This window comes from Peromyscus californicus, unplaced genomic scaffold (assembly GCF_007827085.1).
Source record: "Peromyscus californicus insignis strain IS unplaced genomic scaffold, ASM782708v3 Scaffold_5__1_contigs__length_169319896, whole genome shotgun sequence".
In the NCBI taxonomy this organism is placed as follows: domain Eukaryota; kingdom Metazoa; phylum Chordata; class Mammalia; order Rodentia; family Cricetidae; genus Peromyscus; species Peromyscus californicus.
Window position 1 is genome coordinate 106,422,463 of NW_026294573.1, and position 71,251 is coordinate 106,493,713.

At 42.1% G+C, this 71,251-nt stretch overlaps 3 protein-coding genes and 1 pseudogene across 4 annotated transcripts; 2 read left to right on the forward strand and 2 right to left on the reverse strand.

Moving 5' to 3' along the window:
- Positions 1–22,332: 22,332 nt before the first annotated feature.
- Positions 22,333–23,037, reverse strand: LOC128097036 (UAP56-interacting factor-like; annotated as a pseudogene).
- A 3,590-nt stretch (positions 23,038–26,627) lies between these two features.
- On the forward strand, positions 26,628–37,235 carry Ndufb6 (NADH:ubiquinone oxidoreductase subunit B6). Of its 2 annotated transcripts, XM_052718389.1 has the most exons (4): positions 26,634–26,938; positions 29,008–29,100; positions 34,501–34,545; positions 37,057–37,235. In XM_052718389.1, the coding sequence occupies exons 1-4, from the start codon at positions 26,759–26,761 to the stop codon at positions 37,123–37,125; spliced, it is 387 nt and encodes a 128-aa protein (XP_052574349.1). In that variant the 5' UTR covers positions 26,634–26,758; the 3' UTR covers positions 37,126–37,235. The 2 variants fall into 2 exon arrangements, with proteins under 2 accessions (XP_052574350.1, XP_052574349.1); XM_052718390.1 differs by lacking the exon at positions 29,008–29,100 and having other exon boundaries at positions 26,628–26,938.
- Positions 37,236–37,486: 251 nt separating this feature from the next.
- Smim27 (small integral membrane protein 27) lies at positions 37,487–39,143 on the reverse strand. Its single transcript, XM_052718391.1, has 2 exons — positions 38,084–39,143; positions 37,487–37,688 (listed from the first exon to the last, which is right to left on the reverse strand). Exons 1-2 carry the CDS (start codon positions 38,126–38,128, stop codon positions 37,566–37,568), a joined length of 168 nt encoding a protein of 55 aa, XP_052574351.1. The 5' UTR covers positions 38,129–39,143; the 3' UTR covers positions 37,487–37,565.
- On the forward strand, positions 37,765–50,290 carry Topors (TOP1 binding arginine/serine rich protein, E3 ubiquitin ligase). Its single transcript, XM_052718385.1, has 3 exons — positions 37,765–38,129; positions 39,311–39,511; positions 46,767–50,290. The coding sequence occupies exons 1-3, from the start codon at positions 38,127–38,129 to the stop codon at positions 49,704–49,706; spliced, it is 3,144 nt and encodes a 1,047-aa protein (XP_052574345.1). The 5' UTR covers positions 37,765–38,126; the 3' UTR covers positions 49,707–50,290.
- The last annotated feature ends 20,961 nt before the right edge of the window (positions 50,291–71,251 follow it).

Sequence of the window (71,251 nt, forward strand, 5' to 3'; positions counted from 1 at the left end):
GATGTGTAACCTTATGCTCTTAGCACCTCCCACTTACACCTAATTGATGCCCCTCATAACCCTACCTTACAACTTTGCTTACTGAGAAAAACAGCATACATGGCGTGTCTGTTAGGACCAGGCCAGCTTCATTTCACAGCCGCCCCTACCTTTGGTGGCTGTCCCATGCTACTGGCATCCCGTGTGCTGGAGTCTCCACTGCAATTGAGGATGCACCTTCACCAGTGGTTTCTTCTTGCCTCTCTTCAGGGACGCCAGCACTGCCAGCCAGTGACATGCCTCAGCTGCTCTCCATGACCCCATTCATACCTTCCAAACCAATACCCCCTGGGTGATTCTTGCACATTACCAAGTTCAGCTGCCGTTATGAGATGCAGCCTTGGACTCCTCTGGACCAGAGCCTCTGTGTGCTGACCCTGAGGAAATGCTTTCAGAAGACTTCACCCCAGTGATGTTAGTCTCTTCTTAGTCATAGCTCACTTCTTGGCTCCACCTAACCGGTGATAATTATCCCAGTAAAGGTTTCACTCTGACGGCTCTGGTCTCTTTTTAATCACAGTTGATTCTTCAGCCCCAGCTGACCAGAACCACAGAGTGTTAATTAAAAATATCACTTAATACCCCCGATAAAGTCTTTTTAAGGGACTTTCAAACGTTCCTCTGAAACTTCACGTGGCAGGTCTCCATCTTCTGCATTAACTTCTAAGTTCTCACAACAGCCCAGGAAGCTCTGGACACTCAATGGCTTTTCCAACTCAAAGTTCCACAGTCCTTCCACAGCCCTCCCCAAACCATGGTCAGATCTGTCACAGCTACACCTCACTCCTGCTACCAATTTCTGTCTTAGTTAGGTTTCTATTGCTGTAATAAGACACCGGGACCAAAAGCAACTTAGGGAGAAAGTATCCATTTGGCTTAAACTTCCACACCACAGTCCACTATCAAAAGAAGTCAGGGCAGGACCTCAAGACAGAAGAAACCTGGCAGCCAGCAGCTGTGAAAGAACGCTGCTTACTGGCTTGTGCTCCGTGGCCAGCTCAGCCTACTTTCTTACACAGCTCCGCACCACCCACAGTCAGCTGGGCCCTCCCACGGCAATCTTCCATCAACCAATCAAACAAACAAGAAGTTCCCGGACAGAGTTGCCCTCGGGGAACCTAATAACGGGATTTCCTCAATCGGATTCCTCTTCTCAGGTAACTCTGGCTTGTGTCAAGTTGACGGAACAGCGACAGACTGACCAGGACCCCGCCTAACTGTAGCTAGGTGACTGACCAGGACCCCGCCTAACTGTAGCTCGGGGAGACAGTGAGTTTATTTGGCTTGCTTACAGGAAGACGGTTGACTCGGGCAGTTTAACCAACCTCGGGAAGCTCATCTCAGCGTGGCGTCTGCTCAAGAAAGCTGCATCACTCCAGTTCCCGCACAATTTGCAGGCGGCCCCATCTATGATTTCCAGTTCCCCCAGCAGCTGCTTACGCTTATGTAACCTCCAGCCTCCTGATAGGGAACTTTCTCCTGAGAGTTTGTAACTTTTATGTGAATTCCCTGAGCCTCCCTCCTTATGTCCACGAGGAAATGTTTCCTTTAGGAGGAACTAGCTACACAATAGGCATCATTGCTGCCCCTTACATGTTTATATCAGGGCTTGCCCGACATACCAATGCTAATACAATATTTACAATAGTTTTAATAAATGGAAACAACTTAGTTGGATAGAAGTAAGACGACATTCTGGATAATTCCAGAACTTCCGGAATAACAATGGACTCCCAGAGCTGGGTGAGATCTTGAAGGTCAGTCAGTCTGTTTATTGTTATTTTATATTGGACTCCAGCAGCATTTTCAGTTCATAGATGTATGTTTTCTTGTAAAAGATAATCGTTCTACTTTTCATTTGAATGAACTAACATTGCTTTTTTTCTGAGCAACAAGGACAGAAAATGAGTCATATGATTCATATTTGAACTTTGATTCCGGTTGTGTCCGTGGGTCCTCTGCACTCGGGTCCAGCTGGTGGAAGTCAGCCCCTAAAGGAGGACTTTTGAAGGTTGTGCCCCCACCTGCTTTCTCTGCCTCCTGGTCACCACCGTGTGAACAGCTGCTGCCACACACCTCCGCTGCCTTAGTCTGTGCGGCGCCTCACCCCGCCATGCCCTACAACCTCTGGAAACGAAAGCTCAAATCTCGAACTGTCATCGTCTCCTCGAATCTCAGTCACAGTCTCTTCAATCTGATGACTATTTTGCTTGGTTTGGAATTTCTCTTCCTGTGGTTCAGTCTAGAAACTTCCTCCAGGACAGAACTGAGATAACTGTGACCTCACCTCTCTTTCACTTCCATCTTGTATCATGGACCCACACTGCCAATGTCTTTAAACCATTGCTCCATGCATTGTGCCTGGTTTTCTAGTTATTTAAGAGGGAAAGCTAAATCTAATCCTTGTTATTTCATCATGGCCAGTGGTGGAATTTTTTACCCATCAGCCTCGTCAACCCTGATGACTCTGAACTCTTAACTCCCCATACAGACAAAAACACAGAGAATTATATAACTGTTTCTGGACTTGGGTTTTAGTGAGTAAGAAATGTGTTATTTTCCATAGTTTTGGAAGAACAAGAATGAAAGTGTTTTCAATAAGCTTTCCAAGGTCATTTACATGGCTGTGGCACTAATGGAGGTTATTCTAGTCAGAACGCAATGTTCAGATTTCTCACTTTACAGTTGTTGATGTGATTAGAACTATTGAGTGATGTTTGAATGTAGGATAGGGGCTCCTTTTAAGCATATGAGGAAGTCTGAGAGATGGCTGGAGTAGATATTCTTGTTTTGAACTCCTTTGCTGCTGGGAGCAAACCAATGTCACAATCAAACTTGCCTGTGGGATGGTGAGATTTGGAAATGACAGGAGCTCCATCACTGGTCCCCAAGGAGCAGGCTATGGGTTGGAGAGAGGGAGGAAGGGTGGAGTCAGGGACCATTCCCCAGTTCCTCAACTTTCTCCACCTGTTACCAGATGAACCCTCCTTTTGCATCTGTGTGCACATATTGTGTGTATGTGTGCTTGTATGTGAGCTGACTCGTCTTAGCTACCCAGCTTGCTGCAGGGATGACCTGTCTCTGATGTCAGAGTGTTAGGATTGCCCACAGGCATCATGCCTGCCTGGCTTTTTCCTTGGGTTCTAAAGACCCAGACTCTGGCCCTCGGGCTGGAATGGTAAGGGCATCATCCGCTGAGCCATCTTCCCAGTCCAAACTCCCTTTTCACTTTCTGAGGCCACACCTGGGACACAGGACACCTGTGTGAATGGATGCGCAGATAGGAGAGAGACAGCGTGCCCTCTTCTGTCTCATCAGCAGTTGGGGATTTGCTTTCTGATGCCAAACAAGGCAACACTTACTAAGTTCTGGGCTTGCAGCTTTTATTGTAATTATATTTTAGTTACAGGGAGTATTTTAATTGGGTGTTTCGGAGTCATTTGGAGTTGACAGAACCCATATAACTTAGCAGATTACCTTAGGAATTTCAAACTGTGTGTCTCAAAATAGAGCTCAGAAAAAACAGGGAGTAGAATCTGTGTTGGCTTTAAAATCCACTTTGAGCAAGGGAAATTTACAGCTTGGTCTGCCTTCTGAGTCCCTACCTGCTGCTGATGCTGCACTTTGGGAGACAGGCTGTCATTTCAGGGCAGCGTTTTCATTTTAAATGATTTGTTCAAAATGAAATACTACTCTCTTTTAAGAAAACTTTGGGCTGAATTATTTTACCAAAACGTTTTCCATGTTATGCTAAAAGATTAAATTTACCACATCAATGGCGTTTTAGGAAAACCGGCTACAACTGGTAACGAAGTGCCCTAAATTCTCGAAAAGGCAGGAAGTTTGCTCCATCAGAAAGTCTCCCCTCGCCTAGGGCTTTTTGACGCTTTTAAACAGCGCCACCTAGTGGTGTCCACCAGTTATAAACACACGGCAGCATTGTAAAACCCTGTCCTTGAGTCTTTGAAGACATGGTTAGCTGGGTGTGATAGCACATGGGTGTGATCCCAACGCTCGGAGGCTAAGGCAAGAGGATTGGCATGAGTTCAAGAAGAGCCTAGACTACATAGCAAGACTCTGTCTCAAAAAAAAAGAAAGAAAGGATAGGGAGGTTGGGGATGTAACTCCGTGGGACTGCAGGTGTATAGTGTGTTCAAGGCTTTGGTTTGGATCCCTAGTGCTAGGCTGGGGTGGGAGGTGGCAAATGAACCATTCCTGATGTTGTTCAGACTATTAATAAATGGATTCCAGTTCCAATTCCTGCATTGATTTATTTGAATGTAGATATATACTCAATCAACTTTCTGAAAGTCATTTACTGATATCAAGTTCATGGGAGACTGTCTTTTTGCCTGCCTCCTTTCACACTGTCCCCCCTCTCCCCCCCCCCCCCCCCGCCATGGAATCCCATTGCAGAACTAAGACATTTATGTATAAAATAAGATGCCATTTTCTCAGAATGGGAAGGGACACAGGATACAGATTCTTGTTATAAACGCAATTGAGTTTATACAGCTCACCAAACACAGAAAGTGTCCAAGTGTGTGTCCATGGGATAGTGTGAGAGAACAGCCAGTGATAGAGTTTGTTCTCTGAATTCATTTTGTGTTCTCACTGGAAAAAAAGCTAAATTCCGTTTGCCAGATTCTCCTGCAATTGGGCAGGGGTCCGGGGTTGAATTTCATAGGTGGAATATGGGTAGAATCTGACTTCTAAAATATCCTCCATAATTTCTTTGCTTCTCCCAAGTCACCTGATAGCTGTCCTTATCCAGTCAGACCACGGGAACATCAATGTCTGTCTGCAGCCTACCCTCCTATTCTAACCCCAAGACCTTCAATGAACTGTGACGTGGACACAGCTCATTTTATGACTGTAAGCTAAAGATCTGGGCTTGGTTTGTGAGTTGCACTGATGACTATAGAAGAGAAGAAAATGGAAGGAAAGAGAGAGGATGGGGTGAGAGAGCGTTCTTCTCCTTCAGAAAGATGCCTGGGCTTTCTGGCTCACTTGTGCAGGTTTTGGAGTAAGCGTGTGGTTGATAGACGCTGAAAATGCCAGCGGCCCAGCTGGAAAGCAGAGGCGGGGCATTTAGGAATGGACCCTGTCGGCTTCCATAGTGTCTTTCCTGATGCTGCCACACCTCGGGCTGTCAAACCTTCTTCCACACTAACTAAAATTCTTAATAATCTCCATTCCAAGATGCCCGGCAATATATGATGTGTGTTTATTTCCATAATAGTCAGAGCATACAATGTGCGACCTTAGTAAAAAGTTCTCATCTGAACTATTTGTGGAGGCCCCACTCAGCGCACATTCAACACCTAAGGGAGCCTTTCGATGAGCAAAGGGAGAAGAAACGAGTGGGCTGCAGAGGTCAAAGTCTGCAGAGGAAGAATGGGCATGAAGCTGTTTTGGAAGGAAGGAAGGAAGGAAGGCAAGCCTGGCCACAGGAGGAAGTGAATGAGCGGTTCAACTGGACCACCATGAGCAGTTAAACTGGACTGCCATTGGTTTTTCGGGGTAAGCTGTGCAAAGAGGAGGGAACAGAACTGAACAGTCTATCCAAGGTGGAGGCAGGATAACAAGAGCTCTAGAAACCATCGCTGAGAACTGAATTTCCAGCACAGACAAGCTGGACTTGGGCAAACACTGCTCAGTTGGCGGCTATCTTCAGCTGGGCCCGAAAGCACACTCAAGATGGGAAGAGATATGACTGAACGCCCTGCTCCTAAAGAGAAACGTTCAGAGATTACGGGAAGTGCCTGTCGGCACTGGGTCCTCTTCTGGTCGGACTGATAACGAAAGGACCTCACCCTCTAGAGCAGCACTCCCCAACCTTCCCAACGCTGCGGCCTGTTAGCACAGCTCCTCGTGTGGTGGGACCCCCAGCCATCAAATTATTGTCCTTGCTGCTTCATAACTGCAATTTTGCTACTGTTACGAATCTTAATGTAAATGTTTTTTCGAGTAGAGGTTTGCCAGGGGGGTCATGACCCACAGGTTGAGAACTGCTGCTCTAGATTCTTCTAGATCTAGATTGCCTTTGCTGCTATGAATCCCTCTCCTGTGGAGCTCACCCCCACTCCGTGTGCAGCCACAGTATTGGATAGATAGCTCTGTATCTCCTGCTCACTGCAAATCCTTACTTGGCTCCCACCTAAACTCTGTGTTCTTGAAGGGGATGGACTGTGAGTCATTTAACTCTGTATTGGAAGAGTAAGGACAATGTCTGCTCCCTGGAAAGTGATAGAATAATATGTGATAGATGCATGGATGATGGATGAAAAGCAGATCAGTAAAAAGTAAATGGGCTGGATCTAGACCTCAAAAAAACAAGCTTTGAGTCCTAGCTACATGGGAGGACTGAGGCAGGGGAGCTAGGTTTAACATCTAGCTAGCTATAGAGTGACTTCAGGCCAGCCTGGAAATCTTAGTGAAAGCTTGTCTCAAAATAAAAGTAAAAAAGCACACTGAAGATAAAATTCAGTGATAGCATACTTACCCACTGTACACAGAATGCTTGAGACTCTAAGTTCAATCTTGAGGAAAACACACACACACACACACACACACACACACACACACACACACACGCATGGAGAGAGACAGAGAGAGAGAGAGAGAGAGAGAGAGAGAGAGAGAGAGAGAGAGAGAGCTGAATTTGGGCCTGGTGGTAATCCCAGCACTTGGGAGACCGAGTTGGGAGACTCACAAGTCCCAGGCCGGCCTGGATTCTATAGCAAAAATTCTGTCTTGAAAACAAAACGACAAAACCGAACCAAAAGAGGCTCCGCCCACCACAGCTATTCCATGCACTCATCTGTCCATGCGTTGTCTGTCTTTCTTTATGAGGCGCTTCTATAGACCCATTCTCAGCACAGTTCAAGGTCTATCGGCTTTAAAACACTAAGTAAAGCGATTAATGAGTGAGTAGATGAACGACCTGATGGCACAAGACCTCAGAAAGAATTCAGTTAATGGAAATGATTAGTTAGTCAGCTGCAAGGACAATTCTTACAGTCATATGTGGTAAGACTTGAGCGTGCATGGAGAAGCACGGTGGGAGATACTTGGATCATGGTTAGAACATTCAGCTTAAGATACACAAATTAGAGAATGTTCAACTGGACATGGGAATTTGTTTTTTGTTTGGTTTGTTTTTGTTTTTTTTTTTATTGTTTTATATTGAGGCGTTTAATCCAGGAATGCAATAAACCAAGTGAGCCCATCATTCCTATGTTGCTCCTCAGAGTAGAGCCTGTGCGTAAGGAGGCCAGCCAAAAATGAATCACAGGGGTTGGAGAGGTGGCTCAGCAGATAAGACTGGCTATTCCGCCAGAGGACCCAGGTTTGAGTTCCAGCACCCACATGGCGGCGCATAATCATCAGTAATGCCAAGGTATCTGGCGCCCTCTGCTGGGTTCTGTAAGCATTGCCCATACACGGTGCACAAGCTTGCGTGCAGACACAACACCCATCCACATAAAATAAAATAAAATAAAATAAAATAAAATAAAATAAAATAAAATAAAATAAAATAAAATAGTAAAGTAAAATAAAATAAAATAAAATAGTAAAGTAAAATAAAATAAGAGAGCCTCTGTCTCTGGTTCTATAGCAGTGAGGACACAGGTCAGTGAGGAGCTGACTTCCTCCTGGCATCAGGAGATGGGCTGACCCAGCCACAGCAAAGACTCATGAAGGGCATACTCCAATCTGGAATTCAGAATCCTCCGACCTCAACCCCCCTGAGTTCTGGGATTGTAAGTGCTTGCCATGATTTTGAGATGCTAAGTCACATATCAATAAAAAAAATAAAGGTAAAATACATCAGTTATTATGTGAGTTTGCATCACAGTCAATTGGGGTGGTTCAGATTCTGCTGCTTTTGCTTCCCCAACCCACCGCCCTCAAATTACCTAAGAAGGAGAAGAATGATGGAAGAGAAATGGGAAGAAGGAGGAGGAGGAGGGGGAGAGTAGGGAGAGAGTGTGTGTATATGGGAAGAAAGAACTCAGTCATCCTTCTGGAAGATTTGAGGAAACAGTGGACTTAAACATTTTGCCCTTGGTGTTTTGTAAGTTATATCATGATGAAGTGTAACAAAATGAAGTTAAGGAATTATTGCTTTTATTTAAGAAGACTAGGCTGTTGCTCAAAAAAGTTAAAAAATCAAAAGTTAAAAATAAAATAGAGCGAAGCATGGAGGTGAATGCCTTTAATCCCAGTGCTCAGGAGGAGGCAGAGGCAGGAGGATCTCTGTGAGTTCTAGAACAGCCTGGTCTACACAGTGAGTTCCAGGACAGCCAGGGCTACATGGAGAGACCCTGTCTCAAAAAGTCAGTAGTAATAAAAATAAATAAATAATAAAATAGAATGATATGATCCAGCAATCCTGTGTTTACATCCAAAGAAAACAAAACCACTATGTGGAAGAGATAACTGCACTTTCTTTTATTTTTGTTTTTATTATTAAGAAATTTTCTATTCATTTTACATACCAACCACAGATCCCCCTCTCCTCCCTCCTCCCAGCCTTCCCTCCCAACCCACCTCCTCCAAGGCAAGGTCTCCCACCGGGGAGTTAGCGGAGCCTGGCACATTCAGTTGAGGCATAGCCAAGCCCCTCCCCCTGCACCAAGGCTACACAAGGTGTCCCACCATAGGCACTGGGCTCCAAAAAGCCAGCACATGCACCAGGGATGGGTCCCGGTCCCACTGCCTGGGGGGCCCCCTAAACAGTTCAAGCTGAACAACTGTCTCATCTATCCAGAGGGCCTGGTCCAGTACCATGGGGGGCACAGCTGTTGGTCCACACTTCATGGGGATAACTGCTCTTTCTATTCCATTGCAACTTTAGTCACAACAGCCAAGATATGGAATCACTCTGAGAGTACCACAGAGAACGAGCGGGCGAGAAAGCCCAGTGGGATATAAAACACACGATGAAATACCAGTCAGTGTATAAACAAGGAGAGAACTTTGTCATTGATGGCAACATGGATGAGCCTGGAGGACATTGTGCTAAATGAAATAAACCAGGCACAGAATGACAAGCTCTGGAAAAGCCAAACTCAGAGAGAGTAGGATGGTTGTTATCAGGGTACCAAATGTATAAGGTTTGAGGAGATTTTGGCCAAAGGACACATTTTAGTTAGATAGGAGGTGTAGTGAGAATTCTAATTGGTCTTAATAATAAAATCCTGGAGTCAGGTATAGAGGTAAATGCTGAAAGATCAGAGAGATAAAGGAGCAAGCCACAGCCACTTCTTACCTTGACAACTCCTCAGCCTGAAAAGGGGCTTAACTCCTGTTTCCTCCTGCCTTATATTCCTCTCCTGGCCCAGTCATATCACTTCCTGTCTCCACCTCCCTAGGGCTGAGATTAAAGGTATGTGCATTCCAAGTACTGGGATCAAAGGCATGAAATCCCAAGTGCTGGGATTAAAGGTGTGAGCCTTGACCACCTGGCTCTATTTCTCTTTTAGACTGAATCAATCTCATGTAGCCTAGGGTGGCCTTGAATTGATTGTCCTGCTTCCTCCTCCCAAGTGCTGGGATTAAAGGTGTGTGCCACCACTGCCTGGCCTCTATGGTTAACTAGTGACTAGCTTCCCACTCTGATCTCCAGGCAAGCTTTTATTTGTTAAAGCACAAACAAAATATCACCACATTTCCCTTTTTTGTCTAAAATAAAAAGATTATAACTAATATAAGAAAATCTATATACAGTAAGTACAATATATATAATATATACAGGCAATAAATATATCAACAATGCCTAGTCCACAAACATTTGACAAATTCAGAGAAAATACTCCATATCTATTCTATCTTGGTGAGTCTAGAAGGTTAAACCTTTCTATTCTACTTGCATTACCAAAACTATCTTTTAATATCTCTCAACCCTATACACCTTACACCTCTTTAGTGAATTTCTTTTCTGAATCTGGTAACAAAGAAAACTATAATTATAACTATAAAGTCTTGAACTCCATCAGAGACCCAAGAAGGAAATAATATTACCTGAGTAAGCAGGAAGTGCAAGCAAGTGACTTCCAAAAAAATGTGAGAAATGACAGAAACAGCTGACTGCCTGAACAGTCACCCAAGGTCCCTTTTCAATGTTGGGGCATCTATCTTCAGCCTTCAGGCCTAGCATATCTGACAGACTTATCTGTGAAGCAGAATTTTCTGAAGGGCATTCCTACCTTGTCTTGGCAAAGTTTGGCAGTCCTTTCTTTTGTGTCCTGCTTGTCCCATTTGGACAGCACTCTGTCAGCAGTCAAGGTAAAGGTATTTTCTTGCCCAGTGGCTAACATTTGCCACAAAGAAAGTAAAGTCCATATGGAGTTTCTTTGAAGTAGATTGGTGCTGCCAGGAGCAGACATGTCTCATTGTCATAAAAAAAAAAGAATCTATGTTATTAAAGCATCTTAAATGCCATATTCTGTACATGTCTGTAGTATTTGAAGACCACCTGTCTACCTAAAATTTATGTTTGACCTTGAAAACATACTTAACATGACTACAAGTTTAATTCTAATAGGTGACTAACTACTAACCTGCATTTCTTTATTTTCTAAATAGTTTGTAATAATAACTTTCAAGGACTAGCAATTTGCATTACATTGTTAAATGAGATGTATAGGTCCAATACCTTGAACAAGATTAGAAATGTATGTACAGTATGTTCTAATAAAAATAATCTCAACTTTGTATCACTATACAAAGATGCATATCAATGTAAAATATTTAAAACATGTAGTTGCTTTTTAAAAGTAGATTCAATAATCTACTCTTTCATACTATCATATCTATATCCCCCTTTTTTCTTTTGAGAGTAGATTCAATAATCTACCTTTTATCCTATCATTTCTATATCCCCATTTTTTCTTCTTTCCTTTTTTTTCAAAACAAGAACCCTAAATCTAATATCCTTTGTTCAGCTTTTTTTTAAACCATTACCCAAAACAACTTATAACCAACCACCCTAAACAATGACAAATATCCATAACCCATTGAACAACCAAAAATCACCCACCACACCTCTTGGTTGTGTTCTAAAAATTACTTCCTGCTGTCTGGGGGTGATGGCATTCTTTAGGGTATCCTGAAAAAAAAAATTGGGATTAGTTGCTAAGTCCTGGAGAGGTAGCTGTATCATTTGTTGTCTAGTCTCTGCATAATGGGAAAGTGCAGGGCTTGTTTCAAGTTCTAGCTAGAGTAGTCTGTGAGGCTGGATCATCTGCTAGCAACCTCGAAATTGTCCTGAGTAGTTTGTAGTCCAAAGCCAATCTTTAGGTGGTGTTTGTCAGCTTAGTGGCATTATCATAGTTCAGGAAGAATTATCATTGTGGGGGCCCATCATCCTTTTGGAAACTTCCAAGGTTCCTGTTAGACATGGTCATGGTTCACTGCAGGAAAATTAAACATTTTAAATGCCATATGCAGCAGATCTCAAAGAGGTTATAGGATCAATATTTGTTATGTACATCCAGAGTACAAAACATTAATTCATAGTTACCTGATAGAAACTCAAACCTGAAATCATGCACAGGAAGGTAGATGAAGCCTTTTTCTAGAATTAGTACTCTATATGGCCATTAATATCATGAAAAAAAGTTCAATATATATATATATATATCGATATTATAAATTTTGAGATATTATTCATACTTCAAGAAAAAAATTAAAGAGTCAAAATAAAACCAAAGGATTATGAAGTTAGTGGCAATAAAATAATCACTTAATTTGGTTTTTCTTCTGTCCCATATCAGGTGGCTCTTCTGACATGAGACAGAGATTTTTGGATTTCACTTTAACAAGCATGCTTAGGTTTAGCGAAGGAGAGAGCCACACTCCAACTCCAAAGCCAGCTTTAATTTTCAACTGAACTGGTACTACAAAAAGACCATTTACATTACATGTCTACAGAGAACAGCAGAAACAAACATTTGGGAAGATTTATGAAATTTTAGCATGTTGAAAATGTGATATACCAATAAGCCAATTTACTCTTTTTCTTGGGACATTTTCTCTGGATGATTTGTCTTTTTCTTCAGATGTCTCATCTGTCCAGTGGTCTTCAGATTCCTTAGCTAGATGCCTTCATTCTCCTGGAAAGACAAAAACAAAACCTTTCCCTAACCCTGATTTTGGAGAAGTTCCCTTATGCAAGTTATATCCAATCAAATGAAAAGCTTTTGTTAGTTTTAAAGTTAGTTTAGATTGGATGGTCATGCTGTTTGCTGAACTATCATCTCTTCTAATTAAGAGGTCTCTCTTGTTCAAATCTAATCTTTATTGATTTTGATTTATGGTTTCTCTTGAAATTTTTGTTTTATTTTCTAAAGCTGTTCTATCATCCAGAGCAGTATGGCTTTTTACAATAGGCATTAGGTCTTTAATTGCTCTGGGAAGGAATTTCCTCCATGGTGACAGTAAATAACTGAACCAATTTGACATGGGGGCCTGCAAGAGGCCCCTTTAAGATGTTTCCTGATGGCAAAGGGTTACCTTGACTGTCCCTTGTTGATCTACATTCGTTAGTCCAATGTCTGCCTTTGCCACACCTTCTGCATAATCCAGAAGGGAGGAGCATTCTGTTTGGATTATGCTTAGAAAAAAATATTGTTTCTAGGAATGCCCTGTTTACAATCCCTTTTTAGGTGACCTTGTTTACCACAATTGAAACACTTGACATTTCAATTTTTCTTCAAATCTCTGGAAATCACCTCTTCTATCTAAGCATCATCATGGTTATGAGATTCAATATTGATTGTACCTCAGATCCATTCCTCTAAGAGTGCTGATCTTGTCTTTAATGGCCTAATTACCCTTTTGCATTGTGCATGAGCATTTCCAAAAGCCAAAGTTTAATTATTATTTGTCTAGCTTCTGAATTTGGTATTATTCTATTTACTGATGAAGTCAATCTTTGTAAGACATCAATGAAGTTTTCTTTTGGGCCCTGTATAACTCTAGTAAATGACTCAATTTTCTTTCCTACTTCTTCAGTTCTGTCCCAAGCATTCAAAGCTGCTGTGTGGCATAAAGCCAGGGTGTGGTCATCATGTAGAGACTGCCTTTAGCATACTTTCCCTCTCCAAGAAGTTGGTCTTGGGAGATTCTCATACCTCTATCCCTACTTTGTTGTTCAATAGTCTTAGCCTCACCTTTCTACCAGGTCCTCCACTGTAATTGATGACCAGGCTCCAAGACTGCTATAACCAAGTCTCCAGTCTTGAGGGATAATTCTACTACAAGTTGACCATGAGTTTAACATCTGCTTCACAAAAGGTAAATGCATGCCACATGAGACTATCACTTCCTTGAATCTCCTCAAATCTAACATTTGCACAGGAGTCCATTCAGCTCTTACACAGTCTTGGGGATATCTATCATTTGGCAGTTCCTGTAAGGTTATTGGATAAATTGGCTGCTTGAAAACTTGTATCTTAGCACTCATATTAATCAACTTTTTTAGTGATAAAACAAAAATGATAAAACTGGTAAGTATAGACAGGGCAACCAAACTAAGAATGCTGGGAAGAGGAAGGGCGGAGTCAGGAGTCGCCAGCCAGACACAGAGGAAGCGAGATGAGAATGTTGGACTAAGAAAAGGTACCAAGCCATGTGGCTAAACATAGATAAGAATTATGGGTTAATTTAAGTGTAAGAGTTAGTTAGTAATAAGCCTGAGCTACCCAGCCAAGCATTTATAATTAATATAAGCCTCTGAGTGACTATTTGGAAGTAGCTACAGGATGGAGCGGGACACAGAAGCTTCCACCTATAGGGAGGAATACATCTGAGAGAGCTATTGCACATAATAGTAGTTACAGTTAATAACAATATCTTCTATATTGGAAAATTCCTTAAAAAGCACATTTCTAATCTCCCTATAAAAAATAAAACGAGTAATTTATATGTTAACTAGGTTGATTCTCTTCTTATGCATTGTCTTCAAACATCACTTTAAATAGGGGCTCGTATATAGCCTGGGTTGGCTTTGAATTTACTATGTAGCTGAGGCCAGCCTTGGAGTCTTGATTCTCCAGCTTCCACCTCCTAAGCGCTAGATAACATTACAGTATTATTTGTCACTCTAGCTCCCAAAGGCTGGGCAGGTCTGCTTATGTTTGTATATCCACTCCATTTGTCCTTAGTTCATTCCCTGTTGGTCACTAACTACTCTATATAGTAAAGGGGAAACCCTGTATAAGGAGATAACAGTGTTTTCCAACTGTAGAAGAAGAAAGATAAATTCTTTCATATTCCCAGTGTAAAATTGTTTTCATTGCACATTTACTTACAAAGCCAACAATACCAAACTGTGTGTATAGTTTGTTTCAACTTTAAAAATGGAATTGTTTTAAAGATAATTACAAACAAACCCACAAGACTAATAAAATTCAAATATGTGTGTGTGTGTGTGTGTGTGTGTGTGTGTGTGTGTGTGTGTGTGTGTGAATGAATGTTCAAGTGTCTATGTGCATGTGTGCATGAATGAATATGGAGTCCAGAGTTTGACATCAGGCATCTTCCCTGACCACTCTCCATCTTGGATTTCAATAAGCATTGTCTCTCACTTGAGCCCAGAGCACACCAATTCTGCTAGTCTTGCCAGCCAGCTTGCTCCTTGCACCCCCTGCCTCTACCTCCCAAGTCTGAGATTACAGGTGGGCCACCATGGTAGACAGACATCTGTGTGAGTGCTGTGTGGGGTCTAACTCTAGTCCTTTCTACATTGAGCTATCTCCTCTGCCCTAAGTATGGACATGTTTTGATCCAACAAAAACAATGATTTGGGCTGAGTCCTAGGAAAACGTCTTTAGGGAATCTTCCACTACATTGACATTTCACCTGCTAGAATATCAGTTGAGTCCCTGAGGGCTGCTAACAATTTTCCTTATGAATAATGACATTTATTTTAACTGATTCTTTATTTAGCAGAGCAGATATGCTTAATAGCAACCTGCGAACAAATGTTAGCAAATATTTAATAATGAAGGAACATAACTTTTCCGTTTTGCCTACCTCATTTGAGGTATGTATATAAAAATGGAATGAATCTATGTGCTGTGACATGTGACATCAAGTGACTAGTCACCACTTCCCTGAATCTGAATGACTGCCAAATCCTTATCCAAACAATGAGACAGAACATGCTGTGGCCTCTAGCTATGTGTGACTGTGAACACACATGCAAATGTGCATATTGGGTTATATCTGAGCAATATAGATAATATACACATTAAAAGAACAAAACAAAAACTAGAACTGAGGTTGCCTTTATTGTTAGTGATTTCAACGAGACGCTCTTTCTGGGATCTCTAGTTGACATTTTTTGACCCGGGAGGTGCAGGGATCCAACTAGAAGTAAACACCTGAGTGAAGAAGTGCTGCTGTAGACTCCTAACCATGAAAATATCAGACAGAAGCCAGGACCAGTGGCTCGAGTCTGTGATTCTAGCACATGCAAAGCTGAGGTAGGAGGACTGCTGTGAGTTTGAGGCCAGTATAGATGACATAGTGAATTACAGTCCAGCCTGGGTTACAGTCACAGTTACGGATTCTGTCTGAAAAAGCCAAACAACAACAAACCAACCAACCAACCAAACAAACAAACAAACTACAAATGAGGCAGCCTGCTTTTCTTTTTTTTAAATAATTTATTTGTTTTCATTAGTATTATTATGTGCATTGGTGTTTTGCCGGAATGTATCTCTGTGTGAGGGTGTTGGATCACCTGGAACTGGAATTGCACAGTTGTGAACCATCATGTGGGTGCTAAGAATCGAACCCGGGTCCTCTGTAAGAGCAGTCAGTGCTCTTAACCACTGAGCCATCTCTCCAGCTCCGGCAGCCTGCTTTTCTAATCTTAAAAGGATATTAAGGAGGTCAAACTCATGCCAAAGGTAACCTTCAATGGAAACTAACATTCAGCCGAGGGACCAGCTTAAAACTCCATCTCTGGCACACACCTTCTGCCCCCACCAGAAGTTTCTGATTATATTGACTCCTGTACATCTCCAAGAAAGGAAGAACATCTGGAAGGATGCCCCCTCTCACATCATCACAGATTTTCCTAATCAACATGGGGATGTTTCCTCTTTGTGACTTAGCAAATGTTACCTTGTGTGGTAGGGTGACGCATTTAACAAAATTTAAAATGTATGATTGTTTGTGTGTAAGATGTGCACATGTGGGCATGCGTGTGGCAGTCAGAGGACAACTTTGTGGAGTCCTTTCTCTCCTCCCACCTTTACTTGGTGGATCACTTTTCTCCGGCGGTGTTAAAACACCATAACCAAGGTAACTTACAGAAGAAAGATTGTTTGGCCTTATGCTTCCAGAAGGGTAGAGTCCATCACCGTGAGGACAGCAGGGCAGCAGGTGGCAGGCGCAGGAGCAGGAACTTCTTGAGCTATCAGCTTGAAGCAGACACGTGGCTTTTTAATCTCAGAGGCCACCCCCAGTGACATACTTCCCCTAGCTGGGCTGCGCCACTGAAACGTGCCCAGATAGTGCCACCAAGTGTTCAAATGCCCGAGACTGTGAGGGACAGTTCTCATGGAAACAACCACATGTGGGTTCTTGAGATTTAATTCGGTCTTGCATAGCAAGCAGCTTACCTGCTGAGCCATCTGGCTGGCCTATGGGTGATGCATTTTTTTTGAACTAAAGAATAAAATAGAAGAACTTTATAGGCGCTGAAGGAATTATAAAAGTTAATTGCGTTTTCAGTCATTTGGCTTGAGCAGCACCTAAAGTGAAGACCTGAGGCTCTTAAGTAGGGACTGAAAGGGAGAGGACTTTGATGTGGAGCAATCTCTTACCTGGACTAGTCTGACGGCCAAGCGTTGCCAGCGGTGATATCAGCCTTCCGTCTTCACCCCCATGACATCTGTGGCTTCGTCCTCCTTTCTGCTCCAACACACCTTGCCAGGGAAAAAACTAACTTCCCTTCTAGATTTTAAAAACAAAACTGCATGTATAGACCCTTTCTCAACAGATGAAAAGTCAAGCAAGTTTACTGATAGATACCTTTTCATTTCATTTTCTGGCCGCTTCTCTCTGCCCTCTAAGCCACATAGGTTTGAGGGCTGGCTCCCGAGGTCTTAGACAAACCCCAACTTTTAGTTGTATTTATAACTTTCCAGTGTAGCACGAATCTTTTTTTTCTTTCATTTTTCTTTATTAAGAAATTTTCTACTCACTCCACATACTATCCACAGATCCCCCCTCCTCCCTCTTCCCACCCCCCAGCCCTCTTTCCCAAGCCACCCCGCAACCCCACATCTCCCAAATCAACGTCTCCCATGGGGAGTCAGCAGAGCCCAGCACACTGAGCCTAGGCAGGTCCAAGCCCCCTCCCACTGCACCAAGGCTGTGCAAGGTGTCACACCACAGGCACAGGGTTCCAGAAGCCTGCCCATAGACCAGGGACAGATCCTGATCCCCCTGCCTGGGTGCCCCCCAAACAGTTTGAGCCAAACAACTGTCTTCCATATCCAGAGGGTCTAGTCCAGTCCCATGGAGGCTCCACAGCCACCAGTCCACAGTTCATGGGCTTCCACTAGTGTGGCCGGTCATCTCTGCACATCCTCCCATCATGATCTCGACATCCCTCGCCTGTATTATCTCTCCTCTCTCTTTAATTGGATTCCTGGAGCTCAACCTGGTGCCTGGCTGTGGATCTCTGTATCTGCCTCCATCAGTCACTGGACAAAGGCTCTATGATGACAGCTAGGTTGTTTGCTAGGCTGGTCACTAGAATAGACGAGTCCAGGCACCCTCTGGACCACTGCCAGTAGACCAAGGTGGGGTCAACCTTGTGGATTCCTGAGACCCTCCCCAGCACCGTGCCTCTTCCTATTCCCATGATGTCCTCATCTATCATGGTATCTTCCTCCCTGCCCTCCCTTTCTGTCCCTGTTCCAGCTTGACCCTCCCATTTCCCTATGTTCTCATCCCCCACTCCTTGCCCACTGCCACCACCCCACACCCAGTCCACCCATGTAGATCTCATCCACTTCTCCTTCACTGGGTCATCCATGTGTCCCTCCTAAGGTCTTTCCCTGTTAGCTACCCCCTGGAGTTGTGGGTTAGCACGAATCTTAAAGGGTTTTATTAATAAAAAACTTGGAGCCAGGTATTAGGGTGGACGCTGAAAGATCGGAGAAATAGAACAAGCCACATCCAACCTCACCTTGCCAATTCCTCAGCTGATCTTGTTTCCTCAGACTGAAAGCCTCTGAATCTCATCTGATGGATCTCAGCTGAACTGTTGCTGAAAGCTTAAAAGAGGCTCTAGTTCCTGGTCCTCATGCCTTATGTACCTTTCTGCTTCCTGCTAGCACTTCCTGGAATTAAAGGCGTGTGTCACCATGCCTGTCTGTTTCCATTGTGGCTTTGTACTCATAGAGATCCAGATTGGTTCTCTGCTTCTGGAATGCTAGGATTAAATGCGTGTGCTACCACTGCCTAAACCTATGTTTAATATAGTGGCTGTTCTGTTCTTTGACCCCCCCCCCCGATAAGTTTATTGGGGTGCACAATATATCAACCAAATTCCAGCAAATGGGAGCACTGTCTGGTGGGAAGGCCTGGCAGTTACCTCACTCCTGCAGCCCATCTGAGTTTGAGTCTGTCTTAGGGGATTGTCTCTTTTTCTACTTTCTTTTCTCACAGCCTGAGTTCACGGGGAGAAATGGGACATGGTGGGTAGTATCCCGTGGCAGAAGAATTATATTTGTTTGAAAACACTGATTTCATTTGTTATTATTATTGACTATTTACTTACTATTTGTCAGTGTGAGAAGTAGAGCAAAAGCTCTGCTAATCTCAGGCTGTGTGCTGTAAACAATTTGATTATCTTTAGTTCCTCTCGGGCACCTCGTGTTACCCAGCATGGAATGGTCAAAAGGCAATTGGAGGAATACCAAGAGTGTAGATTCAGCTGATCAGTTACTGCAGATCCCAGAAATCATAAATATGCTTTGTAACACAGAACAATCTGAAGACCGTAACTCAGTCTTTGTAGCTCAGAATTACTCATGAGAAACCCGTTACATTTTATTTGTCAAAAAACGAACAGCTTCAGAATAAATCTAACATAACCCCCCCCACACACCAAATACCAAAAAGTACAGTGTAAAGCACCTCCTCATTAAACACAAACTTTCATTTTGTGATACACTGCATCAATGTTTTGCATGCATCTTGGTGCAGAGGAAATTTTAAGTTGCACCCTGTTTAAACTTTTTTAAAGCCTTCAAGAACTGAACAAGAATGACTACAACCACATTCCAATAAAGAAAATTTTCATCCAAAAAATCATATTGTTTTGTTAATATACAATATGTTAGCACTTAAGAGTTTTAACTTAGTTGTATTAAAGGCAAATTTTACTTTGAAAGGAAATTAAATTACAAATGCCTGAAGAGCAAACATTTATTATACCAAAGACATCATGTTTTTCAATGTATTTAGTGTCAACATACCTCTGTATAATAGTATTTAAAACAACAGGAAACAAGGATTTTTATACCATATTTTCACAAATTGTTCCAAAGATAGTGCTCATCCTCAGTTGTTTTTTCCTTTGCTTTAACATAAGCTACCAACAAACCACTCTAAAATGTTTTGTTCCTGAACCAAATATAAATATTCATATTGACAAAAATATTTCATGAGTCCTTGGCCTCAGTGAAAAGCATCACAGCTAAGGAGAAGCTAGATTTATTTTCAATTCTGTGATTGGTTTCCAAAAATCCCTTATCAAGTAGAAGTACTGGCAAATAACACACATTGATCAGATTTAGATCTCTGGTGTAAGCACGAAATTGTTGCAGATTTTCCCATGACTGGTATAAGCCAGCAAGAAACTTAAAGAGTCTCAAAGACAATGGTCTCTAGGATACAAGGAAGGTGGCCAGGAAGCACAGTGCTTGGTCTCATTTTACAAGTCAAACTTTACAGGAAGTTTAAGTAGAGATACTTAAACATCCACTTGGAGATTTGAAATCATAGCAAAACAAAATGACCACACTTGATGGCTGGAATATGTCGCTGCATTTTGGCATTTTACTGTCGTTTATGATGTACAACTCCCTGAGGACTCTCAGCACTGTCTTGGCACAGCAGACCCCCAGAGTAAGAGAAAAGCCCTTTCTCCCTATAATGCCCGAACTCTGAGTGATACGAGAAACAGAGTGAACGTGTGCAGTTAAGTACAACTTCAGTATAATTTTACATTTTTTCTTTGTGACATATACAAGTGGATTTTATTTGGGGAGTTGTAAATTATTGAACTTATCAAGCCTAAAAGCTTTTTTTTAAAAAAAACTTTTAAAATATGAAACATAGGACTTTATGTCTAGTGAGTGTACTGTCAAAATACCCAAGGATTCAATTCATTTTAAAAAATGTTAATTCTTGTGAGCATCATTTGTAAAGGACTTTATGGACACTAGACTCAAGACGGCACTAAATCCAAAGAGCATAACTATAACCCAGGTTTTTATTTTTTACCGTTTCCGGTCCTTCATTTGCTACTGCCTTTCGTGTCACTTCCTTTACTACACACAAACTATCAGGGTTTGCATCGGGCATCTCCCCCAAGGCCCTGCCAGCTAGCTTTGTAACATACGCATGTCAGCTAGCTTTGTAACATACGCATGTCAGCCTTGACACAGTGTGATCTGAGACTAATCCTGAGAGCCACATTCTTATTAAAAGTTCAGTACTGGCCGGGCGGTGGTGGCGCACGCCTTCAATCCCAGCACTCGGGAGGCAGAGGCAGGCGGATCTCTGTGAGTTCGAGGCCAGCCTGGGCTACCAAGTGAGTCCCAGGAAAGGCGCAAAGCTACACAGAGAAACCCTGTCTCGAAAAACCAAAAAAAAAAAAAAAAAAAGTTCAGTACTGCATGCTTAGAACTGGCGGGGGGGGGGGGGGGGGGGGACAGCAGGGTGGTGGTGGTGGTGGTGGTTAACCTAACAATGACCGAAAAATGAACCGAGTTCCAAATATTTCCATAAATCTTAAAAGCCAAAACTGAAATTCTCCTATACTTAAAAAAAAAAATGCCTCTAATTACAAAAAGTCAACTGTACTTCTTACCCCAGCACGTTAGTGGATAAGTGGCAGAGACCAAGTACGGGGTGCTGTGGGATGTTCTGTATGGCAAATGTGTTGCTCTGATTGGTTGGTAAATAAAACACTGATTGGCCAGTAGTCAGGCAGGAGGAAGTATAGGCGGGACAAGGAGGAGAATAAAGCTGGGAAGTGGAAGGCTGAGTCAGAGACACTGCTAGCCGCCATGATGACAAACAGCATGTGAAGATGCTGGTAAGCCACGAGCCACGTGACAAGGTACAGATTTATAGAAATGGATTAATTTAAGCTGTAAGAACAGTTAGCAAGAAGCCTGGTACGGCCATACAGTTTGTAACCAATATAAGTCTCTGTGTTTACTTGGTTGGGTCTGAGCGGCTGTGGGACTGGCAGGTGACAAAGATTTGTCCTGACTGTGGGCAAGGCAGGAACACTCTAGCTACAACGGGGTGTACTCTTATTTCTGAACTTTAAGATTTACCATGGCAATGTCTAAAAACTGGACAAAAGTGATGAGATCCTAAACAACACACTCATACAAATAATCCATTTCTGTCTTTCTGTCTTCCTCTGGCTTTATGAAGAACCAAAGAAGTCATGCTCTCATTCATGGGCAGACCACGAAATCTTTAAGAACAGGTAGGTACATTTCCTGTTATTTTTTCAGGACATTATTTATACATTAAAAAATCCTTCAAAAATGAAGTCATTTAGGCTTGTGACTGTTCTGAAGGAAGGTTTCTTGAACTTCTCTGATGAACCCTTAAAGCGATTCAACTTTTCAGTCATTGCTTAGGAGTTGCTATGATGTGGACCTATCCCAGTTACAAAGCGGCTTCCTCCTCTGTTGAATGTGTGGGTGGCTCTTTGCTCTTTCAGAATCCCAAATTGTTCATCCAAAGCCTGTTTTCCCACACTATTTATGTCAAACTCTAGAGGAACGCCTCTAGGAACTTTCTTCACATCAGACTGCTCTCTTTTTGTTAAGAATGAGGGTAGAGCAGCAGAGATAACCGTGGTTCCTGAGTTACTGGACACTGTACTGCTCCAGGATTGTCAATAAATACAGTCAAAATTCCTCCACCGCCTGAATTACTGGACATTGTACTGCTCCAGGACTGTCAATGGACACAGTCAAAATTCCTCCACTGTGGTGGAAGTACCCACTAATGAGTTCTCTTTGCTACCATCTAGCAGCTGTTCTGTGTTCAACTGGGCCTGAACCTTCAGGCCTCTTCAGAAAAGAAAAGTAGCCTGGGGAGTATCTTTCTGAGGACTTAATTTATTTCCACTCCTGGCAAAATTAGCTGGAGTATTATTTTTTCTGTTTAACTGGTTATGTCTCTTGAGAACTGGTTTCCTTTGTACTTCATTTGATCTCAGAAGGCTTGCCTTCCTTTTTAGTGCTGGAAAATAGCGTTCTATATTCTTGTCACTTAGAGGTGGACAATTCATAGGACTGATTCCCTTTTGAATTCCAGTTGCTTCCCTAGCTGCAAAGTGATAACTCTATAAGGACTTCTCTTTCCAGGCAATACTCTTCCTCTAGGGCTCACACTAACTAGTTTTACCAAAACCAGAATTCTGCTGGGTTCCCCACCATACTCTCATCCTGAATTGAGAGTACCACTTTGCTGGAGTCTACTATTTCGTCTTGGAAAATTTTGCTTCTTTTCTTCCTCTCTATTCAGCTTGATAACATCATCCAAGGGACATACCAATCTTGTCAAGGTTCTTACTGTGGCAGGCTCCACGGTGTTGGGATCACAGTGGCTCCCAGAAACCAAGTGCTGAACTCGGTTCCTGACTGGGGATGCTGCATCTGAGCAGTCATCCAGGAAGGCCAAAGTCTCAGGCCCACCACCTCCCAGTCACGCACACAGACTATTACTAAGTGTGAGAGTGGAATGGTTTCCACAGAAAGTCAGGATGATGGTCCTCAAATCAAGAAATTACGAGATGTATTTAATTTTATTAATAAAGGAAACATTTATTTGAATTGTCAAATGCCTTTATATAGTCTTTCCTACCTTGGTTAGGTGTCTGGAGCCATGCAGCTTAGTTTCGGCTTGGCATATGACTATCTGTCTAACGGGTTTCCTGGGGCAATCCACCCATGGAACCACGGGACAGCATAGGAATTTGCAAAATTGGTGCAACTTGCAGGCTCTTTTCTCTCTCATTGTATTTCTTGCCCATAGTATTGAATCTTTGGGTAGTTTTTAGTTTTACTTTGTCAGTCACAAATGCAACAGCTGCAATTTCCCCTGGAAATTCTGTTCTTTCTACAATAGTTTCCCTTTAGATCAGCAGGGAGCTAATGCTTCTCAAATTTGTTATCTGGAATTACTAATTACAACTTCTAATCCTGGAAACTTTTCTGACTCAAAGGGGCAGTTATGTACATATGAGAAAACAACACTTGGAACATTAACCATGTCTCACAGTTCTGGAAAGGAAAGTGAGGCATGCATATACAGAATAGGGAAAAACTCTCAGGAATACACATAGTGCCAACTGTTGAGAGCAAGTTCCCTGGACACCAAGCATATAGAATCAGTGGTAGGATCTGAGAAAAATGCAATGCAAAATATGGGATGGAAAGATCCATCTTTACCATATACAGGAACTTATATGGAAGAAGTATGGTATGGGATATGGGATAGGAAAAGAGTGCTTTATCAAAGTCTGCCTTTTATTGAGAGATTGAGAAAAGGGAACTATATAAGAGCATATCTTATAGACATGAAAGAATTGTTTGGGTTTGAATATTGTTGTCCTTAAAGCATTGTGTCCATGTCTATTACTTTTTAACTTTGCAACCACAAGTAGCTGCCAGATGACATAAGGGCTGCAGAGAAGGATGTGTCTGGCTCTGTATTTAGTTCAGCCTGCAAAAACGATGAACTCGGGGTTGGGGATTTAGCTCAGTGGTAGAGCGCTTGCCTAGCAAGTGCAAGGCCCTGGGTTTGGTCCTCAGCTCTGAAAAACAAAAACAAAAACAAAAACGATGAACTCTATGTCTAGAATAAGGTTATACAGGGGGTGGGAAGGTGTATTTGGGGAAGCATAAAGGGGAACAATGGGGGCTTTTTGTAATGACTGTGATATATTTCTTAAAAGTCAAAAATAGGAGACAATAATAAAACTGTTCACATAAGTCTGGTAGGAAAAAAAACAACAAAAACAAAACAAAACAAAACAAAACACCTCTGTCAAAGTATAAATAAGGACAACTCAAGCAATTCGGGGCCACCTGCTAGTCAGAATCTTCCTTGCACAGATGCCCCATCCCTGTCTCAGGACCTGAACCGGAGACAAGGCAGGACCCTGGCAGTTAGGCTCCGGGGACTTAGTCTTACTTGAGGATTAACTATGCAGATCTCATTATAACAGAGTCGAAGTCTGTAGATAAGAGCCCGAAGATTGATAATACCTGAAATAATGGCTCAGTGCTTCAAGGCACAGATTTTAAAAAATTTTAAGGGAATTTCAAGTGTAAATAAAAAATTGAAAAGTGAGGAATACAGTGAGCCCAAATGACCCGTCACACACTGATTGCAAACTCACGGACTGTATCTCCTCCACCCCAGGCCCTCCCTGGACTGAGGCCTCAGCTCCAGACTTTGGCAAGGCTATTTTAGAGGCAACAAGACAGCTGTCCACAAGAGGGCGCAGCCCTCGCTGAGCAGCGCACAGCTACAGAGACGATCCCTGCACTGGTTCATTAATGAAGGGTTGTAGAATGGCCTGCCGGATCTTCCTGTGTTCGGTATTAAAGAACTTCTTTGAAGAAAGTGTCCCCTGTAAACTCTTGGTTACTGTAAGAGGCAACCTGTACAGAAAAACTAGGGAAAAAAAGTCTGATTTTTAAAAAAAAAAATCAGATTTCAAAGTAATGAGTTGATTCCTAAAAGTCACAAACCATCCAAAATATTTTGACTTCGTGGGTGTGATGTATTTTACATTTTAAAATTTCTCAGTTCATACTTACTGATGTTGAAATGTTTCTATCTTTGATCTGGGGAACCTGCCGGTTGCCTACTAGTCTTAGAAACTTCTAATGTGTGCTAGTGGTGCGTGCGCTGGGGAGAGCCTTGTAGATCATAGTCTTGTCTTGTGGAGAGCTGTTTCCAGAGGCCCCATGATGGAAACAAACTCGGGTCTTCTCAAAGAGCAGCATGTGTTCCTAACCGCTGAGCCATCTCTACAACTCGCCAGCGTCTACTACGGTCTCTAGCCTAACCCTCCCTATAGAACATTGCTGTTTTCAAAGCAGTTAGCTTTCTAATCAATTTTTAAAATTTATTCTTATGACCTCAGGGCCAGCTTTTCCACCAAAAGCAGTCGTTTTTAAATTGAGCATACTGGTGTATTCCTGCTCATGAGTAGTGGAGATGAGTTCAAGCCCAGTCTCCCTTCAATAGCAAATTCAAAGCCAGCCTATATTAACACCAGACCCTGTCTCCAACAACGAACAAAATTCGTTTTCATCGCCGGGTGGTGGTGGCGCAAGCCTTTAATCCCAGCACTCCGGAGGCAGAGGCAGGTGGATCTCTGTGAATTCAAGGCCAGCCTGGACTACAGAGTGCGTTCTAGGAAAGGTGCAAAACTACACAGGGAAACCCTGTCTCGAAAAAAAAAAAATTCGTTTTCGTTTATATTAATTTAAAAACTTCAGGGAGATATATATAGTTAGTATCACTGCTCACCTCTCTTTTGGATAAAAGATAGCATACCATATACTCTTCTTTCTACTGAGTGTATCTCTCTCTCTCTCTCTCTCTCTCTCTCTCTCTCTCAACAATAGATTGCAGGGGTCACTCCACAGTTGTGAATAGAAGGCTTATCTTATCTATAGAAGGCTGTGGCATTCCAGTGCTTTACAGTACCATACGCTTTTCCACTAATCCTCTGTTGAGGAATCCAGAAGGTGATCTCTAAGGTTTTACTATTACAAATTGTGTCGTGATGAATATTCGCGCGTATCTCTGCAAATTTTTACCACCATACCTTTGGGATAGCTTCTAAGGGGGGCGGCTGGATCAAAGAGTAAATGGGCCTGTGTAATCCTCCCAAATAAAGTCTTCTTTATTTCTGCAGTACAGACGAGGGAAGAAACCGACATAGCTGCTCAAGGTCCCTTGACGGGATCGGGATGCAATTATCTGTAGGTCAAGAGAAGGATTCAAGGGGGCGGGGCCGAGGTTCAGTAAACTCACGTCCTCGTCCTTCCGGCTCCCTCCCCTCCAAGTTCTTTCTTCTCTGAACTCCAGCCCCAGGACCTCTCACACTTTCTATTCCCCCACTTCCTCTCCGCCCCCATTAGTCCATAACTAAGGGACCTTCCAGCTCTTGCTTTTAATCCGGGATCTTAAAAACCAGGGCGGGAGAGAGGGTTTTGCGCATGCGCAGATTCCGACTTCCGCGAAGGAGTCCGCGGGCCCCCAGAGGCCTTGTTTGGGTGTGACGTCATCACACCGCGCCGCTCCCAGGTGTCTTCAAGGTCGCTTTGAGGAGCGGCCGCGCGCGTAAGTGACCGGCCCCGGGTTCGGACGCGCACCGTGTCTCTTTGGCAAGCTCGCCGGCGACATGACGGGGTACACGCCGGATGAGAAGCTGCGGCTGCAGCAGCTGCGGGAGCTGAGGAGGCGATGGCTGAAGGACCAGGAGCTGAGTCCCCGGGAGCCCGTGTTGCCGCCGCGCAGGTCGTGGCCCCTGGAGGACTTCTGGAATAACTTTCTGCGGGACAGGGCCCCGTGGAAGAACGTGGTGAGTGATGAGCCCCACAGGTCCCAGTTCCCACGCCGGGTCGCAGCCCGGCCACCCCACGCCCCGCTCCTCTCGGTCCCGACCCTGTTCATGCCCCGGAGGGCCCAGGGACAGTCAGTCTGGGGTCTCAGGTTTAGCGGACACTGTCACACACGAGAGTCCTGGGCAGGGATCTGGAGTCCCGGAGCGGGTTGGTTTCGGGAGGATGATCTGTTTGGCTGTCAGGTGTACTGAGAAGTCCGACCTTAGGTTTTCAGCACATGTAGTTCTTTCGATTGTGGATACTTTTCCTCAGAGTAACAGGCCAGAATTCACTAGAGTGCGATTTTAGTATTTGAGAACACATAGGCGATTTGTAAGGTCGAGGTGATCGAGACCAGCTAACACTGCACTCAGCTGCCAGAGGGCTAGCTGGTATAGTATAGCCTCAGGGATCGCAACAGAAGACAGGGCTCTATTTGGGATGCTTTGTCACACTCTAAAGCTCCCTTTCTGTGCCTCAGTATGTACTTTGAGCACGGTTTGTTTACTTTTAAGTTGCATCCCTCGACTTTGCCAAGCAGAAAAATCATCCATTCTAGGGCTTTTTTTTATTTTAAGGGTTCCGGATATTTTCTTGGAGTCTGTTATGCATATCCGTGATGAGTAATGACTACTATGTGGGAATTGCTTTCAATTACTTCCAATAATAATAATAATAATCCAATAATAATAATAATAAGTAGTAACAGTGGGCTCTTGCTATCTTCGAACCTAGTATTCTGCTGAGGTTTTTTGCATGCGTTACTTCATTTCTTTATTCCTAAATGGTAAAAACAGTTCCTAATTCTTATTTTAAATGTGAGGAAAGAGAAACATTAAAAAAAATTTTTTGAAGGATTTGCTCCTGGTCACATGAAGGAATTTTTATTGAAATCCACGTGTAATTACTATCTTACTGTGCTACAAAGTATAATGCAACAGAGATTAGTGTAAAAGGGTACCACATGCTTACGGTGGTAAAATTCAACCATAATTCAAGCTGCCTCTCCCTTCTTGTGTATCTGACATTGCCTGTTGATTTTGGCATTCACTGGTGGCAAGCTGATAACTTAGCGAGTGATTTAAGGAAGTAATCATTTGTTGAATTTTGTCTTACCTTACTTTCAGTGATTTTTTTTTCTTCTATAATCATCTGGTATAATACATAGATTCTAGGTTGTCTTTCTCCTTAAAGGGTGTGTTTTAGTCAAATTAGATGCCATAGAAAAGTCCCATTTTTTTTTTGTATTTTGACTTTCCCTTTTAAAATGGTATGTCAGAAGAGCTCTCAGTGAGTTTAGAAGACCCGTATGTTAATACAAAGTCTTGCTTTTTTCTTGAACATGGATGCCTTATATCTTACAGAATGCTGTTTATCCTAAACCCTGTCTAGCAGTCTTGCAGAATGCTACTCATCCTAAGCCTTGTTTGCTCTGACCCTGGCTGTCCTACAGGGAGTCCCAGAGTTAGTGAAAATATTGGAGTAGGTAGGTTAGCCCCAATCTGTCAGGAGATATGTTCCTTTGAGAAGTTTGTAAAGTAACCATCACACTGTTTCTCTGTTGGCGGTGGGATTTTTGTTTTGTTTTGTTTTGCTTTTTGTTCCACACACATTGAAAATGAGCTATCTCATGCTTGGTGTAGTAAGTGGCACGTGTTGGTAATACAGCAGAGGTTGAGGAAGGAGGATTGCTTCATGTTCAAAGCCAGGCCAGGCTACGCAGTGGGTCAGCCTGGGCTAAAGAGTGGGACCCTGTCTCAAAATACATTAATGAAAATAAAAAATGAGGGGTGGGTGAAGATGCAGAGAGACTCAGTACTCAAGACCACTTGGCTTTTGCCAAGGACCCGGTTTTGGTCCCCAGGACCCACATCTAGTTCTAGGGGATCCAAGGCCGCCTTCTCTCTGACCTCCAATGGCACCAGGCACACTAGCGACACACATTCATACATGCAAACAAAACACTAATACACATAAAATGAATAAATATAAACAATTGAAAAAGAGGGTATGTGTTTATTTTGCGTGTTGTGTTTCCCCTCTGCAGGTCTTTAAGGCATACCGGTCCAGTCTCTTTGCTGTTTCTCATGTGCTTATACCTCTCTGGTTTATTCACTATTACGTCAAATATCACGTAGCTGTAAGTATTTGTTAAATGTGTGCTGTTTAGAACTTATCTTTAATATTGTCCAATAATTTCCCTGGCTATGCTGTACTGAGGAAATAATACACCACTTTAAGTTCATTTTGAAGTTCTTTGAATTCTTTTGGGTAACAGATTTAATTGAACTTAAGAAGTCTTAGATACAACTAGTTTCAAAACTTGAAATTCAAAAGATTACTTGTATATACAACTAGTTTATAACTTGAATGCATAGCTTGAAGTACTGTTTAATTGATCAGGGTATCTAAACCTAGAGTCCTGAGCAGGAGGCGGGAAGATGATTTCTGCTGCCTTTTTAGCACAGCTTAGGTATGTCATATCATTCAAAAGAGGTCTCCTCATCCTTTCGTTCTCCCTTGTTTTTAAAAGTCTGATTTTTCATAATTTTCTTTCTTTAGAATCTAGGGTGACCAAAAATATTAACTTTTTCATGGAAAGATCTTGCCTGGGTTGTCCAGAGCCACTTGCCATATTTTAAAGATAAGGGATGGCACAGTACGGTTGGTACATAGCATTGGACTCCGGGTGGTAGGAGAAGGACATACAGTTTCTGGGGTGTCCTGGAAGAAGGAACAGCGGTGACTTCCTTGTGTAGGTTGTTGGAACTCAAATAGTGTAAAGAGGGCATTCTTGTGTTCAGTGAGAGTTGTTAAGAGTCAGCTGAGCATGCCTATTTGGGGAGCCCTAGTGACAGCGGTCTGGTGTAGGATATTGGAATGTGAGAAGAAACAGTAAGGAACCTGAAGTGGACTAGGACATCAAATAAGGTGATGAGGCTAAACATGGGAGGGGGTGGTGATGGCGATAGATTTGTTATACTGAGGAGCTTGGTCAAGTAAGTACACTGGTGGAAAGGTTGTTTCCGTGAAAAGGGAGAACTCCTGGGGGAATGGGATTAGAATTGGAAGTGTTGGTATGAATTCAGTTATTAGTATCTATTCATAGGTAGATAGAGAGATAACCGTGAGTGTGGGCAGGTGCTTGTATGCATGTTCACTAAGTCTGTCCACTAAGAAGGCCTGGGAACAGTGCTGTCCCTAAGTTATACTCCAGCAGGCCGCATCTCTGTGTTGTCAGCCCCGAGACGGCTGAAGCTGCTGCTTGACAGAGCAGCAAGAAGAAAGCAGCCTCAGCTCTGTGATACTCCTGCCCAACATTCATCATCTGAATACAGTCACGAGGAATCCTGAAACAAGTCCAACTGGAGGGAATGTCCAGTGGAGCAAGATTATTGGCTTGTTACCTTCAAAAGTGTTAGTTCATGGAGGTTAAAGAATGTCAGAAGACAGCTTGAAGGACGTGGGTTCTCCACTTCCACCATGGGGTCTCCGGGGACGAACTCAGATTGTTAGGTTAGCAGCAAGCCTTTGCCCTGTGAGCCGTCTCCTTGGCCCCCATTATGTCTTCCGAGCAACAAGAACGGAATACCTAGTGTGTCCTTTTTATTGTTATAGAAAGAATATATAAAAGTAAGTATCTGACATCCAGGAATATGTATTATGTTAGAGGGCAGATAACATTCAAGGGAGAGTGTGAGGGAACAAGTTATGCCAGTTAGAAGGAAAGATAGAAAGTCAGTGATGAGCATGGCCAGAAGTCCTCCAGACTGAGGAGATGGCTCTCTATTGATCCAATAAGCTGAGACTAATTTAGGGAAAGTTTCAAAATCTAGGGAGAAGATGTGAGCTATATGTATAACAAGCAGTGGGAACTCTTCATTGTGTGAGTATTGAAACTAAGTCTCATATACTGCAAGCTAGCCTTGAACCCTGGATCTCCTCACTCTCACCTCATGACATCCATGAGCTTCCACACCCAACTGAATTCTCCACTGTTAAGTGGGAGAATGGCATGATGATTGTGAGGAAATGTAAAAAACCCAAAACAAAATAAACACAAACAAAACAAAAAGAACATTGGACACAGCTTGAAGGAGTCAAAGTTCTACACCAGGCAGAGCAGCTGGAGGCTGTTGCAATTTGGTACTCGTTAGATGAAGTTGGGAAAAAGCAAACTGATTTGAAATTACATGCTTCCCTGTCCATAATGGTTCCTGGAGGAGCCATGGTATGGCTCGTCTGCTGTGTCAGCAGTAAGGTTAGTAGGGGCTAGTAGAGATTTGAATTGGTTTTTTTTTTTGTTTTGTTTTGTTTTTCATCTCAGAAACCAGCTGAAAACCCTTCTGCAACAATAAAATATACTAATAATTTATTAAGGGTCAGAATGGCTTACATTTCTGTACTGATGGGCTTGAAAACCGTGTTCATGAGCAGCTCCCTGGGCCTTTTCATGTCAGTGTCCATCTCACTTCATCGCTGGTTTAGCGTGGTGATCTCCGGAGAAGAACACTGCCTTCTCCAGGGAAGGTGTGAACATCCGAGGGTGGCTGCTCTACGGCAGTGGTCAGAGTCTTGTCTGGGAATTTAGTTTGTTAGTTTTATATTTTAAAGTGTGCTTTTATCTTATAATTAAACTGCCATACCTCTGATAAAGCTTATTCTGTCCTTACCACCTCGGAACTAATTGAATTTGAACTCTTAAGACAATTCCACTTAACAATTGTAATCACTTTCTCTTAAGCGCTTTAAACCCATCTATAAATTTGATTTGTTCAATCTTAATTTCAGGTGTTTATATGGTATATTGGTGCCTCTAAGAAGCAATTTTTTTCAGCTTCAAATCAGAAGTGTGTCTATTATACATTTTCATTTTAATCCTGAACTTAATCTATTAGACTTAGAATGTTTATAATAACAATAGAATATGGATCATCCCAACTTTTCTTCTTTAGTTACCTATTTTTTATTAGTTCTTTGAGAGTTCTCTACAACTACAATGTGTTTTGATTATGCTCACCTCTTTACCAGCTCTTTCCAGATCCACTTCCCTTTCCAACCCACCCTTACTTATATTTTTAAAGATTTATTTTCCATTTATGTGTGCTTGTGTGTGTGCCCGTGTTGTGTGTCTGTGTGTGTCGTATCTCTGTGTGGTGTGTACACATGAGTACAGATGCCCGTAGAAGCCAGAGGAGTTGATTTCTTTGGAACTGGAGTTATGGGCAACTGTGAGCCAAGCATTGTGGGTGCTGGGAACTGAACTCTGGTCCTCTGGATCAGCAGTATGTACTCTTAACATCTAAGCCATCTCTCCAGTCCTATCCCAACTTTTGAAACTTGGCATTTATCATTTTATACAGAGTGTAGTTTCCTTTATCATCTCTGTGGCCAAGTTGTCTTAGGATTGCAAAGACATTTCTCCTCTAGCAGAAGCATATTTAATAAGCTACAGTATTGGGTTGACAAAAGAGACATTAATATGGTTACTTCTCTGAGGGATTCATGCTTTCTTAGCCACTAGTGGACATATTTCAACATTTCTTGTTTGGTGGGGTCTGGGGCCACTTACCTTTTACTCTTTATCTTGGTTTGTTTATGGAAATTCTGCAGCTTCGTTATAGTAACATTTGTTTCAGTAACTGAATTTTACATCTCTGAAGACATTTAGTATCTTCTTGACTTTGGCCACAGTTCTTTTTAGAATAAAAATTTTAAATATGTATTGTTATTGTGTGGGTGGGAGTACAGCTGTCCCATAATATGCTTGGGAGGTCAAAGGACAATTTTGTGAGTTGGTTTTCTCCTTTTATCTTGATGTGGGTTCTAGAGATGCAACTGAGGTTGCCAGGCCTGGTCCTTTACCCAGAGTCACCTCCCTGGCCCTGGCCACAGTTCATATAATAAAGACATTGTATTTCCCTTGTATCGTAGTCTAAGCTTCTCTCACAGTCCTGGTCCCCTTGTCTTATATCATGCCAATGATCTTTTAAACATTTTGGTATGGTATCTTGTGCAGACAGACATACATGCTTTATGAGTTTATTTGTTCCACATTTATATATATTAAGCACCTCTTATGCAAAGCACTGTAAATAGGGGTATAGCAGTATACACAGCAGATTGTGCCTTGCCTCATGACATGCTTATTCTAGTCTTGGAAACTGGCAATCAGCACATGAATAAGAGGCATATATGATTATAGGAGGTGATCAATTCTCGGGAAGAGAAATTAGCAGGGTAAAGGAATAGAGAATGACAGAGCTGCTGTTTTAATTGAGCCTTTCTGCAGAAGTGATACTGAAGGTACCTAACTGGAATGAGGTGAGGGACAAGCAGATACCCCGAGGAGTGCACTTCCGGTGAAGGCTGAGTGAGCACAAAGGCCTGGGACACAGCAGGCTTTATTGATTTGACTAATAGTTGGAGATCAGGGAGCCATTGTGACTAGGGTACGGTGTTGTAGGAATGTAGCAGAGTCACTATATCTGGGGTAGATACTAGAATGAACAACCGTTTTTTAGAAGCACTTTGACCTTGAAGAATCCTTGTGCAAAACAGTGATTGTTTCCCTTGACCTGTAAAATTGTTTTGCTGAAGGGGCATTGCAGGTATGCCGTGACTTGGTCACTTGACGCCTCAGGTGTGCATCTCGGATAATAATACTAATCTTGTTATTGCATATTGCAAACAATACATAATAAAGGACTGGAGTCATGGGGGCATGTGATGCTGTCCTTCAGTAAGACATGCAAATTAAGATTAGGGACCTTGTATGAGGAAACACTTTGAGTAACAATCAATAAATACGCTTTTGTATGGCTCTTCGTGGTTCAGTCCATCAGAAGAGACTGGACCTTCCTGCTGCCACATAGGCCTTAAAATTGGAGTACTTTCATCTTGGAGTGCCTTCCTTCTTCAAACGACCCATGCTACATGGTGCACCCCGACAGTACAGTGTGGGGAGAGAGTGGTAGAAAGTCAAGTAGTTAGCCAGGGGTGAGGTCATGGAGGGTTTTAGAGATCACAGCAAGGACGCCATCTTTTTCTTTACAGATTATGAGATTTTGAGCTAAAATGTGATCCCCGTTGAAAGGCTCATGCTACCTGTGTTGTTGGGGGCATGAGTAGAAGCAGGGTAGCTAGTAGGTGCTGTTGGCGCAGTTCTGTCAAAAAACATCAAGCGGCGTGGGCAAGGAAGGTACTGTTACCTGGGGAGATCAGTTGGATGCAAGGTATATTATCGAGGTAGTTCCGGCAGGACCTACTGAGGAGTTAGGGCTTCTGGCAAATTTTAGCACTGAGGGAATACAGGTTCCATTAGCTAAGATAGGGAACGTGAGGAGCAGCAGTTGTGGGGCTAGGGGAAATTAAATTGTGGGTGTGGTTAACTTCAAGATGCTTATTGACATAAGTAGAGATGTTGAATTAACAGTTATATGGATGGGCCCAGAGTTCTAGGAAAATTTGGGATAAGATCTAACATATTTTCAGAAGAAAGTCTAACACTGTAATTTACACAGAGTTACTTTTATTGCAGAAAACACCATATGCCATCGTTGACTCGAAGCCCAGAATATTCCCAGTAAGTCTCAAAACTCCAGTTTTTCCGCTTGTACATTACTCCCCCTCCCATTCTACAAGTGATTGCCAAGTTCATTAGCATAAAATGATCCTTTCTTACTGTCAGCTGAAGTGTATTTGTGTATTATTGTAGGGGAAAAGGAGGATAGTATGAAGTAGCAACTGAATTTGAAAATGCAGAGTGGACACCATATTTCTCAGCCTTGTTTTTTGACCTAGAGCAGAAGGAACCCTCAGTTTTTCATGGGTAAAGGGCTATAGCATAAGCCTGAAGAGATACTTTTTGTCAATTCAAATTTAAATTAAGCTGAGTGTGTTGGTGTCTACCTTTAATCCCAGCACTCCTCCCCTGTGGCAGGAGGATCTCTGAGTTTGAAGCCAGCTTGGTCTACATAGTACCTTTCAGGACAGCCAGGGCTCCATAGTGAGTTCCTATCTCAAAAACAAAAATTTAGTACTTTGGAATAAAATACTAAATCTTGTAATGATAAATATTTTATTATCTTGATTGTGGTGATGGTCTTACAGGTATATCCATACTTCAAAATTATAGTATACAATTTAATATACACTTTATTATGTCTATGTTGCTTTAATTTTTAAGTCTTCATATAAACAATATATATTATATATAATCAATTGGTATTTTTATTGGTTGTTTATGAGGCTCTTGTTTAGTATACTAAAACATGTTGTCTATCTCTGCTTACAAATAATGAGTGAACCACTATAACTGTAAATTCAAAAACTTCCATTAGGTAGCATATGTTACTGTAGATGAATTTCTAAGTAGTCTTAAAGAACATGGAGCCAAATATAGGTGTGAAAGCCTGAGAGATCAGGGAAATAGTGAGAGCCACCAACCACCTTACCTCACCAGCTCTGTAGCTTCCAAAATGTGAGCTACTTCCTGTCTTAACCTGCGCCTTTATTGCCTTGCTTTTCTGCCCTCTCATTAGCTCTTAGCCCCGCTACCTCACTTCCTTGTCACTGCCTGTCTGTACAGACCTCCAGGTCTCTATGGTTGGTACTGGGATTAAAGGCGAGTGTCACCATGCTTGGCTGTGCTCCCTAGTGTGACCTTGAACACAGAGATCCTGCCTGCCAAGTGATTGGATTAAGGGCATGTGCTATCACTGCCTGACTTTTGTGTTAATAGCTTGCTATTTCCTCTGATCTCCAGGCAAACTTTATTAACACACAAATAAAATATTACATTTCAGCACAAATAAAATATCACCACATGTTACAGTAGTCTGTTATAAGCTATAACAGGGGACTTTTGGGGCAAACCATCAAAATTGGTTAACTGTCCATATTGGAATTCTGCTTTAGGAAATAACAGGAAACTTCTGTTATTTACTTACTTGTAATTGATGTGTGTCAGACCCCACATAGTCTCAAAATAGGATATTAACTTGCTGGTTGGTGGCTAATTAATATTTATTTATTCTTTGCTTACCTGGTCACTTATCTAATTATGTGTTTATTTTGCCATTTATGTGCAAAGGATAAGACCAGGCTCTGTACAGAAGACCGTATCACTGGTTTTGTAGCACTTCTTTTATTTCTGTATTTTCTTTTTTTTTTTTTTTTTTTTTTTTTTTTTTTGCTACAGTGGTCCTTTCCTGTTTCTATGTTGTTGGTCACTTCCAGAATCTTCCCTTTTGACAAGCTGCAGAATGGCCATCTAATTTAGTATAGAACAAGCTGTGACAGTGTTGCAAGTCTCTGGCTTAACAAAACATGTTTTCTCCTTCCTGATGTGATAGACTAGTATGGGTCAGGCTGTCCTCCCAGTCTGTCCTGTCTCCGTCCTTATTAAAATGAATGCCAGAGCGTAATAGCTTTTCCATGTAGCGTCTGAACATGGACTAGAGCAGAGTGACCACCTATCCAGACTTATTACTTTCCTGAAAACTGGAGGTGGAGATTGAGAGAGTAGATGGAAGGAATAAAATACTAAATCTTGATCGAGTTGATTGTGGTGATGGTCTCACAGGTGTATCCATACTTCAAAATTAGACAGTCTAAATATGTACTTTATATGTCTATAACTCTTTAATTTTTAAGTCCTCCTGCAATAATTTGATTAATCTTTCCTCCTGTAATAATTTGATTAATCTTTATATAAAGATTTTTATATATGTGTGTATGTATATATATATATAAGTGCAGATGAAAATATAGCATCCAAATTGAAATGTTTTAAGTAAAATGGAAATGGAAAATAATTTTGAAGTTTTTTGGTTTTTTTTTTTTTTGAGCTAGTATTTCTATGTAGTCTTGTCCGTTCTGGGACTTGCTATATAGACCAGGCTGGCTTCAAACTCTGCCTCTAGAGTGCTGGGAATAAAGGTGTGCACCACCATGCCTGGCTTAATTTTGAGTTAACAAAATGTTTATATGTTTATAGTCAATTATTGTGCTAAACAAATGTTGAAATATTTTACAATAAAATGTACACTTAATGAAAATAAATTTTAATTAAACATTTACTTGTCTTTACTAGGGTGATACAATTCTGGAGACTGGAGAAGTAATTCCACCAATGAAAGATTTTCCTGATCAACATCATTAAAGAGCACTTAAAAACTGAAAGACTTGTGTAACAGCTAAAGCCTCTTCCTATAGTGCTGTATTTACTGAATCTGTTCCCTGGAAAAGTAACCAATAAAGCTTTTTCTTGGAGTGTTGTTATATTTCTTTCCAAAAATCGTCCGATTTGAGACTAACAGTAAAAAGACAAATACTAACAGTTCCATCAGCTACCTTTTTCCTGTCTGTTTTGATAAACAGGATGCAAAACACGTTTTAGTCACATGATAGATTTTTTTTTTACATACTGGTTTGACAAGAGGATGTGAAGTGTTTGAAGGACTAGAATGAAAATCCATGACCTGATGAAAAATTAGCATGTTAACGCTTATCACAAAAGACCATACACAATTTGGTGTTGTGAATTTTACTTTTAAGTCTACATAGGTGCTCTTTAAGGAAAAGAACTGTGTTTGCTGAGAATTACCAAAGTTCACTCATTTCAAAGAATTTGTCGGGAAACTCCTTCTGTAGCTGCCGTCGTGCGGCTACAGTCGATGCATAGATGACGAATCCCCAGGAGAGCAAGACGATCACAAGTAGCAACTGAAAGAGGGGAGGGAAGGCAAAAAGAAAAATCAGTGTGCTGGCGATGCATAGATGACGAATCCCCAGGAGAGCAAGACGATCACAAGAAGCAACTGAAAGAGGGGGAGGAAAGGCAAAAAGAAAAATCAGTGTGCTGGCTACCCTCCCTGCTCAGGCCAGGCTGCCAGCTACAGGTGGGACACCGAAGCACAGCCTGGAGGCCCGCGGGCCCGGCAGCCCTGACGTCACGGCGGAAGAGCGTGTCCTCCAGGAAGGGGCGGAGCTGAGGGCAGGGCGTAAACGCTCACTTTAGGAATGGGTTTAGGAGTTCCGAGCCGCAAGCAAACAGTCGGCTCTCGGCTTGCGGGCCTTGGGATGCGGCGCTTTGGAGTTCCATCGCCCCCGCTACCTACCACGGAGTAAATCCAGTCCAGGGTGCGGCGATTCACTGGCCTCATGGTAAGGAGCACCGGGACGGGGTGGCGCGGGCCCTAGAGCCCGCTCCCGGGCGCCGTCCACCCCGCGGCTGCAGCAGCCATCTTTCGGCGAGCGGTTCCAGGCGCGCTTCCGCCCGGACTTGGAGCGCGTCACGTGATCCGGGCCTAGCCCGCCTTTCAGGCAGCGGTGGAAATACAAGAGAAAATTTTAAAATCGCGCTTTCTTTTTGAGCTTACCTAGGCATTTCTCAACTTTTTTTCCCCTCCAGTCGCAGTGCGATATTAACGCAAAATAGTATGCCATCGAGTGCATGTAAGTTTATTTGAAAATAGTCACGCTGGAAGGATTAAAGTTGCCGCCCTACACCCGCATCCGTTTCCACAAAATGCGGATAGACGTTCATAGGTTTGTTGGGCATGAACAATGTCATCCACTCCTTTGTGTGGCTAAGGAATCGTTGGAAACTGTTAATCCGGCCATCCATCAAGAACGACTAGTAAGAATACTGTCGCTTATGGCTGGAAATATTTTTAAATCTGTTACCAGCATGGTGGACCTGCCACTCAACAAGTGTTGACTGGACGTTCGTTTATCGAGCCGAGGGCCTCAGCAAGTGTGAAATACCAAGCCCCGAGAAAGGCAGTTTGGCAGGCGAGCAGGGATGCTGGCGGTGTTCTCAGTGGAGGCCTGGCTGGCCGAGCCTGCACTGCGCGGCCTCGGGCGCAGACGTGTCTGATACAGTTTGGGTCTAGATTCCTAAGAGTGGGGAGTGGAAAGCAGGCCGCGGGGGGAGAGACGGTGTGGCTGGGGAAGTGCTCGACGCCTGGTGTTCATCCCAGCTGAAAAAGACAGGAGGACGAGGGCACTGTGGGAGCTCGGTCCGGTTCTTGTCCTAGAGAGAATTCTAGCAACTTGTCCAAGTTCGCGAGGTTTCGGGGTTTTTTTTTTCCCCCCCCGCATATTTGGCAATGATTATCGAGTTTGTGCCCCCCGAAGACAGGCGCCCCCCGCCGTGGGGGCAGGGCAGGGTCTGGCATCTGGGCGCCAGGCCCCGCCCCCTGCGGGCTCCTGTCCGCGGCGCATGCGCCCAGAGCGCGCGGGGGGGGGGCGGGGGAGGGGGCCGCCTTGCTGCACGGGGGAGGGGTGTCTCGCCCTCTCTCCGCCCCCAAACTGCCTTTGGTGATGAGCGTTCTACGTCACAGGGGTCGCAGCCGCCGCCGGCGGGGTCTCCGCTGTCTCGCGAGGAGGGTGAAGCGCCCCCTGTGGCGCCTGCGGAGGAAGGGGGGAGGCGCCGAAGCCGCCGGGTACGCCTTCGCGGATCCTGCCGCCACCGGCCGAGCTTGCTGGGCCGACGGGAGCTGGCCTCCAGCGGCCCAGCGGGGCCTGCGACCGCGTCCTCGGAGGTGAGTCGGGTGGGAACAATGGGCGCGGGGTTGGCGGGTCCGGGAACAAGGCTACGGCCTGGGCCTCCCGACGAGACCCGGGCACCTGTGGATCGCTGGCGGTGGGCGAAGGAGGGGAGTGTCTCAGCACCGCCCGAGGGGCGCGAGCCTGACTGACTACTGGAAAGAGCTGTGTGTCCGGGCAAAGCAGCCGCCACTCCTAGGAAGTGTGACCTTGTCAGGTCCCGAGCCCCCCGGGCCCTGTCTGTGAAATGGGAGTAGCATTTTAGTTGATCGTGGTTATGTAACGTACGTGGTGTGGCTGTTTTTCCGTCTGTGCCAGCCGTTCTCAGGCTAAGGAAGCCACGAAGACTAGTGTAGTTGTGCAGTGTTACACATGTGGGTAGGGTTTGTGTGCCTTGTGACTTATCACACATCTAGTTGGTGCAGCTTTGCTTCTGGGCTGCTGATTGTGATGTGTAGACTGGAGAGGGGCAGTGAAGAGGTGAGCATAGAGATTTAAGAAGGAAACTGGGAAGCAATTTTGGTGGGTAAGTTTCTAGATTAAGGGGGAAAAAAAAACGGAGAAATGGGTGCCTAAGATTTAAGCTACTGATAGGTAGAGATTGCTGCTTGGGAGGATTTGAGGGTTTGAATTTTAGTACGTGAAATGCAAAGTGAAGAGCTCTGCAGCCAGCCACACTCAAGCATGCATATCTAGAGTGAGTGCCTTTCCAGGGAATAGTTCCCAGGCAAACACCCCCACCCCCGCGCGTGTCCCCACTTTTGGACAGGGACTCTTGTGACTGGTCTGGAGTTCCTTATGTAGCAGAGGGTGATCTTGATCATCTGACTCTATTGCCTTCATCTTTCAGTGTGCTGGGTTTGCAGGGTGTTCCAGAGTACTTGGTTCCAGTAAATTATTTTTATTAACTGATATTCGAAATTCTAGCCCAAGCCTTCAATCCCAGCATTTGGGAGGCAGAGGCAGGCTGATCCCTGTGTTCAAGGCCAGTGTAGCCCACAGACTGAGTTCCAGGACCACCAGGGCTACATAGAGAAACCCTGTTTTGAAACCACCCCTCAAAAGAAGAAATTAAATTTGGTCATTTATGTCCTATAACTTTTAGAATTGATTAAACTACTCAAGATTTACAAGTAGAACCCAGATTGCTTTTAACAGTCATTGTTCTGGTTTATCTACCTGTGAATGTTGTTAACCACTTTGCTTAGATACATTAAGTATATATTAATATTTAATTACTATTGACTATTTTTGGAAACCTATCAGTTGTTGGTAATGATTACTACCAAAATCAAACTTTTCCATAACTTAGGCAACTGTTGAATTCTTGCTGTTGATCAAACACTGTTCTAAGTGCTTCTTTACATGAGTTACACCCCTTCACACAAGCTGTTTTTGTCCTCTTTCAAATGACTGCTGGTATTCCATTTTAGAATTGAGAATATTTGAGAAATAACTTTGTCCTGGCTTGGTCTTTGTGGAAATCAAATTAAGAAATGGTGATTCTAACCAGATGTGGTGTCACACGCTTTTAATCCTACCTAGCACTTGGGGCAGAGGCAGGCAGATCTGAGTTGCAAGCCAGCCTGGGCTACATAGTAAGACCTGGTTCTTCCCTACCCCCACCACCCTAAAAGTGGCAGTTCTCAGTGTTGACTGATGCTGTGTTAGAGATAACATCACTAAAGTACAGTCAGATGGTTAAATTCTCTGTCCAGTGATAATTTAAGGAATGCTATAGAAGATAACTTTGATAGAAAGTCTTGACTTTAGTGGGGAAAGGGAGAAAACTCTGAAATTCATGCAGTTTCCAAACTCCCAGTCTAACTTTCATTAGATTGCAGTTGTGATTCTTTATATCCACCTATTTCCCTGGATACGTTTGACCCTGTTGTCTGAAATTTCCCCTGTATTATGATATAAAGAGTTTTTGTCTTTGTTAAAATCTGCAGATTTGAAGATTTAAGAAAGGAAAAGTTCAGTGCATCCTAAAGTAATAGACTTTGTTTTAGATTTGGCTGTTTAGGAAGTAGGAGCAGAGCTGGTTAAATCTGCTCTGGAAGAACTAATTTGTAGGTCTAAATCCTAGGTTACTAGGGTAGAGGGGTGGTTAGAAGGCTTCTTCTAGAACCCAGAATACAAAATAATAAATAGTTCCATATTTGCCACCTAAATAAGGACCTCTCTGCAAATGTCCCCATCTCAGTCTGTATTTACCAAGGTGTGTAGTCATCACCCAGGTCTAATGGAACATTTTCATCTTCCCAGAAAGGAATCTCATTACCAGCTCAAGTCATCATTCCCTCTATAGATTGGACAATTTTGGTCATTAGTATGAATGGTACCATATAGTATTTGGTCTTTTATGTTTTGTTTTTCATTTATTAGAATGTTATGTTGTAGCAGTCCGTACTTTATTACTTTTTATTGCTGAGTGATTTTGTGTACACATCTTTTTTATATAAGCCACTGGGTCCAGTTAGTGCTGCCTACATGCTGATATAGCTGTATGGATATACTGGGGCATGGGCAGCCTGTAAGTCTCTGCATTACAAAAAAATGGCTCTGATCAAGGTTGAGGGAAGCATTAGCAAAACCATCGGGGTCACCCCTTAAGCCACTGACTTGCCCAACCTGGGTGGCTTTGACCATTTGATAGTAGTACCAAACCGTTAATCCGTCAGTTGATGGGCATTTCAGTTACCACATTTGAGCTATCAATAACTAATTTGGGACTTGAGAGTTTGGTTTGGGTTTATTTTGTAGTTTCTTTTGAGTGAGTACTGAGAAATGAATTGCTAAGTCACATGATTATTCTACTTCATTTGTAGTTTAACAGACAAATTTAGTATTTAGTGATGATTTTTGAACAGGCAATCTCTTGATTAATTATCATTACATTGCTATTTTATGTTTCTAACTAGCACTGTATTGTGTAGCTAAATATAGTGTATGGAAATACAAGAAAATTCTAATTGTTATTTTGACAATCTTAGACTGTGAAAGTAGTATTTCTCAAAATTAGGAAAGACTTAGGTTTCACTTTTTCAAAGACTATACTTCATTGATTTTTGAAGTCTATAGTCTAGTATCCTGTATGTACCACAAATCTTAAAAGGTCTTATTAATAAAATCAAACCCAGAGCCAGGTATTGGGGTGAATGCTGAAAGATCAGAGAGACAGAACAGGCCACAGCTAACCTCACCTGCCAATTCCTCAGCTGAACTGCTTCTCAAAAACCTAAAAGCTTAACAGACTCTGGTTCCTGGTTTTCACGCCTTATATACCTTTCTGCTTCCTGTCATCACTTCCTGGGATTAAAGGTGTGTGTCAATATGCCTGGCTGTTTCCAGTGTGGCTTTGAACTCACAGAGATCAGGATGAATCTCTGACTCCAGAATGCTAGGGTTAAAGGTGTGTGTACCACCATTTTCTGTCCTCTCTGTCTGTCTAGTGGCTGTTCTGTTCTCTGACCCCAGAAAAGTTTATTATGGTGCACAATATATTGGGGAACACAATATCACCACGTTTCCCCTTTTTTGTCTAAAATTTAAAAAGCTTATAATTAATACTATATCCAATAAGTGTATATAATATATACAGTCAAGAATTATATTAACAATGTCCAGTCCACTGACATTTGACAAATTCAGATAAAAAAGTTCGTTACTTATCCTATTTAAAACAAGTAGTTCCTTTTTAAAAGTAGATGCAATAATCTTCCTTTTTATCTTATATCCTTATTCTCTTTTTTGAGTAGATCCAAAAATCTACCTTTTATCTTATCATTTCTATATCTTCCCTTTTTTCAGAGTAGATTCAATGATTGACCCTTTTCTATATCTTCTTTTTTTTAAACAAGAACCCTGTGTCTAATCTCCTTTGTTTAGCTTTGTTTGGTTTTTTTTTTTTTTTTGACCATTAACAATTAACAGCTTGTAACCAACCATCGTAAACAATAACAATTATCCATAAGCCATTGAATGACCAAAAAACACCCACCCCACCTCTTGGGAATATGGACGTCATTTTCTTAAAATCACTTCCTGCTTTCTGGGGGCAAAGACATGTTTAGGGAATCTTGAAAAGAAAAATTTGGGGTTAATTGTCAAGTCCTGGGAGAGGTAGCTGTATCATTTGTTGTCCAGTCTCTGCATAATGGGAAAATGTAAGGTTTTTCTCAAGTCCTTGCTTGAGTTGTCTATGAATCTGGATCATTTCAACTAGCCATCTCGAAATGTCCTGAGCAGTTTGTAGTCCAAAGCCAATCTTTCCGTGGTGTTAATCAGCTTAATGGCTTTTCCATAGTCCATGTGGAATCATCTTTGTGGGGTCCCATCATCTTTTTGAAGATTTCAAAGTTGTGGGCATGGTTCCACAGAAAATGGTGGCACACACACCTAATCCTAGCAATAGCCAGGCATGGTGGCATACGCCTTTAATCCCAGGAAGTGATGGCAGGAAGCAGAAAGGTATATAAGGCATGAGGACCAGGAATTAGAGTCTGGTTAAGCTTTTAGGCTTTTGAGCAGCAGTTCAGCTGAGATTCATTCCGGATGAATCAGCTGCGGAATTGGCGAGGTGAGGTTAGCTGTGGCCTGTTCTGTCTCTCTGATCTTTCAGGCTCCCGGTTTGATTTTGTTAATAAGACCTTCTAACAATTTGTGCTACAGTATCCTTTAATTAATTGATCCTGGGTTGTGATTTCTTTTCCTTTTTTATTTTGTGGTACTGGGAATAGAATCCAGGACTACCTTACCTGTACCAGACAGGCCTACCATTGAGCTACATACGTTCCTAGGTCTGAATTGTACATTTCGTGTAAATTAGAAATGTTTAGTAAACACTAAGATTCTGCTGATCACTTTTCTTAACGCTAGTCCATTGTGTTGAGGGGCCAAGTGAGGTCGGCACTGCAGGTTCCTCTGGTTTGAGAGCCGCTAGTTTGAGTTGAAGCCTGCTTGTCTCAGCCTTACACCTCCTTCCTCTTTGCCATTCGTTGGCTCTGAGCACAGGCTGGCTTTGATCCTACAAGGTTTTTCTTTTCTTTTCTCTTTTTTTAATGGCTTAAACTTTTTTTTTCTGAATGGGTTGATTATTCTACATAGAGGGAAATACCGAGACATTTATGTGATACTGTTGAGAGTTTGAATCCATTCAAAAGTGCTGGGGGTGTAGCTTATTGGTAGAGTATTTATTTGCCTGGCATTTTTGAGACCCTGGATTCCATTCCCCAAAACCACATAAATAATTAATTAACAGAGCAAAAAACGATTAGTATTATGTATTTGTAATTTCCACTTTCCAAGACCAGTGAAAAGTTCTGAAGAGAGAAGACTGGGAATATCTGGACCATTAAAGAAACATTTGTTTGCATTAGTTGACTTTTCTCTTAAGGTATGGTTCTGAGAAAGTCAGTATATCTGAAGTGGACATGTTTAATTTGGAAAGTATGGTGGAGCACTTGTATTTCAGCAGTACAGTTTTTTATAAGTGTTTTTGGTGTTTTTTTTTCCCCTTAGACCAATGAGTTGATTATTTAGGAAGTTATAGTTCTATCATTCAGCCAACTTAGCATTTGAGTAGTGATGGAATTTCCTGTGAAGTGAGAAAGATGAGTAATAGGCCCAGAGAAATTTAAAGAATGGAATCTTATAATATGTACAAGAGGGTTAGTATAAAATGTAGTATAAGAGCTGGGCGGTGGTGGCCCATACCTTTAATCCCAGCACTCAGGGAGGCAGAGACAGGCAGATCTCTGTGAGTTTGAGGCCAGCCTGATCTACAGAGTAAGTCCAGGAAAGGTGCCAAAGCTACACAGAGAAACCCTGTCTTGAAACCCCCCCCAAAAAAAATTAAAATTAAATGTAGTATAAGAAAGGATTTATAGATGAGAGAGCTGAAATATAATGAATATTTGATTTCAGCTCCATCAAACTCTTTTTGTAAGTTGATATGATGTGTAAAGAAAAGTGATAATTAACATTCTCATGATGAGGATGCAGACAGTAAGAAAGGAGACATCAAACATAGAATATACCTTGTGGTTTCACTTTTTGATTCAGCAAAAAAGGAGGGTTAGGTCCAGTGGCCTGCACTTAATCATAGAACTCAGGAAGCAGAAGTAGGAGCATTATCTTATGTTTTGGAGACCAGTATGGGCTACATAGTAAGACCCACTCTAAACCAAACCAACAACAAAAGAAGCTATGACGGGTTCTTAGAAATACTTAGAAATGCGGGGTGTGTGGTGCACGCCTTTCATCCAAGCACTTAGGAGGCAGAGGCAGGCGGATCTCTGTGAGTTTTGAGGCCAGTCGGTCTACAGAGTGAGTTCCAGGACAGTCAGGTCTGCACAGGGAAACCCTGTCTCCAAAAGAAAAAAAAAATACTTAGAAATGATCAGTGAACATAATAATGTGGTTATAGTGGTAAAGTACTGCTACTGGCTGGCTGTCCTCTTGATACCACAGCTGACATTTACTTAGCTGTTGGAGCCACATGCTGCCTTCTAGTGCTTTTATACTGAAAGACCATTTTTTAGTGAAGCTTTCACTGAAAACTATAGCATTGGCTTAAGCAGGTGAACTTTCTCATGTATTTTACAAAAGCTCTTTCAGAAAAATTAATGTACTGTATCATATAAAATAAATCGAGTATACATAAATTATTTCAAAGACTATTTTAGAAACATAAACACCCAGTAGTTAAGACTGTTAATAAGTAGACTGTGATGTTAGAGGCCTATAAATAATTAGACCATGGTATTAGAGATACGTGTGTAAAATATAAAACCATATATGAAAATAACGTTTGAGGACAAGAGGTTTTCTTTTTTTATTTTATAAGAGGATCTAGAAAGAAATATAATGGTCATAGCATCAAAAATAACATCACTGAAAATGTTACTTATTAAGTCTGAATGGGGAGCATAGGTACTCTGGCTTTTGTGCTTCTCTGTTTGTTTCAAATACTTACCTAAGAGCTTACTGTGTACTCCGTAGTTTTCCTAATGACTGACCTATGGGTGAAATGAAAGTAAGATAGCAACACTTGAGAGAACAGAAGAGGATTTTATCCTAGGAAAACTGATCTTGGGGCTTGTGATTTAATTGCTATGTTGTTAATGCTTTTAGCATGTACTGCCTTTTTATGTTAAACCGTTTTTGCCTAAGTATGACCAAAGTCTTTTTTTTTTGGTTCAGTTATCCTTTTACTGAGTTACTGATACATTTCTTTGCCTTTCACAGATAATGGCCTCAGCTGCTAAAGAATTTAGAATGGACAACTTTTCACCAAAAGCTGGTACTAGCAAATTACAGCAGACAGTACCGGCTGATGCATCTCCTGATTCTAAGTGTCCTATATGCTTGGACAGATTTGATAATGTGTCTTACTTAGATCGCTGCCTGCATAAGTTCTGTTTTCGCTGTGTGCAAGAGTGGTCAAAAAACAAAGCTGAATGTCCACTATGTAAACAGCCCTTTGATTCTATTTTCCATTCTGTGAGGGCTGAAGATGACTTCAAGGAATATGTCCTAAGGCCTTCATATAATGATTCTTTTCCTGCTCCTGAGGTTCGAAGATTTCGCTACCGGACAACTATGACAAGAGAACGGACAACTATGACAAGAGAACGGAATGCTTCTCTTTACTCACCTAGTAGTACCATAAATAGAAGAACAACTACCCCACCAGACAGTGGAGTACTGTTTGAAGGGTTAAGTGTTTCAGCAAGACCTAGAGATGTTGAAATTCCTCAATTTATGAGGCAAATGGCATTAAGGGGGCCAACTACTGCAGATGAAAGATCCTTGCGGAAAATTCAGGAACAAGATATTATTAATTTTAGACGAACTCTTTATCGTGCTGGTGTTCGTGTTAGAAGCATTGAAGATGGTGGTCGCTACAGGGATATTTCAGCTGAGTTCTTCCGTAGAAATCCAGCTTGCCTTCACAGATTAGTTCCGTGGTTAAAACGTGAGCTTACAGTTCTTTTTGGAGCCCATGGATCTTTAGTCAATATTGTCCAGCACATCATTATGAGTAATGTTACTCGCTATGATTTGGAGAGTCAGGCGTTTGTGTCTGACTTAAGACCATTTTTGCTTAATCGAACTGAGCATTTTATACATGAATTTATCAGTTTTGCTCGATCTCCCTTCAACATGGCAGCTTTTGATCAGCATGCTAATTATGATTGCCCTCCTTCATCTGAAGAAGGCAGCCATTCTGATTCTTCAGTCATAACAATATCACCAGATGAGGCTGAGACTCAAGAGCTAGATATGAATGCATCCACTGTTAGGCAGGCACCATGGGATGATGAAACTCCCGGGCCATCTTACTCAAGTTCAGAGCAAGTGCATGTTGGTATGTCTTCCCTTTTAAATTCTTCGGACAGTTCAGATGAAGAACTTGTCCCCACAGGAGCCACCTCTCAGATACAGGGAGTACAGACCAATGACGACCTAAATAATGACAGTGATTCATCATCAGATAATTGTGTCATTGTTGGGTTTGTTAAGCCACTAGCTGAAAGGACCCCAGAACTTGTTGAACTGTCTTCTGATTCTGAGGAGTTGGGCTCTTATGAGAAAGTGGAAACAGTGAAGACACAAGAACAAGAGCAGTCTTACAGTTCTGGTGATAGTGATGCTAGTCGGTGTTCATCTCCATGTTCTGTTCTTGGAAAGGATGAGCAAGTGAGTCAAAGCCATTGTGATGCTGATACAACAATAAAATCAAAGAAAGAAGAGAAACGATCTACAACTCCTAGAGACAGTTCGCCTACAAGAGGAGACAGAGGATATTCCCCATATAACCATCGACACAGGAAGAGGGGAAGATCGAGAAGTTCAGATTCACGTTCCCAGAGTAGAAGTGGGCATGATCAGAGGAATCATAGGAAGCATCATGGGAAAAAAAGAATGAAGAATAAACGATCCAGAAGTAGGGAGAGTAGTAGCAGACCTAGAGCAAGGAGGGACAAAAAGAGATCAAGAACTAGAGATAGCAGCTGGTCAAGGAAAAGCCAGACACTGTCTGTGAGTAGTGGAAGCACCAGCAGATCAAGGTCTCGGAGCAGTGATCATGGCAAAAGAAGATCACGAAGCAGAAATCGAGATCGCTATTATTTAAGAAATAATTATGGAAGCAAATATAAGTGGGAATACACTTACTATAGCAGAAACAAGGACAGGGATGGTTATGAATCATCATACAGGAAGAGGACTCTTTCAAGAGCCCATTATTCTAGACAATCTTCAAGTCCAGAATTCAGAATTCAGTCTTTTTCTGAAAGAACCAATGCTCGGAAAAAGAATCACAGTGAAAGGAAATATTACTACTATGAGAGGCACAGATCAAGAAGCCTTTCTAGTAATAGGTCACGGACTACATCAACTGGGCCTGACCGGGGGCGAAACGAAAAGCCTGGAGGGAAACGGAAGTACAAAACCCGGCATTTGGAAGGTACTAATGAGGTGGCTCAACCATCTCGTGATTGTGCTTCCAAAGTGAAGGACAGTCATTACCAAAAATCATCAAAACTGGATGGAAATTACAAAAATGAGAGCGATAGCTTTTCAGATAGCCGATCATCAGACAGAGAGACAAAACACAAGAAGAGGAAAAGAAGGGCGCGGAGCCTAAGTGTAGAGATAGTTTATGAAGGAAAAACTACTGACACAACTAAACACCATAAAAAGAAAAAGAAGAAACATAAGAAGAAGCACAAGAAACACCATGGAGATGATACTTCACGTTCCCCAGTCGTTATAACCATCGACAGTGATAGTGACAAGGACTCGGAAGTAAAGGCGGGTGTGGAATGTAGCACTAGTAATCTTCCACAGCCTACACACAATGAGCTTTTGACTCCTTCCTTGGAAGCATTTGAAACTAAAGATGTTGTCACCATAGAAGATGAGCCTGGTGTCTTGGACAAGGAATGTGATGTTACTGCACTTACTGATGACTTGACTACCAGCCCAGCTGTTGATAATAGTGTACCACCGGCAGACTCAGTTGAACAGACGCTTGATGTAAGAGAAGAAAGCACCTTTGCCTCAGATTTGGACAGCCAGTCCAGTAATGTAGCTATTCAGACTGAGCCATCAAGACCGTTGCCATCTCCACGGACCTCATTATTGTCGGTGTCTTTTGGTAGAGACTGTGATATGTCTTAAAACTGCCAAAGCATCTCATTCTTCATTCAGAGGCTATAGAAAAAAGGGGGAAAGTCATCTACTGCAATCTTGATGACTTTTATTGGAAAAACTTTGCCTCTGAAAATATTTTAAGTGTGTGTGTGTGTTAATTTGTAAAATTCATTGTTTGTTCAAAAAGTTATGTATGTCCCATCCCCAGATATATGCACTTTTAAGTGAAGAAAATGTTGTTAGCAGTTTATTTAAAACTTGGGAACCTTTTTAAAAATAAAAAAAATTTAGAAGTTATTTCATAAAGCCATATGGTATTGACATATTTTTATGGTAGTATTTTTGAATTTTTTTTTTCAAGAGTTATTCTGAAAATGTGTTACAAGCTGGGAGAATGCTTTTGGACAGTTATTTTTCATAAAAAAAAATTTGTATGATTCAAAACCATTTCTTAGGCTGAAATAAGTCATTTTAATCTGCACAGGTTATCTTGACTTCTGCCGAGAGAAGAGTTTAGTATTTTGTTTATATACTTGCTTATCTGGACTGGCAGTAAAAACAAATGTGTATTCAACAAAAGACAATAAAATAGTACACTATAAAAGATTTCAGACATTTTCCTGTGCAACATTGCTTTCTTTAAAGTTTTGCTAGGGCCAAAGTCTTAAAAACCAGGTGATCATTTACAGGTCCCAGTTTCAGTGGTTGGATCAGGTCTTTAACTGACATTGAGTATCTTATTTTCTTGAGGAAAATGGCTTTGGAGCATTTGGCTTACTACAAACACAAGCCCTAACCAAACTTCTTTGGCAACTTTTCACACCAAGCGGCCCTTGATTTTTAGTCTTTAGAGAAAATAAGAGGGCTCTATATCTATCCCAATGAAAGGATTTTCAGTGAATAGCAGAGCTTGAACTTGATCCAGATTTAGGCCTCAGTTTGCCTTGTTTTCCCCTGTTCAGTCTTCAGTGGAAATTGGAGGGCTTACTGCTTGGTCACTTTACTTGGTTTTAGTGGGAGAGCAAGGCCTCGTGGATTTTACAGATTGTTTAGCTAAAACAGTTATGTAAATATAACACTATAATAACTTGTCTGGAGAGAAGATACAATTTTTTATATATTTGTATGCATATAATCGTGCTGTGTATATTATGTATATATAATTATATGAAGATAGATAGGAAGAATACATAATGGAGACCCGATCTGAGGTGAGGTGGAGGTAATAGTTAGAATCCAGAAAATAAGTTGACAGCAGTATTATCAGGAAGAGCATGTGCAATGTTCCAAAGCAGGAGTAGGGCCTAACATGTTAGAGGCAGGGTTGCTGAAAGTGTAGAAACAACTTAGTAAAAATCATCCTCAAAATTTGCTTAAAAGGCAATAGAAAATGTTTTTAAATTGGACTCTAAAGTTGATGTCGGCAGTTTGAAATTCACACAGTGGGAAATAGTAGAAAGACTTAGAGGGATGGAGGAATGGACTTTGCAATTGTAAGAAGCTTTGTGGGCTTTTTGGGTAGGGGTTGCTTTCCCTTCTCCCAGTTCCTTCCCATCTGAAGCCACTCCCTTTATGTTTCATTAGAAAACAAACAGGTTTCTAAGGGATAATAATAAAATATAAAACAAAACATCAGAATTGGGCAAAACAGAGAAGAGCCCAAGAGGAAGCACATGTTGATTTAGAGGGTCTTGTTTTGGTGTCCTCTATCCCCTCTGATTCTTAGACTCTTCCCTTTTCTGCAGGGTTCCTTGGACTGAGGGATTTGATGGAGACATCCTGTATAGGGTTGAATGTCCAAGGTCTCTTTGCATCATAATATTTTGGCTGTGGGTCTCTGCTCCCATCTGTTGTAGGAGGAAGCTCAAGGAACTGATCTATGAGTATAGAAGAATGTTATTAAGAGTCATTTGCTACTTTTTTTTTTTTTTTTAAAGACCAGTATTGGTTTTACTCTAGGTCCCTAGGCTGTCTAGTCTCAGGTTCTTGGTCACCCAAGGAGTGTCAGGTATGGGTTCCATCTCATGGAGTGGTCCTTTGAGTCAAATCAGATATTGGTTGGTTTCTCCCACAGGCTCTGTACCACCATTGCACTAGCGTATCTCAGGTAGAACATCATTGTCAGGGTTTGTAGCTGGATTGGATACCTTCCTGTACCAAAAATGCTAGAACATAGGGGTGAAGTCTGTAGGCGTCAGCTTGACTTCTCCATGTTGAGTGAGTTGTGTGGGTATTATCTTCCATGAGTCTTCATCAGTTTGTCAAGAGCAACCTATTGTCTTGGCAACAGCTTGGATTGTGGATTCCCTTTGGCCAACAACTCAGGTGTATGTAACCCAGTTCTGGTATTAGAAACTTCATTTGGTGACGAGATGGTCAGTTGAGGTTCTGTCTCCTATTATTTGGCGATTTCACTTATATTGCCTTCATATATGTATATATTTTTGGGAAACTTACACTGTATTAGGTTTCTATACTACTCCTAAAATGCCCCTTAATTTTAGCTGTCTCCCCATATTTCCTACCTCATCTTCCTCTCCCCTGCTCCTCCTCACTTGGTCCTCCCATTCCAGCCCCTCTCCCATCCATCCATCCATCCATCCATCCATCCATCCATCCATCTGTAACTCTTATTCCCCTTTCCTGATAAGACCTGTCTGTCCTCCCTAGTCCCATACTCTACCTAACCCCCAGTTCTGTGAATTGTATCTTGATTGTTGTTGGCTTAGCAGCAAATATCCATATATAAACAAATGCAAACTACTTGTTTTTCTGGGTATAGGTTACCTCACTCAGGATGACTCTTCTAGGTTCAACCATTTATCTGCAAATTTCATGATTTTTTTTTAATGGCTGAATAATATTCCATTGTGTAAATGTACAACATTTTCTTTATCCATTCTTCTGTTGAGAGGCATCTAGGTTTTTCCAATTACTGGCTATTATGACTAACGCAGCAATGAACATGGCTGAGCTAGTGTCTCTGGTAGGATGAAGTGTCTGTCCATTAGGTACATGCCCAAGAGTGATATGAGTGGATCTTGAAGTAAATTCCCATCTTCCTGATGTCCATAGTGACTGTACAAGTTTGCACTCTTATCAGCAATGGATGCTTCTTCCCTTTAGTCCACATTTCTCACCAGCATAAGCGGTCACTTGTTTTTACTGATCTTAAGCTATTCTGATGGATGAAAGATGAAATTTCAAAGTCGTTTCAATTTGCATTTTTTTCATGACTAAGGATATTGGATATTTAAGTGTTTCTCAGCCATTTGAGTTTCCTCTTTGAGAATTCTGTTTAGATCTGTACCCCATTTTTTTAATTACGTTGTTTGTTTTCTTGATACCTTGTTACTTTAGTTCTTTATGTATTTTGTATACTAGCCCTCTGTTGGATGTGTAGTTAGTAAGAACTTTTTCCATTCTGTAGGCTGATGCTTTGTCTGATGCTGTCCCTTGCCTTGGAGAAACTTTTCAGTTTCATGAGGTCTCATTTATTGATTGTTGATCTTAGTGCCTGCACAATTGGCGTTCTGCTCAGGAAGTTGTTTCCTGTGCCAATGAGTTCAAAGCTATTCCCACTTTCTCTTCTGTCAGGTTCAGTGTATCTGGTTTTATGTTGAGGTCTTTGATCCACGTGGACTTGAGTTTTATGCAGGGTGATAAATATGGATCTATGTGTATTCTTCAAATGCAGACATCTAGTTTGACCACCATTTGTTGAAGATGATTTCTTTTTTCCATTTTCCAAAGCAGGTTTCCATAGATGTGTATATTTATGTCTGGGTCTTTCTATTTGATTCCACCGATCAATGTGTCTGGTTTTGTGCCAATGTCATGCTGTTTTTATTACTATAGCTCTGTAGTACACCTTGAAATCAGGGATAGTGAGACTCCCAGCAGTTTTTATTATTCAGGATTATTTTAGCTATTGTTTTTGGTTTTTTTTGTTTTTTTTTTGTTTTTTGTTTTTTTTTGTGTGTGTGTGTGTGTGTGTGTGTGTGTGTGTGTGTGTGTGTGTGTGTGTTTCATACAAAGCTGAAAATTGTCCTTTAAGATCTGTGAAGAATCGTGTTTGAAATTGGTGGGGATTGCATTGACTCTAGATTGCTTTTGGTAGAGTGGCCATTTTTACTGTATTAAACCCTACCGATCCATGAGCCTGGGAGACCTTTCCATGTTCAGATAACTTCTTTAATTTCTTTCTTCGGTATCTCAAAGTTTCTATCATACAAGTCTTCAGTTGCTTCATTAGAGTTACCTCAAGATAAATTATTTGTGGCTTTTGTGAAAGGTGTTGGTTCCCTGATTTTAAACCAGCCATTTGTCATTTGTATAAAGGAGGCTACTGTTTTTTCTGAGTTAATTGTGTATCCAGCTACTTCACTGAAAATGTTTATCTGTTGTAGGCGTTCCCTAGTAGATTTTTTGGGGATCACTTATGTATACCATCATATCATCTGCAAATAACAATACTTTGACTTCTTCCATTCCAATTTGCATCCCCTTGATCTCCTTCAGTTGTCTTTTTGCTCTAGTTAAGAATTCAGCCAGCTAGCCGTGGCTACAGAGTGCGTTCCAGGAAAGGTGCAAAGCTACATAGAGAAACCCTGTCTCGAAAAACAAAAAAACAAAACAAAAAAAATTCAGGTACTAGCCTGGCGGTGGTGGTGCACGCCTTTAATCCCTACACTTGGGAGGCAGAGGCAGGCGGATCTCTGAGTTCAAGGCCAGCCTGGTTTACAGAGCGAGTTCCAGGACAGGCTCCAAAGCAACACAGAGAAACCCTGTTTTCAAAAAAAAAAAAAAAATCAAGTACTATAGGTGTGGAGAGAATGGATAGCCTTGTTTTATTTCTGATTTTAGTGGAATTGCTTTGAGTTTCTCTCCATTTAATTTGATGTTGGCTATTGACTTGCTGTAAATTGCCTTTGTAATATTTAGGTATGTCCCTTGTATCCCTAATCTCTTCAGGACTTTTCTCATGAAGGGGTGTTGGATTTTGTTGTCAAAGGCGTTTTCTGCATCTGAGATGATCATGTGGTTTTTGCCTTTCCGTTTTATTTGGTAGATTACATTTATAGTTTTATGTAAGTTGAACTATCCCTGCATCACTGGGATGAAGCCTACTTGATCATGTTGGATGATCTTGGCTGTGTTCTTGGATTTAGTTTGCACAAGTATTTTACTGAGATTTTTACGTCTATGTTTACAAGGGAAATTGATCTGTAATTCTCTTTTTGTTGGGTCTTAAAGCGATTTGGGTACCAGGCCTCATAAAATGAACTGGACAATGTTCCTTCTGTTTCTATTTTGTGGAATTGGCATTAACTCTTCTTTAAAAGTCTGGTGGGAGTTGGGACAGAAACTATCTGGCTGGTTTTGGTTTTTTGTCAGACTTTTAATTACTGCTATTTCTCTAGGGGTTATGGGGTAGTTATGTTTGTAAGCCTGAGTGCCCAAGGCTTTTATTTCCTTGAGTCCTCTTCATTAGTCACCAGATCTCTTCTAGGATTTTCATTGTGTTCGTACCCTCTGGTCTAGCCAGTCAGCATTTCTGGTCTGTACCCTGCCTGTACTTTTGTTCACTATTGCTCATAACCCCCACCTCCGTTCTTAGGACATCCTGCGAAAGAATCTAAAATTTGCTGGGCGGTGGTAGTGCACACCTTTAATCCCAGCACTCAGGAGGCAGAGGCAGGCTGACCTCTGTAAGTTTGAGGCCAGCCTGGGCTACAGAGTGAGTTCCAGGAAAAGCTCCAAAGCTACACGGAGAAACCCTATCTTGGGGAAAAAAAAAAAATCTAAAATTTTCATTCCATTTCCCTCCTTAAAATACTTCAGTAGTGGGCTGGAGAAATGGCTCAGCAGTTAAGAGTGCTGCTCCTCGAGAGGACCTGAGTTCAATTCCCAGCAACCACATGGTGGCTCATAACCATCTATCATGGGATCTGATTCCCTCTTCTGGCATAAAGGTATACATGCAGGTAGAGCACTCACATAATAAATAAATCTTTAAAAAAAATTTAAAAATACTTAAGTAGTTTCCCATTATGATGTTTTAGACAGGCCATAATAATCTTTAGATACTCTCTACATATGCACATATATTTGCTTTTTTTCTACTTTTGAAATTTTTTATTGGTATACAATATGGATATGGTGTATAAAATGATAGTTTTTACTATGGATACTGCCATCCATGTATTGATGTACTTTGGTCGCATTTATTCCAATACCCACACTACTCTCTTCCCTCTTCCACTGGTCCTCTTTTCCAAATAGTCATCTACTTTGATGTTTTTTCATCTAGATTCCACATATATGAGAACATACTACAACATTTGTTTGTGAGTCTAGTTTATTTCATGTAATATCATTTGCCAATTCCATGTATTTTGCTGAGGATGTGATCTCGTTCTTTATGACCAACCAATACTCTGTTTATATATATATACATTATAATCCACTCATCTGCTAACGAGCATCGAGGCCAATTCCATAACTTTACTGCCTTGTAAATAGTGCATGCAGTATTTCTCTGAATGGCTTGTAAGTTACATACATGAATGTCCCTTTATCCTAATATTCCTGTTTTTCTAAAGAATGGGCTTGTGTAACTGTGATGTAATCATTAGGGAAATTGACATTGGTGCACAATGTGTGATTTACAAGTGCCCTCAAGATGTCTTAACCAGCTCTTCCACTTCCAGCAGATCCAGTCCAGAAAGTATCTGTTTATTTTTCAGTCTCAGACTAGAACAGTTGACTAGCACATGTCTGTCACCACTTTGGCACTTCTGAAGTAAGTGTTTTACAGACTGACCCTAAATGTCTTGGTTGTCACTTGGTTCAGATTGTGGACTTGGCTAGAATTACTAGATGGTCTGTTTGTCGGTGGTTGTATCTGAGGTTTGTCCAGTTACAGCTCATTTTGATCATTGCTTAGGTCGTCTTCCCCCCACCCACTACTCTTTACTCAGTAGTTTTCCTTTTTTCATTAATTTGTAAGAAGATGCTTTGAAATCCTGGAAGCATCCTCTTCCTAGTAAGCTTGTCTGAATCTACCGATGCTTCTCTTCTGACTCGGTTATTCCTATGGTGATTATAAAATCATTTCCTTAGTTTATTAGGTGGCGTTTAGTAAGCAGGTATTTTCCCTTGGTCTGTTAGTACAGCCCCCACAGGTTCTTATTCAGTTCTTCTTCCTTCCTTGTTACCATACTCAGGTTTTCCCCGAGTCATCCAGTGAGGACATTGGTGGTCGGCCTTCTGTCTTCTTTTTAGTACTCTCTGGTGTAAAAAGAACACCCCAGTCTTATCATTTATCTTCTTTTAAAGTCAGGTGTTTCTGTAAGGAACTTTTGGGGCCCACTGCTTTCATCCATTATTTCTGGAGCTCTGGAGATAATTTTGTTTCCTGAATGCTGTCAACAATGACCAGCTTAGTTAATGAGCAACCTTGCAGTTTGTGCCCCTCACTTGGACAGAATATTCAAACTTCTTTCTTGGTATGTAAGATTGCTTCAAATCCGAAGCTTGGCTTCTCTTTCTCGTCTTCCTTTAACACACTATTCATTTTCACCATTGAACCTCCATCCATTCCCTCAGCACGTGAAACACTTTGTAAAAATCCTAGTTTCAGGGTTGGGAATTTAGCTCAGTGGTAGAGCGCTTGCCTAGCAAGCACAAGGCCCTGGGTTCGGTCCTCAGCTCCGGAAAATTAAAAATAATAATAATAATAAAAATCCTAGTTTCTCACATAAGGTCTTGGTGTTTATTCTTAATGTTATTGCGTAGTGCAAAACCTTACCTGTCATGTAGGTAAATTCACTCCGAAATTAGATGACAAGAGTTAATGCAGTAGTATTAAGATATGGCCCTCGGGGCTGAGAAGACGGCTTGGGACAGTAAAGAGCTGCACAACAAATATGATAATGTGAATTCAGATCCCTAGCACCCATGTCTTAAAAAAAAAAAAAAAAAAAAGCCGGGTGTGGTAATGTGTACTTGTAGTCTGAGCACTAGATAGAATGGGCACTGGCAGATCTGGGCTAACCAGTCTAGATTAAATGGAGACTTCAGGGCCAGTTAGAGACCCTCTCTCAGGAAACAACAACAACGAACCATGGAGGCATCAAGCACTAAGGAGGCAGAGGCTGGCAAATGTCTGAGTTCGAGGCCAGACTGGTCTACATAGCAAGGTCTGGGCCAACCAGGGCTACTTAGACCCTGTCTCCAAAAAAGGGAAGGGAGGCTCTGGAAATGGCTTGTAGTTTGAGAGCACTTCTTTTCTTGCAGAGGACCCTAGTTCAGTTCCCAGCACCCGCATGGCAGTGCATAACCAGCTACAATTCCAGTTCCAGGGGACCCCAGGCCTTCTCTGGCCTCAGACGCCAGGCATGTGTGTTGTGTGCACAAGTGCACGCAGGCAACCTTTCATACACATAAAAATTCACTTTAAAAAGTGTAGAAAATGGCCGGGCGGTGGTGGCGCACGCCTCTAATCCCAGCACTCGGGAGGCAGAGCCAGGCGGATCTCTGTGAGTTCGAGGCCATCCTGGGCTACCAAGTGAGTTCCAGGAAAGGCGCAAAGCTACACAGAGAAACCCTGTCTCGAAAAACCAAAAAAAAAAAAAAAAAAAAAAGTGTAGAAAATGACATCAGTGCAGATCGTGAGTGAACACATGCACACCACACAGACAAAAAAAAAAAAGTGCCCCTCACCTTAAAATGGGAGGGGATCCAAGAAAGGGTTAAAATGACCCTCTGTGTTAAAACACAATAAGCAGTATGTTGCCACAGGAAAAGCTAAATAAGGCAGCCTGTGGTTTGAGTCCAAAGGGTGAAACACTGCAAGAAATACTAGGTGGCGGTAAGGGAAGTGATGTAGTATTTGAAGAGACGTGTGCAATTACACAGATGAATGAACACAGGATGAGGCTGAGGCAATACAGAATTCAAGAGTTGTTGGTAAATGAAGTGATGGGATTTGCTGAGGCTGAAAAGTTGGTATCTGATAATAATGCCCAGGCAAAGAGAGGGTATGAGATTTAAATATTTCTTCTTACATCCCGGAGCACCTCTTCCCTGGCTTAGGTTATATTTTTACCTAGGAATCAGAGTACAACTGTAGCTTAATAAATCCATTGCCATTCAAGGATACAGCGTTTCCCACTGGAAGCATAAAACAAGGCATGTCGTTATCCCTTTTCTTTGGAGACAGAGTCTGACTTGTGTAGCCTGGCTGATCTAGAACTCACTACGTAGACTCAGACTCAGATCTCCCTGCTTCTACCTCCCAAGTTCGAGAGTTAAAGATGTGTGGCACCGTGTTCAGTTACACCTTTACCTTTTTTTAAAATAATAATATATTTATTTTTACTTTATATAAATCGGTGTTTTGACTGCAAGTATGCCTGTATGCGGTAATCAGATCCCCTAGAACAGGAGTTACAGACAGCTGTGAGCTGTCATGTGGGTGCTGGGCATTGAACCTAGGTCCTCTGGAAGAGCAGGTGCTGGGCATTGAACCCAGGTCTTTTGAAAGAGCAGCCAGTGCTCTTAACCACTGAGCTATCGCTCCAGCCCCCACCTTACCCCTTAAAAGCAATTCTTGGTCTTATTTGTTTTTCTTGGTTAAAAGCCTATACCCAGGGCCTAATCTAGTGGCATACTTTTCAATCTCAACACTCATGAAGTAGAAACAGGAAGACCAGGAGTTAAAAACCAGTTTGAACTACATCAGACGTTCTAAACTAATCTGGACTGCATAGACACACCCTGTCTCAAGCACTTAAGACAAAAATTCCCAACCCTAAACCAGAGTGGTAACATATACCTGTAATCCCAGAACTCAGGAGGCTGAATCAGGAGAGTCATTAGCTCAAGGCTAGTGTGTCTCAAAACAAGCTCACAAAAACTTAGTAGCACAGGAGTTTGCATAACACACATAAACTAAACGTGTACAAAATATAAAGAATAGCTGCCCCGGCCAGTGGGGTGTCAACGGGGATGACCCACCTGCGGGAGAGAATGAGAGGGATAGGGGAGACACGAGAGAAGACAGCAAGACAGTGTGTTCTGATCAAGCTGCAAATTTTACTCTCCTCAGCAAGGCTTATATAGCATGGGAGGGGGAGGGAAGGAGGGAAGGAGGGAAGGTGTCCTGAGGCTGCTAGGTGGTAAGGTCACTGGTCAGGGCCCATTGTTCTGTTGCTATGCTACCTGACCTGCCTGACCTGTTCTTTATCTTTGGGGGCATCTGGTTTAGGGCAGGGGCTTGTTCTCTGGCCTAGCTAATACTTTTCCATGGTCCATGTTTGGTCTCTGATATCTCCCCCTTCTATACGTATAGCAAAACAAAGAAAGGAGGCCCAAATTTTCACCGTGACAGGAGAAGGGTGACAGAGGCTCTATCCCTGATAAGTTCCATTGTTAACTGTCGGTCCATGTAGGTGTCCCCACATGCCCCGAAGGAAGCTGGAACGATGCAGTTTTTTACAGGGGGCGGGTTTGAATTCGGGAGGAAAGGGTATAGGGTCTGCATAACCGCCATGCAATAGAGCATGTCATCTAAGGCACCCAGGATGGTGGAGCACTTTAGTCTCCCTGCCTTCTGCAGTCCCGGCTGCACCCTCAATCCCCTATGCGGTGGGCTCCAGCTCCCAGGCACAGGTGCATCCTCCCCTGGGCAGAGGGGCCTGTGCTGATACAGAGTCTTTATCTGGTTCATCGAGACCACTATCATGGAGATCGAGGTGATGGTAATGAACCTGAATTTGTTTTGCCTGAAGTTTGGCCAGCTGACCGCACACAAATCGAGTTAGTCGAGACAAGGCCCAAGGGCCGAATGTCAAGACAACAATGAGGCCAACCAAGGGTCCCAGAAGGACGGCAGGAAGGTGGTTAGCCAGGGAGATGCAGAGAACCAATTTTGGAACCAGCCTAGCTCTTGATCTCTTTCTTTTTTGCGCTTCTCTAAGCCTTCCCGGACCTTGGCCATGCTATTCCTTTCTACTCATGTATGATCAGTATAAAAGCAGCACTCTTCCTTAAGAGCGGCACAGAGACCTCCTTGCTGTGAAAAGAGGAGGTTGAGTGTAGTGGGTAGCCATTCCAGCTTTGATCTGGAAGTTCCAACCCCCATTGAGACTTTGGCAACTGTCACGCCTACAAGGCGGGGCCAAGGGAGGCGCCTGGGGACCCGAGATATGGGGCAGATTCCAAATGCCCGGCTAGCTTAGTCGGTAGAGCATGGGACTCTTAATCCCAGGGTCGTGGGTTCGTGCCCCACGTTGGGCGCCAGATATTGGTGAAATTATTAAGGCCACTCCACGTAGTTAAAAGGAGATTTATTTAATGGCGTAACTTACAAATTAAGGGATAGGTAGGTCGCGGAGTCTGGGGAAGGTGTATCACAGTCCAGCGGTGTTCTCTGGAGCTCTGCTCGGTCCACCTCCACTATCCAGGGTCCCGCAACAGCGCGCACGCGCCCATCCAGATCTCGGGTCCCCAGGCGCCTCCCTTGGCCCCGCCTTGTAGGCGTGACAGTTGCCAAAGTCTCAATGGGGGTTGGAACTTCCAGATCAAAGCTGGAATGGCTACCCACTACAGTTGAGCCCTCGGCGGTTTTGGAGGACCACCTCTGAAAGGGAGGTGAGGGAGGATTCAAGGGCGGAAATGCCTCGCTCAAGCTGCACTATATCTTCATCTATGGAAATTCTAAGCTCTGAATAATGTTGATTAGATAAAACCAGGGAAGCTATGCCAGTGCCGGTCCCTGCAGCCCCGACCCCCAGGAGGACAGCCAGAGTGACTGCAGTCACGGGGTGGGGCATCCTACGCTTTCCTCCCTCCAATAAATTTTGCAATTGTGGGCAGTCTGACCCCACCCCCAGAGAAGAAAAAGAAAATTTGTAAGTGGGAGATATAAACTGTAGTCAGGATGTATTCCTCCCAGTCCTTCTTGGCTTGTGGGCGTTGGCAAATGTTGATCGAGTGCCATCACCGCCAGCGTGATCTCCTAAAGCTTATGAGAACCTTCTTAATAGACAAAATCTTAGACATGTTAGCAATATAACAGTGGTGAACTTTATCAGAGCAAAATTATGAGTCCTTGGAGCCTCAACAAAACATCAGGATAGCCAGAGAATGATTTATTTATTTATATATGTGTTATTTATATATCTCTCAAGTCTCATATATATTTTGACAAAAATTAATAAAATACATTTAGAACAGAATTATTAGTTCTAATCATATTTCTATAAGTTTTGATGAACAGCTCATCAAAAGGATCTGGAATTGTATCAATTTATTTATATTCAAGGCTCAATATTTAAGAATCTAGAGGTAAATAACAGCCTATATTCAGACTGGCAGCTTTAAAGCACCTTTGTCCTGCAGCTGCCAATATATGGTGTGACCAGGCAATCCAGGATTCATAAAGGTGGGTCAATGTCCTATAAAGACATGTATCCTCCTCCTGACATTATGAAAACATCAGGACCTTTTTAAATATCAGTGAGGAGATCATAGAGGCTTAGGTGTAACTTTGTGACTTGGCCTGGTGGTGATGAGGAATACCTGTAGTGGAGGATATGAAAAATTAAGCACCAATTCTTAAGAGCTCTTGAAGTATATGTAAGGCTGTTGTCTATATATGAGCTCAAGGCATTCCTAAGATTAAAAAGCAGTGAAAGAAATGGTGTATTATTATTATTATTATTATTATTATTATTATTATTATTTTTTTTTTTTTTTGGTTTTTCGAGACAGGGTTTCTCTGTGTAGCTTTGCGCCTGTCCTGGAACTCACTTGGTAGCCCAGGCTGGCCTCGAACTCACAGAGATCCGCCTGGCTCTGCCTCCCGAGTGCTGGGATTAAAGGCGTGCGCCACCACCACCCGGCTTATTTTTTATTTCATAACCATGAATCATAAGGACATAAGCCTCGTGGGTAAGCTTCCATAGGGAGAGAATTTATAATTGTTGGACAGACATAAGAAAAGGTTTCAGTATATCCTATAGAGCTATTTGCCATTCTATAGACTCCCAAGTTTCATAGTTTGATATAAATATAATATCATCTGTACAATAAATGTATTGTGAGATATATGTACATACATATACATGTATACATACATATAGGTTGGGGGACTGTGAAGAAGCTATAATTGACAGTTAGTTTTGATAGTTAATCTGTATATATAATGAGGAACTTTGTTCAATGAATGAGTCCTGGATAAACAGAACTCGCATTTTCTGCTCTGTATGTCAGCTTTGGCCTCCATCATGGTAGGGTGAGTAGGCAAGCTAAAAATATTTGAAATGCTGACAATCTTTAGGTTGAGGAGGTATGGTCAAGAAGAAATCTTGTATATCTATGACTATTTTTTTTTTTATTTCTGGGGATGGCCCTGGGAGATGGCAAGCCAGGCTGTGAGACTTTCCTTGGCTTTAATAAATTTTATTTAATTTTTTAAGGACCTGTAACAGTCTATAAGCCTGATTTTCCTAAATAAAAAGATATTGGGGTTATATAAGGGCTGGTGGGGGACTTTATATGCCCAATATTTAAGTTTTTCCTTCACCAGACAGGTAACAATTATAATTTTCTCAGCATTTAAAAGCCATTGTTTGATCCAGATAGGAGCATTAGATTTTCCTGACCTTCTGGCTACATTATTAGCTTGACCTAGGCCTGTAAGAGAAGAAGAAGTAATAGTCATCTTAAGTACTTGGCCAATCTTTTTTTGAAATATAAGAAACATTTGTGTTTATGTCTAGCAAGCCAATTATCTTCTTTCCCTATATTTTAAGTGTTTAGTTGTTTGGAATATTTAATTTTCTGAACCCAGAAGGCCATATCACTAGAATCCATACCAGCAGCTCCCTTAGGCGCTGCCCTGTATGAATCTGAATTGTACAATGATCTTAATCTCTCCAGTAAAGTCAGAATTGCACATCCCTAGGGCAACTTTGTACAGCCAAGGAGCTACGACCTATAATTAGCCCCAGTGTCCCTTCTGAGGAGGTCCATAGACTTTTGTATTAAGGTATACATAAGTTTATTTTTAAAGCCTGTATATCTCAGACCTCAATAAAAACTTTATCCATAGATCTAACTTAGGCATCCATCCTCAATATCTCTGGGTTATTTACTGAGATTTATGTATCATTTATAACATATCTAGACGTTTATATGTTATATTTCTCTATCCCAATTACTTGCATTACATATGTAATAAATTATTTCTTAACGTTCTTAAACATTCTTTATATCTAATCCTTTATATCCTATAAAAACTTTACATCTAAAAGCATTTTTGTATTTATTTATCAGGAGATATAGGTGATTGATTACTGAGAGCAGCCAATGTGGTGAATTCCTTTAAACAAAGGAGTAGTCAAAGTTTATTTTGAAATCTGTTTGGCAAGCTACCTTTTCTATGAATTTGGATAGCAAGGCAAATTATCTTTTAGGCCTGGTAAAGGGGGATATAATCTAAATGATCTCAATGAATAGTTTGGACAAAACCCTGGCAATAAGGGGTATGGCATTTTTGTCCAAAGGTTAAACATTTTAAATGCTAGGGGGCTAAGTAATGAATTGATTATATGAAATTTAGCATACTCAGCATGTATATAAATACAATTTTGCATACATTAGAGAATTTGATCATTTATGATGATTAACCCTTAATTTGTATCCTAATAATTATCTCTAATAGCTTATAGCTTAAGTACAACTTATTCTTAACAGTTTACAGTTTAGGTCGGCCAATCAATCAATAAATTTTATTTCTTAATTATCTGTAATTAAAGTTATTCTTAACAATTTATGTTAGTTGCCCTTATAAGCTTAGAACTTAGGTTTTTATGCCCATCAGTTTAGCCTTAAAAATACTGTTTGTACTGAAGTTATTTTAATATAGAAACAGGAACTCTTATTCAAAAATATAATATATGAGGAGAGTAACAAATTAATAAATCCTTTAAGGAGTATCATGAAATGAGATAAGCATAGTAAAACAAAGGAGGTTTTTTTTTTGTTGTTTTTTGTTTTTTGTTTTGTTTTGTTTTGTTTTGTTTTGTAGCAGCTGCACCCAGTCTGTATCAAGCCAGATAGCCACCGGAAATGGCAAGGTGAGGAGAAGGGTGGAGATGACTCAAAGGCAGAAGAGAGCTGAGATGCAGATAGCAGATAGTTAGGTTCAGAGGGAAGAAGGTAGATGTTAGGATTCCAACCCCCAAACGTCTTCCGGGGTCTGTTGAATCCATACAGGTCTAGCAGGGCGTCCCCTAAGCAGGACCTGTTTTTGCGATGAGTTAACTGCAGTTCTTGTACTTGGCCAAGATTTTTGTAAATTACCAAGAACTTAAAAGTCAACCCAGAAAGAGGAAAGAGAGAGAAAAAAACATTTTTTAGGAGAGCTGGGAGTTGCCATTAGTTTTTAAACCGGCTCTGGCTGTGGCGCTTGCATTGTTATTTAAATGATGGCTGCTGGAGAGAGCTCCTAGTTAGCAATTTAGAAGTTTAGGCTCAAGTTGGTCCTTAGATCCATTTAGTTTGAGCACAAAAAAAAAAAAAAAACCTGTTTGTAGCAGGACACTGCTGCTACGGAGAACATAGTGAACTTCATCAACTCTAGTTTACACTCTCAGGAGGTCTGGTAGTGTGATAATATTGTGTTACCTCCTTGTAAGACCCTGAATGAAGTAAGGGCAGGTTTCTCCCTAAAAGGGAGGGGTTAGAATCTCTGCCCCTTATCATAGTCTGACGGTAAATGAATTTCATAAGGTTGGCAGCTTTTAGGGGTCTCCTAAATCTTTTTTTTACTTTTTTTTTTATATAAACCTTTAGGATATCATTAACATCAATCGTCCCTTCTTGGGGAAACCAGGAACAACAGTCCTCTAAGTGACTAAAGAATTTGTTGAGGTTTTTTTTTTTTTTTTTTTTTACGAACCCTTATCCCTCCTGTCTTGAGGGCCTCTTTAAAGCCCTTAAGGAAAAGGTAATAGGAAGAACTTCCCCATCCTATGGTTAAGCCTAAATTTAGACTAACCTCGTCCTTCCCGCTCTCCACCGGATCGTCAAGAAAGGGCGTCGAGTCTGGCGGTCTCAACGGACGATCACCAAAAATCTCCACCAGACGTCTGGGCTTTCCTGGAGAAGGACGTTCAACTCCCAACAAGGCGAGGGTCAAGCCACCATGTTGGGCGCCAGTTGCCCCAGCCAGCGGGGTGTCAATGGGGGCGACCCACCTGAGGGAGAGAATGAGAGGGATGGGGGAGACACGAGAGAAGACAGCAAGACAGTGTGTTCTGATCAAGCTGCAAATTTTATTCTCCTCAGCAAGGCTTATATAGCATGGGAGGGGGAGGTAAGGAGGGAAGGGGTGCACGATGTGAAGGTGAAGGGCTATGTGCAAGTCGTGAGGCTGCTAGGTGGTAAGGTCACTCACTGGTCAGGGCCCATTGTTCTGTTGCTATGCTACCTGACCTGCCTGACCTGTTCTTTATCTTTGGGGGCATCTGGTTTAGGGCAGGGGCTTGTTCTCTGGCCTAGCTAGTACTTTTCCATGGTCCATGTTTGGTCTCTGACAAATAGCTACATAAAGGCACTGGAAAAAAAAATTGGACAGAACTGAACCTTTGAAAGATGGGAACTGCACTGTATAAGAATAGTTTATTTGGCTTTTCTATGAGAGTCTTCTTCGGTCTGGAATCTAAGGAGAAAGCCGTAATTATCGTTTTATAAAATGGACCATGGAGCTTCCAGGGTGACGGGATTCTGAGGGAGAAATCTCAGAAAGAAAGGAGGCCTTTGCCAGGTGGTGGTGGCACATGGCTTTAATCTCAGCACTTGGGAGGCAAAGGCAGGCAGATCTCTGAGTTCAAGGCCATCCTAGTCTACACAGCGAGTTGTAGGACAGCCAGGGCTACAAGCCTGTCTCAAAAAAAAAAAAAGGAGGAAGAGCCCCAAGATTGTACATGAAAGATTCAATTTAGATTTTGTCTGTCTCTGAGATGCCTGTGTACAGGGAAGATACCAAGGGTCCATGTAAGAAAGAGTTGGAGGGATGAAAGAGCCTGACAGATATCTGAGCTGCCCTCAGAGAGAAGACATTCTAGAGGTGGAGTCCTGCTGGGTGAAAGGGCTGGGGGACATTTAGGCCCTTTCATGAAGGACACGATCCAGACTAAGGGTTAAACTCACATTAAGAGCAAAACCGGAACAGACCTGTCACATGAGTAAATGAAGCTTCTGGGAGTTCAAAATGAAGCACTAATCATTTAGTGTGTTAGAAAAGGTGACATTCCCCAGATTAATGTAATAGAATCTAGAGATTCAATAATTTATCCACAATGCCCAGCATAAAATTAAAAAACAGTAACTCAATGATGGAATTTGTAAACCAAGATTTAGTTTTCCAGTACTGGGGATCAGTTGAACTCAGAGCCTTGTACTGTTATGCCCAGATCTCGGGGACCCCCAAAAGACCATCATGGAGACCAAATCCCATATGTAAAAGCAAAGAGCCTTTATTTCAAGCTCCAGAGCTTGGTCCCTCTGTCTGTCCAACACAGCGGTGAGAGCAGAGAGCCCTGAGCTCAGGTGGGGCAGAGTTTTTATCAGAGCAGAGGCTGGAGTGAGGGGATTTCCAGGGTCCAGGACCCTGATTGGCTGACCATTGTCTAGGGGTATCTGTAAAACAAAAAATAGGTGTGTGCTAGACTCAAGGACATCTGGGGCCCCTTCACCGTACATGCTAGGCAAATGCTCTTGTTGTGCCCAGATCGTGACCCCCAGAGAGACCACCAAAGACGAGCATGCCGGAATGCAAAAGCAAGGTTTAATTCTGGATATCCAAAAGCAATACAAACCTAGGCAGGGACTTCGTCCAATACATCCAACGCAGTGGAGGCTGGAGGAAGCACCCGCCTGTCTGCAAGCTTAGCTTTTAAAGGGAAAAATCACAAGGTTACATCGTTTAGGGATGCTAGTACGGGTACAATTCTGATTGGCTCACTTCTAGGGACTTCTAGAAATTACTTGCAAGGGAGTGGTTGCCCGCCACTATTTCTCATTGGCTGCCCTCAGGTGGGGGCATTTTTATGGTCAGTTACCCTGGAAATCAGGGAGAGGACATTCCATAGTCTGGCAGGCATTACCTCGTGACTATCTTGTGACTCTGTACTTTTACACTTCCTGGTTTCTGGAATCTGAACTGACTGGTTTTAGTAACTCATGGCCTGTACCTAAAAGGAGATATCTCAGGCCTTAGTTTTAGGGTGAAAGCATTTTGGTCTTATTTCTAAGATGGCTCATTTAGGTCTCACACTCTACCACAGAGTCACATCCTTATCCCTCTTCTCACTTTTAATTTTGAGACAGAAGTAACTAAATTATTCAGACTGGTCTTAGTATTTTCTGGCTTCAGCCTCCCAGGTAGGCCAAAGTACAGGCCTGCCCTACCAAGCCTGGCTTGGAGTTTAAAGATATTATTAGAAATATATTTGTAGCCGGGCGGTGGTGGCGCACGCCTTTAATCCCAGCACTCGGGAGGCAGAGCCAGGCGGATCTCTGTGAGTTCGAGGCCAGCCTGGTCTCCAAAGCGAGTTCTAGGAAAGGCGCAAAGCTACACAGAGAAACCCTGTCTCGAAAAAACCAAAAAAAAAAAAAATATATATATATATATATATATTTGTAAACTCAAAAAAAATGGTTACAGTGAATAAGCAGAAGTTTCAAGCTGAGACATGGGAAATGAAACAGAGGGGATGGAGGGACCTATTTGAAATCCTAGAACCGCAAATAAAATGTTTGAAAGGAAATGAGAAGTTCAGCAACCCTTGAAAACAGACTGGAGAAGCAGAAGGAATGACAGCAGGATGAAAACAGTGCCTCTGAGGTGCATGGCTAGCACTGAAGTGGGAGCAGAAGGCCTCAGTGTGCACTGGGTGGGAGCAGAAGACCTCAGGGTGCACTGAAGTGGGAGCAGAAGGCCTCAGTGTGCACTGGGTGGGAGCAGAAGGCCTCAGTGTGCACTGGAGTGGGAGCAGAAGGCCTCAGTGTGCACTGGGTGGGAGCAGAAGGCCTCAGTGTGCACTGGAGTGGGAGCAGAAGGCCTCAGGGTGCACTGGAGTGGGAGCAGAAGGCCTCAGGGTGCACTGGAGTGGGAGCAGAAGGCCTCAGGGTGCACTGGAGTGGGAGCAGAAGACCTCAGGGTGCATTGGAGTGGGAGCAGAAGGCCTCCAGGGTGCACTGGATGGGAGCAGAAGGTCTCAGTGTGCACTGGATGGGAGCAGAAGGCCTCAGTGTCCATGGCTAGCACTGGAGTGGGGGCAGAAGGCCTCCAGGGTGAATTGGCAAATGCCTAGCAGGGATTAATTTTTTTTAAGGGTTTTTAAAAGAATTAAAGATTGACATGAACAGCTTAGGCCAGTACTTTAGCATTTAGAAGAAGTGGTCAGATGTGTTGTGTTGGGAGATACCTAGGGCGTGCCACATTTTTAAGTTGCTTATTTGAGCACCTGCAGTCTTGAAGCAGCTCAGAGTTTGGCTGGAGGGCGTTGCTGGAAGAGTGCTTTTGTTTCGTTTGTAGTTGAATCCACAAGGGAAGCAAAGTTATTTGATTGGTTGAAGTCTGGGCAATTGTCTTACCTGGGCTTTCCTGTGAGCAGTTCAAGAACACCCAGTTGGCTACCTGTGATTGCCTGAGCTAGTCTCCTTTTCTGTTTCTAAGGTCCCTTTTCTGGGCCTTCGAGTTGCTCCAGTCTAGTAGATTCTCGTTGAATTATTTTAGCATTTGAAAAAAAAAAAATCACAATTTACCAAAACTGATTCAAGATGAAGTTTAAAAAAAAAAAAATCTGAATATGTAATAAAGAAATTGAATCCAAACAAATATGACAAATATGACTCCCAGCCCAAATGGTCTTTTTGGTGAATTCTGTTAATATTTAAGGGGAGAAATGTTACTAGTACACAGACTCTTAGGATCCTAGCACAAAAAACTTTACAAGAAAATTGCAGACCAATAGCCTATATGAACATAGACAAATAAAAAAAAGCCAGTTGTATGAAAATATAGCAAATTGAATGCAGAAGTATATAGAAAAGATGATACCTCATCCCCAAAAGAGAATTATCCCAGGGATCCCAGGCCTGTTTAACTTTCACAAGTCAGTCAATGAGACAAGCATGTGGGCACAAACCTGTAACCCCAGCATCCTAGGGGCAGAAGCAGGAGGAACAGTTCCAAGGTCGTCCTAGGCTACAGAGGACCCTGTCTCAAACAAAACAAAATAAAGTCCATAAAATTTGGAATGTTAAGAAAATATGTGATCCGCTCAATAGATGGGGGGAAAGACAGTTGAAAAAAATTCAACACCCATTCATGCTAAAGAAGGAAAAAAAAAACTCTTAAAAACCAGAAATAAAAGAAAATGTCATTAATCTGACAGGAAGCATCTGTCATAGTTTGTGTCAACTTGACAGAAACGTGGACTTTAAGACGAGGTAACCTCAGCTGAGAATGGCCTCCATCAGTCTGGTCTCTATGCCTGTCTGTACTGCATTTTTTTGATTGCTGATTGACGTAGACGTGCCTATCATACGTAAAGCACCATTATCCCTAGGCAGGTTACCCTGGGCCGCATGAAAGGTATTCTCAGCAAGCAGGAGCAAGCAAGCCAGAAAATTGCATTCCTCCATGGTTTCTGCTTCCATTCCAGCCTCCAGGTTTCTAAAGCCTCCAGTTGCTGCCTTGACTTTCCCCTGATGGTGGACTTGAAAATAGAAAGCCAAACAAGCACATTTGGTCAGTGTTCTATCACAGCAAGAGAAAGCAAACTGCACCCACATCTCTGATCATTTCCAACCAAGACTAGTGATAAAGTTTGTCAATTCTCATCACTTTTCCATTCAGTCTTCTGTTAGAGCCTCAGGCTGGCATAAGGGAAGAAAAGGGAAAACAGCAACAACAACAGCAACAACAACAACAACAAAAACTGTAAGGAATGGAAATTAATAAAAGTCATAAAGTCACCAGGCGGTGGTAGCACACACCTTTAATCCCAGCACTCGAGAGGCAGAGGCAGGTGGATTTCTGAGTTGGAGGTTAGCCTGGTCTACAGAGTGAGTTCCAGGATAGCCAGGGCTACACAGAGAAACCCTGTCTCAAAAAAGAAGAAGAAGAAGAAAAAAAAAAAAGGTCATCAAGCCATGGAAGAAAGAAGAAAAACTATTCACAAATGACATGAATACTTACCAGAAAAGCTTAGGGGACCTACAGAAGTTACTAGAGCTAATAAGTGGATTTAGCACTGTTCTGTGATATGAGGTCAACAAACAATATCACTTGTATTCTGTATGGTAGCATCAATTTAAAAATGAAAATTCAAGAATAATTCTATTTACATTAGTAAGTAAGAACATAGAATAAATTTAATATAACATGTACAAGATATGTACCCTTGAAACTGTAAGGTGTTGCTGAGAGAAATCAGAGACCTCCTGCCGGGCGGTGGTGGTGCACATCTTTAATCCCAGCACTCGGG

Bases quoted from the DNA above. Each gene is read 5' to 3' on its own strand.
- Ndufb6 (XM_052718389.1), top strand. From the start codon at position 26,759: ATGACGGGGTACACGCCGGATGAGAAGCTGCGGCTGCAGCAGCTGCGG. The intron at 26,939-29,007 runs GTGAGTGATGAG...TCCCCTCTGCAG, and splicing joins GGGCCCCGTGGAAGAACGTG to GTCTTTAAGGCATACCGGTC. The intron at 34,546-37,056 runs GTAAGTCTCAAA...TGTCTTTACTAG, and splicing joins CGAAGCCCAGAATATTCCCA to GGTGATACAATTCTGGAGAC.
- Topors (XM_052718385.1), top strand. The intron at 39,512-46,766 runs GTGAGTCGGGTG...TGCCTTTCACAG, and splicing joins CTGCGACCGCGTCCTCGGAG to ATAATGGCCTCAGCTGCTAA.
- Smim27 (XM_052718391.1), bottom strand. From the start codon at position 38,128: ATGAGGCCAGTGAATCGCCGCACCCTGGACTGGATTTACTCCGTG. The intron at 37,689-38,083 runs GTAGGTAGCGGG...CCCCTCTTTCAG, and splicing joins TGGACTGGATTTACTCCGTG to TTGCTACTTGTGATCGTCTT.